The following is a 69,590-nucleotide window of genomic DNA, read 5'->3' on the forward strand; positions in this document are numbered from 1 at the left end:
TTTGTGGAAATAAGTTCTCACACTCTTCCGAAGATTGATTTTCGCTCAGGTGTTTTCTCTATGAACTGTGTCACTGTCATGAGTTCTTTGTCATCGACAGTGTCCAAAATTTTTTGATGGACATGCATCAACGCAAGATGAGTAGGCCTAAGTCTTTTTTGTGTCATTGAGATTTTCAACTACATTTTCAGGCGTCTTAGAGCAGAAAAAGAACGTTTTGATGATGCAGCTGAAACCGAGAGGCAAAGGCAGAGCTTTTTCGCGTTTCTTTGAAAAGATGTTGGGTTTGAGGGTTTAGTTGCGATAGTATCTCAGCAACCTTTTGAACGGAGTTTGCGATTTTTCCACTTACAACATTGCTGAGCAAGGTAAGTTCCGTTTTTTAGGCGATCTTTTCTGATGGCATCGGGTAAGCTGATCTCAGTACGGTATCAGATCTTTCTTCATAAAGTTGTAAACTTTGTACATGTTGCAAAGTTTCCAATAACAATCTACCACCTGTATTGCAAGATCGTTTTATAAAACTTGATAATATCCACTCGCACAACACTCGACAACTAAATAAAATGAAGTATTTCCTTCCACAAATAAACAAATCCGTGGCACACAATATTTTGGCACATCGAGGTACTAAATTGTGGAGTGAATTAGATGAATGTATAAAAAGCAAAAACCTTGCTTTGTTTAAAAATCTTTATAAAATAACCTTGTTAAATTCTGATTAAATATACTTGTACAGTTCAATTATTTTATCTACATGTAACCTTGTATTTGTGTAAATCGTGTTTTTCCCATGTGATTCATTATTCTATGATGTTCTATTATATGCACATGTTTTGCAAGCTGGACTTGATTCAATTTCTTACAAAACCTCGTAGGCTATGATTCATTTCGAAGCTAATGTTCAATATTGCTGTTTATTCATTCTGCTAATGTAAAATTTGAAATTTCTGACGCTGCTATGTATGAAGCCTGATGTCAGGCAGCACCTTGACTGGTTAACCGCAAGGTTTTTCGGTGCTGCCAGACCTTTCTATTGATATATTTTTATTTGTGTGTAGCCTAATTGTGTTTCTTTTTCTCGATTCGTATTAGGAAGGCAAATAAAAAACCTCTCCCTCTCTCTCTCTCTCTCTTCACCGTTTGCACAGCTCAGAAGGGCCTTCTCTCTGTTGGCTGGTGCATGGCCACCTAAAGATACGGCCTGATTTGCCACATTTTGCAAAAATTTCCTGGTTTTTCTAACTTTGGGCGAACGTTTAAATAAATTTTTCTAAAAATTAGATTTTTACGCTTTCTTTATTCTATTCCCCAGATGACACAATAGGTTTTAACATTCTCACATGTTGAAAAACAAAGAAAATTTGATTTCAAAGTTTTTAGTCAGACTGTTAATTTTCAATAACAGTCTGATTTTGCGTTTTTCAACTTACTTTTTTTCATTTGCTACTGCTTCCCCAAGGCAACAAAAAAGTTTTATATCATTAGAAAACCGCAAAAAGTAAAAACAGCTCAAAAAGTGTCAGTCAAGCACTGGCAGTAGCTGTAATCAAAATCTGCAAAATGTGACAAATCAGGCCGCATCTCCAGGTGGCCATGGCTGGTGTAAGCAGATCGAATCGAAGTCGAAACTTCGATCAAGCTCAGCTTGAACCAAATCAAGGGCTTCGATGTAGGCTATTGCTGTTTCCACTCTCCTTCTCCCGCAGACTACAAAGCATCCGATTCCTCTGTGTTTCGAAATCTTGCTGGAGGTTTGCTCACTCGGGGATCCTTTGGCGTCTTTAGGTTATTGGCAGACGCAAAGACGTTCGCTGCTTCCATAAGCTTGGAAACGGATCCATTTTTTCTGAGATTTGTGATCCGTTCACGGAGAATGGTGATTGATTCCAAAGCTGAAAAAGCAGAGATCTTCTTGTTTTGTAGCTGTCTTGCGACGGCTTCGGCAGGCTGAACAACTTCACCGCTGCAGGTAATCGCAAAATAAAGCCGCATCGTGCATGCTTGTTTTACCAAGCCGAATATCTTTGAACGTGCGTCTCCTCTCATTGCACTACCTTCTGTCATGTTGGTCAGACATGACAAAGCAATAAGCTATCATGTGTTGTTGTAGTGTTCAGAAGTACGCGTGAAATGTAAATATTGCAGAATGATGTCAATTAAACGATGCATCGCCGTGTTGGTGTTAGTAGGGAGGGTGGCTATAGCAGGGAGTCGAACCGAACGGTACCCGGACATTTTGCCGAAAGACATTTTGCCGAAACCCATTTTGCCGAAGCCCATTTTGCCGAAACCCATTTTGCCGAATGGACATTTTGCCGAAACTCATTTTGCCGAAAGGACTAATTGCCGAAAGGACTAATTGCCGAAAGGACTAAATGCCGAATGGACAAATTGCCGAAATTATACAAATGCATTATAATGTATTATCATAACCTAATAACACATAAATGTCATTCACAAACAGATTTCACTCACAAATTATGTGCGACAGCGCGTAAGTATCCGACAGAAGTGTTATATAAGCAAACGTCTAATACTGATCTCCAAAACCTGTGGAGACTGCATATATACTTATAGATGGGACTTGGTGTCACTTAAACTAATACTGATTTCAGGGGCGCCGGAACGATTTTTGACTGGGGGAGCAAGATTACAAAAAAAGGGCACTTTTGTTTACTAAAGGGCCAATTTTTTTTCAAGTTATAAGATATAGCGATAATGCTAATCTATCAGCTCACTATGTATTGAGTAGTGATAGCCTACAAGTGTTCGGTATACAAAGAAGGGCATCATGCTATGTTATAATGATGTAACCTACTGTCAAGCCTTAAAGCAGCCTGCGGCCATGGCCGCTAAGTAGTGCTTGAATGACCGCCGGTGCTACTTCCTCAATCAGCCAAGTTTGGCCGCCAGTCTCTTCTAGCCAATTATTTAATTTCGCAATAGAATGATCGTGGATTAACTGTCGAAAATATGTAGTATCAAAGAGTGACGCAAAATTAGGTCAGCGCGTTATAATCGCCACTGTTGCATTGTACGGGTCTACGGGAATATTTGTTATTGATGGAATATATCCATCTGCGATCACCAGCGCTGTAAGTCTTGTTTGTAATTCCCGACGTTTATTTTAACAAAGTCTTATCCGAAGTGCTAATTTACATCGGCTGGCAATATTGTCGTTTTTATGTCGATTAGATGTTGTTGGACATTGAATCGTTGTTAAAAAGGAGAACTAGGTTAGTTGACATCCGAGGGGAAAACATTTTTTGATCATATTTTGCAAAAATCATGCTTCGTTTAGTAATGTACTTCACATCATTGAAATACTTATTTTATTACCTTGCGTCATCGTCAACACATGTCGAACGTTCTTTTTCGTTGCTAAAAAGAATTTTAGGGGAGTGGCGAACTTCTTTAAAATCAGCCACACTGAAGACACTCGTGCGAGTGTCGTTAGATGGTCCCGCAGTACTGGATTACAGTCCCGATAAAGCAGTTATTGCGTAGTGCAACGATTCTACTGTAGGACGTCGCCCAGGCCCAGACTTCAACAACGCTAAGTGATCATTTTAGCATTGTTGCAAGTTTAATTTTATTTACTTGTGATATCGTTATTTTTATTTTGGTCTCCAAGCACGCAGATTTAGCTGCCGAGAAGGAGCTCCCGGTAGGCCACGACGGCTGCAGAAAAAAACGAGTTTTAAGGCGTGTACTGTGTTGCAAAATTTTGTGCCGTAAATATTATTTTGAGGCAAAAATGAAAGATTATAATTAGGCTAAAAGCGAATAGCAGAAATTGTTATATTGCAAAATGCGCAGTAGCTTACATGACTTTAAAAGGGCACTATTGCCCCCCTGCCCCTCCATCTGCAGAAAAATTGAGGGCAGGGGGGCATCCGCCCCACCTGCCCCCCCGCTTCCGGCGCCCCTGACTGATTTCCAAAACTGTGGGGACTGTATATAAAGCAATTTTTAGGCAAACAACAGTAGCAAAGTAATTACTACTTCAAAGCCACTGCTTGCATGGTAACGAGACTTGGTGACACTTCAAAATAATTACCAGTTCAAAGGCACTGCTTGCATAGCAATGAGACTTGCGACTTGGTGTCACTTCAAAATAATTACCAGCTCAAAGGCACTGCTTGCATAGTAACGAGACTTGGTGTTGCTTCAAAGTAATTTTTAAGCAAACAACAGTAGCAAAATAATTCTATTTCAAAAGCACTGCTTGCATAGTAACGAGACTTTGTATCACTTCAAAGTATTTTTTTCCAAATTGTTTCGGCAATTTGTCCATTCGGCAATTAGTCCTTTCGGCAATTAGTCCGTTCGGCAATTAGTCCTTTCGGTAATTTGTCCATTCGGCAAAATGCCTTTCGGCATAATGTCCTTTCGGCAAAATGTCTTTCGGCAAAATGTCTTTCGGCAAAATGTCCGCGCACGGAACCGAACCCGAACCGGATTTTTGTAAATCGGTTTTGGTGCAATTTTGTCTGAACCTTAACCGGAACTGAACCGAAAATTTGAGTTAGCTTAAACCCTAACCGAACCCGAACCGGTTGAAAAAAGCGGTTCACTCCAGCATTACGTCATTGTTCGCATTGTGGTAGGGACGGTACATTACGGGACGCGCAACTCCGTTGTTCCTTCAACATTAGAAGGGTCAATTGCCAATTTGACATTTTTTTTACGCTTTACTGCTGGCTTGCTTTCAACTAAAAACCTTAAATTACTTTAAAACCAACTTCACTCTTCTTATATAACCCATAAAAAGTAAAATATTTTGTAAATTACAAAAAAACGTAACCCTTCTAGTGTTGCGGATAAGCCAAAAGCGGATGAAGTTTCGCATCCCTATGATCTACAATCTCTAGCATTGTGGTAAGTGAAGTTGTACGTAGCATGTTGTTATCTTGGAGGCCACATTGTACGGATGAATTATAGCTTATTCCGTAACACAAGATCCACTATCATCGATGCTTTGGAGAGGAATTTTTTGAGGTAAACAACTTCTGTTCTGTGACATCATAGACAATATAGTTTGATTGTAACTTGTGCAACAAACAACAAAGGCAAGTTAAATGAGCAAAGCAGTGTTGAGATCAGTGTTGCCAACCTTGCGGTTTTCACGCCCAATTGGACTAGTTAGAAGTTGGGCAATAGTAGGCCTAGGCCTAATTTTATCGGACCCAAACCGGAACTTATAAAACCGGTTTTAAGTTTCTTCGAACCTGAACCGGAACTGAACCAAATTTTGAAACAATCTTTGAACCAGAACCGGACCCGAACCGGAAAAATCAAACGGTTCGACTCCCTGGGCTATAGTACCGCTACTGCGAGGTATAGCTCCCTGTGATTGACGACTCTTTATTGCTAATGATGAGCGCGACCACACGTAACAGGAACTCGATTCATCGTAGCAATTATTGTTCGAAAAATTTTCTGAAAATATGTCATGTAGGCCTACCGTACCTTAAATTGTCAGAATTCTCTAGGGGGGGGGGCTGAAGCAATTATTGAAAATTTCAGGAGGGCTAAATTAGCTCTAGGAGCTGCAGCTCCTTGAGCACCCCTACTTCCCGCCCCCCTGTCGCGAGATGACAAGTCATCTTTCAGTATTCCACGTTCTTCGTTGACTTTCACGGAATTGTTGCTGGTTTTTAGCTGTGTCGCACCATTTGCACTTTTGAACGTCTGTAACTTTGCCTTTTTAATCGTATTCCAAATAGAGTCTTGCTTCATTTAAGCGCTTACAGCAATAGAATTCTAGCTTCTGCCCAATTCTATCTTGTTTCAAGATATTATAAAAACAAAAAACAAAAAGCAAACGTTTTCGGCTAGTCATATAGCCCTTTTCAAGCCTATAAGAAAATACATTTTTAAAAGAAATGCTAAAGAATCATATAGTATTTCTTTCGCTTTAGCATTTCTTTTAAAAAATACATTTTTAAAAGAAATGCTAAAGAATCATATAGTATTTCTTTCGCTTTAGCATTTCTTTTAAAAATGTATTTTCTTATAGGCTTGAAAAGGGCTATATGACTAGCCGAAAACGTTCGCTTTTTGTTTTTTGTTTTTATAATGTTAAATATAGTGTTGTTGCTGAGTTATGTCTGTTGATGGTTTAAAAGAGTTACCTCTCTACCCAAATTGTGTTTCAAGATATCCTTGAAAACCTTCTTAGTCATCACTTGTTTGGTTCACAGGTTGTGCAATTAATTCTAAGTCTGCTCTATGAAAGGATTGCCATGCTGGCAGAAGACTAAAGATAGTTAGGAAGAATACTTCATGATTCTGGCAAGTTTCTACCTACCAATTCGTGTTGGTTTTTTCTTTTCGTTGTGTCGCACCGTTCAAGTAGGCTATTTCAAAAAATTTAGCAATATATTTTGACTATTCGGGTTCAGTCAAAAAGTACTTGCTAAATGTCTTTTGATTTTGAGTTATATCCACAACTTCTCCAGTTTTCGCATAGCTTACTTGGGGAGGCTTTTGGCGCATGGCAGGGTACCGATATTGGCAGAGTGAAGTTTCTGATTGTTTTTTCAGGGGAATTTTCCATCCACTAGGTGTCGCTGAATGGAGAGCAGTCCTGAAATGCGTTCTTCAAGCGCACACCCCGGAAAGCCGAACCAGCTTCGCTTGATCTTGAATCGGTCACTTGACCACAGAGCTAACCTTTTTTCGCTATTTTGTATTGTGGAAATGTACAGTGTCGAGAGAGACCTCTTGCATAGTTGAGGTAATCATGAGCAAATGGTTAAGCTCCCGACTCAAGATCAAGTAGTGCAAGTTTGGCTCTTGGGGTGTGCGTTTGAGCAACACATTTCAGGACTGGTCTTTATTCAGCGATACCTAGTGGATGGAAGAACTCCCGGCAACAACAATCAGAAACTTCACTCTGCCAATATTGGTAACCGGCCCTGCGTCAAAAGCATCTACAAGTATGCGAAACTACTGTTGTAGTATTTGCAATAATATGCTGGAAGCACTGCTTGTTGCAATCAGCGCGAGGAATGTCCGATTCTCCCGAAGCTACATTCTTGCGCTGACTGCAACGTGTTTATGTTAAGTTTAATCAGTTCGACTTATGCACTGGTAGAGAGCACACGTGTAGTTCTTTTCCCTCAGTTTTCACGAATAAAAGGTATTAAACATGGCGTTGCGAACAGGATAAAGATCCTTTTAAAAAATAAAGTGAAATGGCTTACACGTTTAAAAAAAGCGACGTCCCTAGGCTAGACCTGGAAGTTGACAGAGGCGCTTCCTTCAACGCTTGGGAGGAAGAATGGAACGCTGATGTAGCAGTGTCTGGGTTAGCCGACAAAGATAATCTTACAGTTTACAATGTACTAAGACTTTCGTTCTCAAGAGAAACCGCCAACGTCGATGGCAACTTGGGGTTGAGAGAAGACGAAGAGAAAAACCCTAGACGTATCATAGAAGCATTGAAAGTCTATGTAAAGGTCTATAAACGAAACTGTGGAGCGCAGAAATTAAAAAAACGCTAGCAGGGACCGCAAGAGTCTTTCGATGACTATTTAGTATCGCTACGTGACTTAATGAAAACCTGTAATTACTGCAATGAAGAATGCGCAAACAAAGCCTTGAGGGATCAAATCGTGGAAGGAACTCACGCTGAAGAGACCGTCAAAGAATTATTGAGAGAGAAGCCTTTAACATTGGACAGATGCGTAGTAATTTGTCGAGCTCGCGAATCTGCCCGTCGGCAAAGAGCAGACCTTACAGTAGATCGAGTAAACCACGCTTCGGCCTACAAGCGGAACAAAAGAAATTTTACTCAGACGGCTAAAAGGACAACGGCGAGTAAACGTCGGCAAAGAGCAGACCTTACAGTAGATCGAGTAAACCACGCTTCGGCCTACAAGCGGAACAAAAGAAATTTTACTCAGACGGCTAAAAGGACAACGGCGAGTAAAGAAAGCTCAACTTGTAGCATGTGTGGCCGCCCGTGGCATAAAACTTTAAAAGACTGTCCAGCTCGCAATAAAACCTGCTTTAAGTGCGGCAAACTTAACCATTTCTCGGCTCAATGTAAGAACCACATGGCAAGATCTGGTAATAAATTGCAGTTACTAAGCACTAATAGTAATAAGGCTGATAAAGCACTAAAATTGATGACGTTTCAAGAAACGACGCGTTCACTACGTGGAATCGGTAGCGCACCACGAGTAAATTTGGAAGTTAGGTCACCTAATGGATCGGCGAAAATCACCGTGCTGCCGGACTCAGGAGCAGATATCTCGGCCGCCGATGAAACGACCTTACGTTTGCTCGGAGAAGACGCACGGAACATGGGCCGTGCCACAGCACCAAGAACTATATACACAGTCGATGGATCACCACTGAAGGAGATTGGACAGCTCAAGGTACAGCTGACGCTGGGTGAGGTAACTACTGAAGACATTTTACACATTTTTCCTTCTATTCCAGGCGGCATGTTAATCTCGTGGAGAACAGCTAAAACTTTACGAATTCTCCCATCGTTTTATCCTAAGCAGATTAATAGTGTATCACGGAAAGCAACGACGAGCACCACACTGGAAGACTTGGTCGAAGAATTTCCAACCGTCTTCGACGGAAAGATCCGGGTAATGAAACGAGAAGAACTTCACATCGACTTAATGGATCAAGCGCAACCATTTTGTGTGAGTACCCCTAGGGTGGTGCCTTATGCTTATAGAGATAAATTAAAAGAAGAGTTAGAGCTTTTGGAATCTCAAGACATTATAAAGACCGTGACAGAACCTACAGAATGGTGTGCACCTATCGTGGTCGCACCAAAAAAGAATTTGGATAATATTAGATTGTGCGTTGATTTCTCCAAGTTAAATAAATTTGTGCGACGTGAACGTTATACATCTTCCTCGCCGGCTGAAGCTGTAGCCGACATTGATGCAGAGCAAGCACGTTTTTTCACAACATTTGATGCTTTAAAGCAGTGGTTCCCAACCTGCGGTTCGCGGACCCGTTGGGGGTCCATGAGAAAGCATTTGGGGGTCCGTGATTACCTCGATGAGTTTTGGAAAAAAATAACTTTGTTCTATATGCACGGATGGAGCACCAGTTATGCTCGGGAACAAATCCGGATTTGCTGCTTTAATAAAAAAAGAAGCTCCTCGCGTGGTTGTTACCCATTGCTTCTTACACAGGTACGAATTAGCAGCAAAAACTTTACCAGCAAGTCTCAAAAAAATTCTGACGAATTGCATGAAAGTCGTTAATTTCATCAAAAGCAGAGCTGTAAACCACTGTACTTTTAAAGCGCTCTGTCAAGAAGTAGGGTCAGATTACGAAGTAGTTTTGTATCATTCTGAGGTACGTTGGTTATCTAGAGAAGTTTTAAAACGACTGCAGCAGCTAAAAAATGAGGTATTCACATCAACTCTTTTGAAAGCAAAAGGAAGTCCCCTCTCAATATTGTTCGAGAGTAAACGTTTTCTATACGGCATGGCCTACTTAGCCGATGTTTTTGGTCATATTAACAATGTTAATCGTGGCATTCAAGGACCAGGTGTGACAATAAATTACAATTTATGCAGCTGAAAATTGTAAAGCGTTTTTAGCCAAGTTGCCGGTTTGGCAACGCAGATTGGAAGCAGGTAATTACGCTATCTTTCCAATGTTAGAAGACCTTATCTTGATGGATGAAACTCAAAGAGAATGTACTCTTTTGATGTCTATGAAAGAAAAATTTTGCGCACACTTGAAACCCTGCAAATCTCATTTCAACGTTATTTTAATTTAGAACACCTGCCGAACGAAGTTGAAACATGGATTCGAAATCCTTTTCTTTTTGACTTGAACAACATCAGCGATGACGAACTCAGTAAAGATGACCTAATTGATTTGAGATCAAAAGAGTTATTACGCATTGAGTTTCATTCAAAAACTGTGGAAGAATTTTGGTGTTCACAACTGCAAACCTACCCATTCTTGGCAAAGCAAGCGATTATTGTTTTGTTATCATTCATAACCATTTACCTTTGCGAGGCAGGATTCTCAGCTCTTGTTACAATAAAAACAACATCGAAATCGCCTGGACACTGGACAGTGAACGTTGAAGAATGAAGATGACATGCGTGTTGCTTTGTCAAAAACTCAACCGCTGTTCAGTCGTTTAGTCGTTCAGGAAAAGCAACAACAACCATCTCATTAAATTTGCTTACGTTGAAAAAGTTTCGGCATGGCACTTTGGGTCACCTTAATATTCAAATACTGCTCACATTTCATGAACAACCATTCATTTTCTTATATGAGCAACTGTTTAACCTGATATTTGCCGCATGAGTCACAGCGGCAATGCAATATGACACCGTACAGTAGCTGAGTAGCATAATTATTACAATAGTCAATAGTAGCCTACTGTTATTGAACTGACTCGTGTGAAAATGTGAAAATAAAGTTCTTTGCAATAATCAATAGTATGTAAATTGAGTTTCAGGCAAAATTTAGGTAGGGGTCCGCAGAATTAATAACTTGTCTAAAGGTGTCCGTGACAACAAAAAGGTTGGGAACCACTGCTTTAAAGGGTTACTACCAGTGTCCTTTAGAAAACAATAGCCAACTGCTAACAAATTTCTACATGCTCCATTTGGTATTTACTCAATCTCTGAACATTACAATCGAAGAATGGATGAAGCTTTCTCTGGATTAGACAACTGTCGAAAGGTAGTAGATGACGTTATTATATTTGACTCTAACGTAACCGATCACATCAATAGAGTAAGAAAATTTCTTCAAAGATGTGCTGAACGAGGGATCTCTCTTCATAAGGAAAAGTTTAAATTTTGTCAACAACGCATTAAGTTTGCTGGATTCGAACTATCCCAGGAAGACTATAAAATTGATAGCTCCTTATGTAACGCACTTAGTGACTTCCCAATACCTGCTAACGTCACTGACTTACGTTCGTTTTTTGGTCTCGCTAACCAGTTGTCTAGCAACAGCAAAACTGTAAGCAAGTACTTATTCCCTATAAGACCCATACTTAGCAGTAAAAACGAATTTATCTGGACTCCGGAATTTACTGAAAGTTTTAAACAAGCGAGAAAAGCGTTGTCTGAAATCCCACTTCTTGCTTTTTACGACGTTAACAAACCAACGCGATTACAGACTGACAGCTCGACCAGTGGTCTAGGCTTTTTACTTCAACAATGCAGTGACAGCACCTGGCGTACGGTTCAAGCCGGATCGCGCTTTCTGACGGATACAGAAACTAGGTATGCCACAGTCGAAAAAGAAATGCTGGGTGTCACCTGGGCGATAAAAAAATGCCACAAATTTCTTGCAGGCCTGCCTCATTTTGACGTCATAACTGATCATAACCCTTTAATTTCGATTTTAAACCACAAGCGTTTAGACGAAATCGAGAATCCACGGTTACAGCGCATGAGGATGAAGGTCATGGAATACAACTTCACTGCTCACTGGCAAAAAGGTGCATCGAATCAAGCCGCTGACGCCCTGTCTCGAAGCCCCGTGTCGGACCCTACACCAGATGATGAAATAGCAGAAAACAGTATCCAATCTATGCACAGGTTTGCAGAACTCAACGCTTGCATAGATTTAAATTTAAGGCTTGTCAATCTCAAGGAAGTCGCATCAAACGACCAATGTTATCGCCAACTAAAGCAGATCATCGTCGATGGATTTCCCAATTATAAATCTCAATTGTCTAATGCGTTAAAACCCTTTTGGAAGATACGACATGAATTATCAGTTGACAATGACTTCATTGTGTATGGTGGTCGATTATTCATTCCGAAAAAACTTAGAAATGAGATACTTGCTAATTTACACGAATCTCACCAAGGCGTTACTCGTACCAGGGAACGGCAGCCGTGGCCGAGTGGTTAGCGCGTTGGGCTCGCAGTCGAGAGCCTGCATGTTCGACTCCAGCCACCCGCACTTGCTGTTGTTTCTCTGGGCAAGAAACTTAACGATAATTGCCTCTACCTAGTGATCGATTTCGAGTAGGCTAATGGGTACAATTGGGTAGTACCAAATTTACGTCATAAGTAGAGTAGACAACCGGAAACAGACATTGCCGTCGGCTGCAGCGTGGGTCAGGTGTATGTCGGAAGGCGTACACCGATGCATGGCGCTCAAGTCCGCTTTCCCGCAATGCAGGATAAAGATAAACAAACAAACAAACGCGCTCGTTTTGCCGTTTATTGGCCCGGCATAGACCATGACATTGAAACCGTAATTTTATCGTGTCAAAATGTCAAGATGACCTCCCCTCTTTGTGCAAAGAGCCAATGGTGTTGAGAAATCAACCCATTCGCCCTTTTCAGGAACTAGCAATTGACTTAGCTGAATTTAATGGACAACACTATCTAATTATGGTAGATTGTTTTACAGATTGGCCGTCAATATACTTCATGAGGCCTAACACTACGTCTATTGTAGTCATCAAAGCTTTACGTGATTATTTTACTCGCACTGCAATACCAGATGTTATTTGGTCTGACAACGGACCCCAATTCAAGTCTGAGAAATTCTCCAAATTTCTTCATGAATGGGGCGTGCGGCATCGTACTTCTACTCCAACCTATCCGCAATCTAATGGGAAAGTTGAAGCAACCGTAAAGAGCACGAAAAAGTTAATTCGTCGTTCATGGACGCATCGCTACCTCGACGAAGATCAACCAGCAAAAGCTTTGATGCAGTATCGAAATACGCCATGCAGGAAGGACGGATTGTCACCTGCTCAGAAACTGTACGGACGACCGACTCAAGATACCCCTCCAGTACATCATCGGGCATTTCTTCATAAATGGAAGAGCGAGATGCAACAAGCTGAAACGCGAAAAGAGATGTCCATTGAAGACACCAAAGCCTACTACGACAATCGTGCTCATCGTCTTCCTGAATTCCCGATCGGAACTCACGTCGCAGTACAAAATTCGAACACCGGACTGTGGGACATTTATGGGAAAATAGTCGCTGTGGACGACTACCGGAAATACACTGTTAAAGCTGCTAGCGGCCGATTGTTAGGCTAATTAGAAACCGCAGATTCATTCGACGGAGGGTATCTGCGTCTATCCCTTGGCCCATCAAGCCGCCGGACAATGTCAGACCTTTCGCTCGTATCAACGTGGACTTGCCTGCTCGACCGCGCAGACAGGTTAAGAGACCGAATCGACTTATTGAAGATCCGAGTTGGCCTTAACCTGCCTGGTGGAATGTATTAATTTTGGTGTTGTATTTTGTAGTGTCACTGAACTTAAGGGGGAGGTGTTGTAGTATTTGCAATAACATGCTAGAAGCACTGCTTGTTGCAATCAGCGCGAGGAATGTCCGATTCTCCCGAAGCTACATTCTTGCGCTGACTGCAACGTGTTTATGTAAAGTTTATGTAATACGTTACGTGTTTATGTAAAGACTGCAACGTGTTTACGTAAAGTTTAATCAGTTCGACTTATGCACTGGTAGAGAGCACACGTGTAGTTCTTTTCCCTCAGTTTTCACGAATAAAAGGTATTAAACAACTACCAGAAATGACATATCGAAGGCTTTTTCAATCTGAGGATAGAGATTCAAAACCAAGCAACCAACAAAAAATATTTCACAAGAGATTCGACTTTTTTTCTGACATCATCATGTCCAACTGTCTTTCACTGATCCTGTGACGTCATGCTTTAAGGAAAGTGTTGAACGTTAAAAAGATTTTGTCGAGACCAACTTCAGAACCCTGCTTCAAAAATATATAGGCCTACTTTCGGAATGTCTTCTGCACGCATTTCTAAAATACAAGCAATTCGGTTTGTGGTTGACCAAAGCCTAGAGTTACCCAACCAGCATGACGTCATCAAAGTTTAAACCTCACCAGCGACACGACTGTATATCTCAAAATTAAGAATTAACTTGCTTTTGAACTCAGTCGATTTCATGAATTCATTTGTAAAGTCATAGGCTACATTAGATTATTCTATAAATGTATAGGCTACCTCGCAGACTAGTTTTGCGAAATAGTGGTTTCCTGCTGATTTCGAAGGAGCTTGTCAACCAAAGTCAAGTTCATAAAAATTTCAAGCCTTTTTGTAACTTTCGAAAAACATAAAATGTTTTTTATAATGGTATTGGTAGTGCAATGGAAATCTTCATTGTGACGTCATCAAAATGCGAGCTTTCGCTATTAGTCCTACCTAAAGCAAACTGACCTTCTGACATTCTAACTTTCTGACACCACCACAACTGACGTCATACAGATATCTAAACACTAAACAGCTCCGTATTGCTCCAGTAAACTCCCTCAAGACTTCGTGAAATACACATTTATTTACAAATATAGATCACACATAGTTCAATTAAAACCAAATTTGCTCGGAAAACTATTATCTTGCAGAATAAACATGATCGCACTTAATCTCACCATCTTAGGCATCGAATCAGATCAAGAGAAAAAGTGAAACAAATATTTACAAAAGAACAAGTCGACATTATCCTGTATGTCGACAACAGGGACAATAGAAAAACGAAGCGAACACACAGCAGGCTATTGAATAGTGTCGCTGGGTAGTGCATTGTGACAACCTCAAAGGCGAAATCATTAATTGGAAACAGTGGGAATTACTGGTTGGTTTATCCACATGATTTAAAGCGATTCTAAATCGCTGAGAGATTAAATCAAAAAGATATAAAAAATATATAAAACATGGTCGAAGCTGCTTCAGGCAGACTTAGCTATTTACATCTGTACAGCACTTGTGAGAAACATCAGTATGGAAGTGCAAAGTATTTACATAAAAAGATGCAGCGACTACAAAGTTACATGTTTGTTTTAGTGTTTCATGATGTTGCGTTAATTGAACGCATTGTCAATTACATGTTCCATGGACAGTTCAAAAACGTGGACGGCATTCTTGAAACAGATTTCCTTCGGAATCTTGGTACACCAGGAATTATCAACGTCATCATATTTGAGATCCAAGTAGTGGAAGAGAACATCATCTCCGAGACTGAAATGTACAAATATAGATCAGTTTTTCGTTCAAAAATAAAACAATCGGAAATTTATGAGGGGCCCATTGAAAAAACGTTTTTAAAGGTTTCCTTGTGGCATATTAAATTTTGGTTTAATCCAGAATGAGAATGTTATATACACATTGGCTGTAGAGTTTAAAAACCACAAGTAGGCTAACACAAGAACAACTTCGGTAATGTCTTCATCTGAGCGTTTGCATTCAACAAGAGACAGAAAAAAAAAAACAATGTCTCAGCTCTCGCTGATGATGACGAAAATTTTTAATCTTTGCAGGGGTGTGCAACGTGCGGCCCGCGGGCCAAATGCGGCCCGCGAAGATGTGCCAATTTTGAATTGTGTGCGGCCCGCGAAACGTGTTTATAATTTAGTTTAGTCTGATAGTCTACGTGCGAACAATTCATTAGAGTGGATTATTGCAGGTTACATTTCGCACCTTCTGTTAACCATTTTAGAAATCTCCCACCAGCCACCGCTAATCCGATTGTATTTAATTATTTGGAACGTCAGTAGATCAGTGGCACAGAATTGCACAGGGAACAGCTCAAACTATAAAACCGTATTCTGATGGTAATTTTGTGAAGCAGTGTCTTATCGATGTCGCAGAAAAAATGTGCCCTAAAATGAAGAGTGAGTTCGAGAAAATAAGTCTGTCACGGTGGACGATAGCGAGGCGTAGGCCTATTGATGATCTTGCTTGTGATATTAGTGACGCTCTCAGGGATAAGGTGAAGAACTTTGTTTCATGGAGTTTTGCGATCGATGAAAGTACGGACCAGAAGGACACAACACAGATGGCCATATATGTAAAAAGGAGTGGACAAAGACTTGAACGAAACGGAAGAGCTTCTGTCACTACAGTCAATGAAGGGCACGACAACTGGTGCTGACATCTTTACTGAAATAATTGATGCTTTTGAGAAGCTAGAACTGGACTTGTCCAGCTTATGCGGAATCGTAACTGATGGTGCTTGATCCATGTCCGGAACTAGCATTGGATTCATAGGTCTCTTGAAGTCTGCCTTCAAGGAGAGAAAAATCGATGATGACATAGCAATTTTTCATTGTATTATTCACCAGCAAAATTTGTGAGCAAAATCCTTGAAGTTCAAACACGTCTTGAGCCCGCGGTTATTAAGGCAGTAATTTCATTCGAGCACGAAAGCTCAACCATCGTCAGTTTCAAAAGTTTCTGGATGGTCTCCATACGACATATAAAGAAGTAGGCTACTGTACTTTTTCGAGTTGCGTTGGTTAAGAAAGGGATGCATGTTGCGACGATTTGACAAACTGTGGAAAGAAGTCGTAAATTTTTTGAAACTTAAAGGGTACCCAATAGCTGAAATGGAAGACAAAAAGTGGATATGCGATCTAGCTTTCTTGGTTGACATAACTACGCAACTGAATGATCTCAATACAAGACTGCAGCGAAAAAATCAGTGTATGTAAATCAAATGTATGGTCACATAAAAGGCTTTATAAACAAATTACGACTTTGGAAAGCCCATATACAGACAGGAAATCTTTTCCACTTTCCAACTTTGAGAGACTATGGAATGCATCCTGAGGAGAAAACTGAACTTGCGGACCAATTTGAAAAATTATTGTATGAATTTTTGGCTCGTTTCAAGGACTTCAAATCTTATTCTCTTCGCCATTCAACACAGACATTGACAAAGCACCAGCTGATATCCAACGAACTGATTGATCTTCAAGAGAAAACGGATTTGAAAGCAAAGTATTTAAAAAATGAATCTTGGCGATTCTTACAGAAAACTTCTCAACCAAGATGACATTCCATATTTGAAAACATTCAAGGCTTCAAAAATGGCTCTTTTTGGCTCAACGTATTTGCGCAAACACTTTTTTTCTAAAACAGAAGAAGTCGTTTGGAAAAGAATCCAGCTGCAAATTTCTTACTGAACTCATTTAAAGTCAGTGTGACAATAAATTTGAATAGCAGTTTTCTTCAAAAATTTATGCGTCTTAACTTATTATTTCTTCAAAGAGATAAGGTCCCCTAATAATGCCATTAGAATAACACGAATAACAAAAAAAAAATTTTTTTTGTGCCTGTAACTACTAGAAATCATATGTTAAATAAACGTGCGGCCCCCGGTTTCACCCAGATATTTATATCTGGCCCTCCTGTAATAAAGGTTGCACACCCCTGCTCTATAGTATATACGCAATATGTGAATTTCCAATCTCACAGGAAAAAAACAATATCATCGTCCATTTCGCTTCAAAGAAGTCTGGTTTTCATCCCGAAACATCAAAACCACACAGGTCAAACCACTTCTCTGCAGCGACTCTTCCATCTCTATTGTTGACATCTTCAATTTTCAGTTTTTGTTGGTCAGGTCATCTTTCACGGTGCCCCCCCATGTTTTTCTTCGATCTTCCTTTTTTCATTTTTCCTTTCACTACCTTATTCCAAACTCGCTTTGTCAAATTGTTTTCATCCATTCGTTCAAGATGTCCAACCCATCTCAGATATAATACCATTAAACGTTACTTGTTCGAGCTGTAGGCCTACCTGGCGTTATGTCATGAAAAGTATCCAATCAGTTTTTCAGTAGGGTAGGCCTACCAGAAACCATGCAGGTTACACAAGAATAACTGCGGTGGTGTCTTTACAGGAGCAATTGCAAATGCATTCAACAGCAAAACGGGAAAGAACCATTAACAATGTCTCAACCCTCGCAATTAAATGATAACGCATTCTCTGTCTCACCTCCAATCGGGGTCCATTTCCGGTCCCACCATGAGCAACGCGTTGAGTTCAAGTTGCAATCGTTGAACGTTCATTGCTTTCAACTCCTCGTTGAGATTCGCAATCAACTCGTCGTCTTCTATTTCTTCAGCTGAATAGGCGGCATGTAAGTGACAAAAATAATATTAATCAATCCAAAAGTTAAAAAAAAATACTAACCTGTGCTAAAGACGTTTTCAAATGGATTTCTACCATTTGCAATCAATCTTCTTGATCTGTGCCAGGACAGTCTTTCGTACAGCGCCAGACAGTGGCGGATTTGTGCAGATTTAGGAATCATTTCAGTTTCTTCAGATGGAAGCAAAAGTTCTCTCTCAGCGTAATCGCAAATAGTTTGGTCCGGGTCGGCACCAAGCTGGAATGCATTGAATGGATAACAGTCTTTTGTGAGATAAATAAGTTGAATGTCTATTGTCTATTGTCCAATTAAGAAAACATTTTTACAAACTTTTCTAACGTAGTATACCAAAAATGTCGGGAAACTGGAGTAAGTTACCCTGAATGGGGAAAATATTGCCACAAGCTTTCTATGTATGTTAGTTGACTACACATCAATTTTATTTGATTTTCTGTCGAAATTTTACTGCAAAGGTCGGTAAAGTATAAAAGCTTTGTCTGAAGTGTTTGAAATAGTTCATGACAAAAATAATTGCCTAAAATGTTTAGTGCACAATTAGCATATTATAAGCAAACATATGTTTTTTGTTTCAAACTTAACATCACTTCAATATTTAGACAATTTACAGTTTAATCAGCCACAACAATTTAGGATGTCTCCTGTTTTTATCTGCAACCAGATAGAAAACTTTGTATCAAAACGACGAAGACTATTAAAAGTTATACGGTAACAAGTTCAGAAACAGCTTCTTCATCGTTTGAACCTTCTTCGCCACTCCAGGGGTCGAGGGGCTTTGCCTTTTACCACCCTTAGGCAGTGGCGGCGACTCGGTCTAGATATTTGGGCAGGTGTCGAGCACTCATTGAATTGATTCGTCAATTCAAGAAACAGCTATGAGTAATGTAAAACGTCAACTTGGTATTAATGAATACACCACGTGCCGACAATTACGTGGAATTCAGTCATGATGTTTCTGGTTTGGTGAAAATTATATACATCACTTAAAACAACTTACAATGACAGCAAATACCAACCTTGGCAAGGAACTGTATGACAAGAGTGAGGGTTCTGACAGCTTCACAGAGGTTTGGTGTCGACGCAACACCAACGAATGCATCGATGTCTTGGCACATCTTCAAGGAGAGAATAATCTGCGAAACATTAAACAAATGTAGATTGCTGTTAACGTTGGCGGCCTATGCAAATGCTTTCTGAGCTTGTTTCTAACCTGGTTGTTTGCAGCGTTGTTCCGCACAGTTTCATAATCATTGGCGAGACCAACGTCCTGAGGATACCGCATCAGTTGAATCGTCTGTTGAATAATATTACATTTGTTAGAGCGACTTAAGCTCTTTAAAACCTTTAAAAATCGAACCAAAAAGTGAATTTACAAAAGGTTTAAATCTACATTTTTATGATGTTATTGTCAAATATGTTGTACAGTACAATTCGAGATAATAATGATTGGTAGCTGAAGTATTTTGCTGTGTAGTAGGCTATTGTATGAAGCAAAAATTGTAAAATTAGCAACAAGATAAGAAATAAAATACGTCTTCGCACCTCTTTCTTTATCTCGGCTTTACGCAAAATGAATTTTTCCATCACCTGTTGATCATAAAATAAATCAGTTAATTGCCCTGGTAGTTTCCTCGCAATGAAAGTATTACGACCATCGTCGTCATAAACCCCACGGGGTGCTTCTAAGAGTACACTTCTGTTTGTACACGAGGGTTCTTAACATTCCGTCATATCAAATGCATCAGTGACTTCACAAATAAACATTGCAAGATCTGATCATACCACTTCAATATGCTATCGCACATTATCGAATTGATTACACGAAGATTACTACTTTACAGCTACTTGAAAGAAAACATTTTTAGTTTACTTTTTTCTCCAACAAGCCAAGGTTGTAGGTGATGCTGTGTTTGTATCCAGATTCTTCGGCTGTTGTTTCGTATTGAGAGTTTTGCAGCACGAGTGGCATCAAATCCTTGTTCTCGTTTATGCAGATAATGTTTTTCTTGGTGCACTTTGCCGCGTCAATTGTGACAAAACTAAAGATGTAAACAAAAATAGAGGTATATATCTCCGTGACCATACCCAGTGTACCTACTGCACTGAGGAGGACCGGAAGGCCGAAACGGTGTGCACTGTCTGCAGTTACAACAAATTTTATATTTTTATATCTTTATATTAATGACGTTTGCAAAAATTTCTAACCTATCGCTCAATGAACCAATAACTTAGACAAAAACGCTGTGATGGCTGTCTGAAGAATATTGCACTAATTCAAAAAACAGAAATATTTTTTTCTGGTAGCATTTCCTAATACAAGTGATGAAACAACTACCTTCCTGCTACCCAAGGTTTCGAAGTTAACATAAGTTTAAACTACTGAATCCAATTCAACAGTTCAACAAGACTCGAAGCTAATATACAATATGTTTAGTCATTAAATACAAAACCTCAACCCATTCTACTTTCGAGAGTTTAAGTATCAAGCTTCAAAATTTGCTGCGTACCTGGGTCGAGGCTTGGTAAGTTCTCGACACCGATGAAGTAGGTTGTTTTGCTTGTCAATTAAATACTCGGCCAAAACAAGAGCACAGCATCCTCGTCCTTTTTTACTGGGAAGGCACATTGATACGGGACTTTCTAGATTCATGTTCTCTTTGAAGAAAACACGCGGCGTGTTGTAACGGTCACAATTCGTGAGAAGGTCACGCACCTGAAAGAGAACATTTTATGAATTTGTGCAATGATAAAAACCAACCTTTCATTTCTTAAAGTTGAATATTACAAAATCTTTTCAATCAAATGGAGACTTAGCCTAATGGAGTATTAGATCCTTATCTACCGTACTTCAAAGTTAAAATTTTGTCTTCAGGTAGGATTTCAATGATAATTAATAAATATATCAGTTGTATCTTTATCTAATCAAGGAAGACCAGTAGAAACATTCATTCATGCGAAGGGTTAGATCTCTTACAAAGCACAGAACTGCGACAGTTGACTGAAAATCGCTAATTATAGAGACTTTTTATTGACGCTATTTTGCACCCAGCTGGTGTGAAACAAATTATTATTATTTGACCTACTTTGTTCCAAATTCTGATGTACAACTTAATCTCATCCTCAAAGAAGTAGTTATCTTCTTCCAGAAAATCTTGAAAAGAAGTTTTATCTGCGTCCGACATGTCAAGCTTTTGACGATATCTGAAAACAAAAAAGTCACAACACATATTCTATAAGGGTTCACCTCAATCACTTTTGAAGACTTTGTGTCGTGTTCACGAATTTGTAAATTAAGCTTGTCGCTCACGCAAGAAACAATAACAAGTTTATACAGAGCGTATGACAAGATTTTTTTATTGTCTCAACTAATCATCATCCGTTTGTCCCTTCTTCAGTAGATGAGACCTGGTGTTCTGTGCTGTTTCAACTAAGATAAACAAGATGAAAGCAAGGTGTTTGGAACATAAAGTTGGTAAGTATTTCACTTCAAGATCATAAGATCAACATCACGATTTATTTAAAATCGAACAAAAGTTTTATTATACAGATCATCAACTTTCGAAAACCATCACAGACAAGTTATGGTTGGTTCTCACCTGGCGATCAAGGTCGCCTGTAAGTTGAGGACGGCTGGAATATGTTGAATAAGTTCCAGGTTTTCAACGCTCAAGATCGTCTTCAACACAGTTCCTTCACCTGTAAAGTAAACTCTCTCATCAACACAAACACGAGATGTACTGACAGACGATTGATAACATTCTTCAGAAAAGATACCCATCATGTCATCACATTATGCGTTGGTCTACCAATTTTTGAAGGGTGAAGAAAAACTGCAGAAAATTTTCATGTCAAAAAACTAAAATACACTAAAATAAAAAGCACTGCTTGAAGAAAATGTTGTACCTGATACAGCGGCATCAACAGCTTCCAATTTTTGCCGCAAGTGTTGCATGTCGACGTGAATGCGATATCTCCACAAGTTCGGACGATCCCATTTCACCAAATGGTCTGGCACATTTTTGTCCAAAACCAATTCGTGAACAAGTCTGCAGCAAGAAAAGGATGTAAAAATTTCAGTTTAAAATATACTGTTAAAACCAGTACGCTACACTTTACACTGCATCATCAAACGAAAAAATTCAGTTCATTCGCAATGTTGCACATCAACGGAGTAATAGGATTGGCACAGTTATCGAATCTCAACACCTTCAACAAGAGAACCACTTGTCTCACCGCTCAAGGGGCTTTTCTGCCAGCTTTCCTGTTTCAATGAGGAGAGCTTGTGCTCTATTAATGAGAGCATCTGTGTCTTTGAACACCAGAGATAGGTAACTGCGTTGAAACTCTTCTTCCCAGACTTCTCTGGCAGCCATTGTTGTCAAGTTGAAGTTTTGCTGCTGGCCTACAACCTTAAGAAGCGTTTAAACAATTCAATATGTGATGTGGTGTTGATGAAAAATATTTTCATTTAAAACAAAATCAAAAACATTTCAGAACTGAAATGTTTTTTTTTATATTTTTAAGCACGCACAAAAAAAACCTACGAATCAGCAGTGCAACAAGATTTCAAATCTGAAAAAGCCAATTGCCACCAAAGATATAGAATCGACACCGGTAGCTTTGCATGCACAACCAACAAAAAAAGAGGTGAACAGTATTTTGATGCAGCCACTTTGAAGAGCTCACTTTGTAGGATAAATTTTAGTGCTAAGCCATAACTATACTTAAACAGTATCTTAATTAACTGTAGTCATAAGTAGACCTAACAATACCGCAAGAATACAAAAATACTACGTAACACCGCAAAAACATGAAGATTAATCGCATTAGCGATTGTTAGTCATGGCGTTTGAACATTAGAACCGGCTATGCCAGATCGCAAACACATGTTTTGTTGAATTACATTAGATTTGCCTAAACCGTAAGTCCAATACGAGTTGTTTGAGATAATGACAACAACAATTATATCATTCAGTGGGCTCATCATTCAAACAACTACACAACAACAAATAAATGCCGAACACGCCCATTAAAAAAAATATATATATTTTTCCGTTCAATATTACATTTTGTGTGAAAAGCATTGCCCTACCTGCCAAGCTGATACAATCTGCAGACTTTATTAGGAATAGCACCTGAATGAGCCACACCTAGCGCCACAGTGCTCCGCACCTAAATATCCTGACGCCACAGTGTCCGCGCCTATTTGACCGACGCCTAACTGTCTGCCCCGATCTTTACTTGGTTAATAATAAAAAAACATGCTGCCGAAAGTCCGAAACTATTGACTAAATAAAACCACCCTATTTCAAATAGTGACGATGACCTAACGCCAAGATTGCGCAATACAAGAGATAACTGGTAAAATGTTGTTCTCTGAAAAAAATGTTGCCAAGCAACAATAAGAACCAATAAAGAGTAAATTTTAATCCATAAAAAATAAGACTGACTGCATTACATAATGAGACATACGTTTGTAGATCTCATTCTATGAAGAATTTGATGCATGACGATAAAAGTATCATCAATGCTTCGTCCGAGACATTCGGAAAGCTCATCTAGATCTTTCATCAAGTGTTGCAGGAGAAATGTGAAGACTTCGTTTTGCTCTTCATCAGCTTTGATCATTCTGAAGCAGAAAGAAATTTTTGTTTGCAGTTTTCAAGAAATATTCTTCGCTTTTCTAGGTATATAAATCAATGTAAACCTTGAAAACCTTAACTAGACAGTGACACGTTTAAACATGCAATTTAAGTTTTTGCAGCAAGTTAAAATTGTCACAAATAAGTAAAGGTAAAATAAGTCATGAACATTGAATTTTCAGGCAATGTATCTTTTCTCATTTTCTTTTTCTGTTTGAATTAACACTCTAAAACAGCGGTTCTCAACCTGTGGTCCGCGAGCAAAGTCTGAAATCGTTGTTTTTTAACCCTTTGCATAAAAGTTGTTAATTTTATCAAGGATCATCCACTAAATTGTCGTCTCTTTGCTTCATTATGTTTGAATAAGGATCTTGATCACAAACAGCTACTGATGCATACTCAAATTTGCTGGTTATCAAGGAGACTCTGCTGCCAGAGAGTTTCTTAGAGAAAAAAATCCAAGCTTGTTGCTCATTTCAACGAAAGCTTTTGGGTTGCTGTTCTGGCTTATTTGGCTGACATTTTTGGACAACTGAATAAACTTAATTCATCGCTGCAAGGAAAGCAGACAACTTTAATTACCCTCAGTGATAAAGTGTCTGATTTTACAAAAAAACTTGATCTTTGTAAGACAAGATTATTACAGGGTAAATTTTACATGTTCGTGAATAGTGGAGTAGTGGTCCGTGAATGAGACACATTTTTTTTGAAGTGGTCCTTGAATCTCAAAAGGTAGAGAACCTCTGCTCTAAAAGGTCGTCGTTAATATTATAGTATTTACATTTTTCTCAAATTTGTTGATGCTTTTGTATCTGTTTTACGTGGATCCCCGATTAACTATACGTTGATACGGGTTTAAAGTAATCGCCCCTTTTTTTAATAAAATGAGTAAACCTGAAATATGTTTTATAGATGAAATAGTAGATTTTATTATATGAAATATAAATAAATAGAAATTAAGTGTAAATTTGATTCATTAAAATTTTCAATTGACAGATAGTGTATAAGCATTGCCACAATCTAAACTTACTTCTTGATGTCATTTCCATGTCGTGCACCAAGCAGCATAGCAGCGTGAAGACAGGCCCTGGTGGCACACACCGATAGTTTGGTTAATTTTCGTTCAGCCGTCACTGGCGTTCGTTTATCTGGAGTGCCTAGTTTATATCCGGCTTGTGATTCTTCTGTTATTTCACCAGCTGTATTTCCAGCATGCAAAAGCCCGTACTTTTGGCCTCCAATACGTTGGTGGCATTCAGGACATACCCCAGCTTGTACAGGATTTGTGCATTCTCCAATAAAGTAGACGTGGCCGTTTGGACAAAGGTATGACTTTGGCGAAGTGTTGTGACTGATCTCTTTTTGCAACACTTCCTTGACCATAAAAAAGTTTGATGCTGGCATTGTTGGCAGAAAAGCACGCAACATCTGACTTGGATTGGTGATGATTCGGGCAAGTTCAGCTAACAAGTTCTCTCCACTACAAAGCAGAGTTACTCCAAAGTTTTCTAACAGTTCAATGATTTTGTATTTCATCTGTGAAGTCATGTCACCAAATGGAATATTATGTAAATCTCCTTTTGCAACATCATTGAAGAACTGCTGATTAATACGGCCAGACAAGTGCATCTGTAACCGTCCGACAACAAAGTCGTAAGCATTTTTCCGAAGTTCTGTTTCAACATCACCATGAGCCGCCCACACGGACAGTGCAAGAAGTATTTGTATAATACTGTCTGCAGATTGTTGCAATTCATGAACGATTTTGGTGAAAACCGGCTGGAAATCTTCCTCACGTGCGATATTCAAAAGCAAAGTCTTTGTCCTCACATAACCTTCTCCACAAAGCACCAACAAGTCAGATTGCAAGTAATGATTTTCTTTCTCAGCATCTTTTGCAGGAACCAAGTTCACTGGAATGAGTGGTCGGTAGGTGCTGTTCATAAGCAGAGTCTGGAATGCATTCATTCCATGACGACGACACAGGTTCTTGATGATGTATTGTTGCATGACAAGGTACTTAGGATCCGTGCACAGCTTTCCAACATCATTCATGAACCAAAGCATGTGCTGATAGTCTTTGAAGTGAACTGCTCCCTGGTTTTCCAACGAAACTATGCAAGACACAGCAACTCTTGCAATGTATTGAAGTTTGGCACTGAGATCCAAATGCTGTATTTGAGTTAAGTTCATGGTTGGTTTTGTTGTACAATCGAAGAGAAGCCTCTGAGCATAGTCAACACTTACAGTACCATCATCATCGTCGTCATGTGATCTATACGACTGATTTTCAAACAGATCTTGCATGCATCGAATGCAGATGTCCATCAAAACTCCTTTGTCACTCAAAACGGTTTCCATAGTCCTAAAGTGCTCGTTAAGTTGATTTTCCACACGTGCTGCATCACAGCGAAGCAAGAGTTGAAGAATGTACGATCGTGCAGTTGGATTTGTATCATAATTGCTCAAAAGAGGTGACATGTTTTTGGTGCTATTGTCACAAATTACAAGTTTTTCCAGAGCAAGAGTGATACTTTGATCAGGTGGTGGTACTTGTCTCTCTGCTGCGGAATGTGGAGAAGGAAAGCAAAATGTAGACAAATATTCCAAGAAAAAACTGGTGCAGGCCGACCTAAATGCTTCCAATTCTTTTCTTTGCTCTATCGACAGTCGTATTGGTTGCAAATCTTCAGGCTTTTCAATCTTTGTCCTGCAGATAGGGCAACTTGTATCAGTAGCCTGAAAGGGAACACACTTTTGGCAAACATAATGTTTGCAAGGAAGAAGCACGGGCACAGATATTTTGTCTGATTTGCATGACTTGCATTTGATGTCGTTCCAAGAACATAACAAGCGCAGCTCGATGTCTTTAGTGCAACCTTGCAGAGTCTTGGTAATGATGTTTAAAAATTTGAGATTGGACAAGTCTTTGAGTTTACTCGCACCCATCCAAAGGCGTCTCGCCAGTGGTGCAAGGGTAGTAAGATAATTTTGAGTAGTTTCCTTTGCAGCAGAGGTTGGAATCAGTTGATCGAGAAATATCTCAACAAACGCGATTTGCTTCCACGATTGCTTCGTACTGTCGTGTGAAACGGGTATGAGAGCATCAGCGACCTGCTTCACTTTATTGACCAATGATTTCCACAGTTTGCATGTCTCCAACTTGGCAATGTCTTTCGGTGCTTCGGTTTGTAACTTTTGAAGAAGAGTTTTAAATGCTAGCTTGTGCATTATCACTTCTGAAGTTTTCGATTGCTCTTCAACCCAGTCATGCCTATTCGTGAGAATGTCGGAATGAACGGCTACAACGTCTGCAAACTGTTGCAGCTGCAATTGAATTTCCATGAAAATGATGAATACTTCAACGAGAGCATTGCATTGTGTGTCTCTAGCCTGTTTTTGTCGTGCAGTGAACAATCCAAGAATGCAGTCTTGAACTGTTTCATACTCCATTTCAAAATTTGTGTCTTGTGTGTTTGACTTGTACAAGAAGTGAACAAGATCGTGAACAAATCGCTTCATTAGTGGCATCGTACTTTTCTCACATGCCAGAACCAAGAACCCTTGTATAAAAGAATCACTGACTTTTGTGACAAACCGTTCCCGCACGTTAGCCAACTTTCTTTCTTGAATGATCTTCCATTGTTTGTCTAAACTTTCAAAAACAATCCGGAAAAATGGGAAGAAGCAATTGAAATGAAATTGCCTTTTAACAACAAAATCAGTGTTACTCGCAACATAAGACCAATGCAAGTCACACAATTCACTTGATGCAAACATTTGCAGCCAAAGGTCGATCAAACTGTTGTCGGTAGCTTCATCAGCGATTATGTCAAGGTTATTGTCCACATCTGCACTGCTGATAATTTTAGCTACTGCCACTGCAAAAATCTTTCGCAAATAAAGCCAAAGAGCATTTCTGAATGAGCCACCTTCTTGAAGAGACTGTGCAGAACATGCTACTTGAACTATCCAAAAATCTTGGTTTTGTCGGCGATTTTCTCTATCTTTCAAAAGAACAAGAATTTGATTGAGAAGAATTTGACTGAAGTGTTGTGACACCGGACTTTTGAAACACAACTTGTTCATGATCCTGATGCGGTTTCTTCCTTGTGGGCCATCTTGATTTTGGAGCTTGGCCATCGCATCACGAATGCATTCATTGAGCAAGCGGAGTAAATTCAACTTTTGATTTTCTTCTTCTTTGCTTTGTAATGCTTCTTCCAAAATTTCAGGAATGCTCTTTCCCCACAGTGAACTGACCGGAGCAATGTGATCTCGCATAGGTCTCAACTCGTCAATATACACAGAGGAGCACGATGGGCTGTGGAAACTTGTGAATGATGCCTTGTGCTCAGATGACACATTGTGTCTTTCCATAGTAAATAGAAACGCGACAACAATAGTTGAAGAGAGATGAGGATTTTTCTGCTTAAATTCTTTGACTTTGTTCATGACTGAATACTTTGCGCAAGCAATAAGACTGCTGTGCAAATGAGCTTGCGGACACTGAATAAGCAAAATGAACGAAGATGAAGAAAGGTCTTCCACTTCATCATTGTTACAATGAGAAAGAGAAAATTCAAAAAATTCGTCAACTCTTCCTGAATATTCCTGTTCTGTCTGAAACTGTTGCAGTGTCAAGAGCATCACACGATTTTCTTCAAGTTTCAGAATTCGCTGAAGTTCTTGACGATCCTTCTCATTCAGCACCTGAGCAAATGATGTTATTTCAAAAATGCTAACTTGATTTCGGTGTTTCAGATCTTCTCTCAATTTCTTCCATAAAGTGTCATGGTGCTGATTAGTCATATAAACACTTTGGAATGTGTCTGCTTTGCGAAATAGTTCAGACTTTGACAACCGACAAACACCATCCAAAGACGCAGTTTGTAAGAGAGTTTTTTGAGCAAGTTCGTACTTGTCACCTCCAATATCATCCACTGACAACAAAGCTGATGCTGGAGTATCATCTTTGTAACCAGCAAATGTGTCTTCCACTGTGAAATCAGATTGTTGAACACCATCTACATTTCTTAACTTTGAAAACTTCATCAACCACTCCTTCAGACGATCAACAAGAGTTTTGGCATCTCGCTCTAAAACGCTGTTCATCTCAAACACGTACTTCTCCAACCTGTTGATGAGTGGGATCGGAAACTCGTCATAAACAATTTCCTTTTCTTCGATCACAATTAATCGAAATCCAGTGGCAACTCTGCATTTCACTCGATGTCCACCCAGGCCAAGATCAATGTATCTTTGATCAGCAAAAGTGACGTAATGCTGGTTCAAAGCGTCATACAGAGATTCATAAAGATCCCTGAGATTGAGAAGCACAACTGCTCGTCCTGTTTCCATGCAAACCTTAATCTTGTTAATGTTCCTACAGACTTCAGTGTAGTCGTGATCGTGTGGAAAGCTAGAGCCAAATACGACTTGATAGTCTTCTATTCTTCCCATGACTTTGGGCAAAAGACTCACAGCAGAATACTGCTTTGTCAAAAGCAACAGAAATCGACTTTCATATTCTGAGTTCAAATTTTCATGAATCAGATCAGTCACCGATGCACGTGCACGATACACGTATGGAAATACATTCGAAAAATGCTTAGTGAACGTTTTTGACACATCCCGGGAAAATCCACTGAAGTTTCGCAACACCGATCGTGATATATCAGCAAATTCAAGCTGATCTTTTTTAGATAAAATTGAAAAGATCATTTTCAACAAACCATAGTAATCACGAAGGCCAAAGAATTCCCTCTCTTGTGCTTCATAAATCTCCAAATAAGCATCAGTAACTGCCTTTATAACTGCGTCAACTTCCTGAATTTTGACCTTATCAGCTTCAAAGATAGCTTCAGCGGTCTTTTGCAGATCTGATTTGGATGGTTGTCCGCGAGTCACAAAAATTCCTCTGTTCATTTTGGCTGGGTCCAATGCCCAGTTTGATATTCCAACAAATCCAACTTTCCAATGAGGATCTGTATCCAACCGGCTGTTGGTTGAGGCTGTTTCAAGTAAGGGGTGAAGAACTTTCAATGGCATCTTGGGAGAATCTTCCGCCAATCCAATTTCATCCAAAACAACTAAAGCTACATACTCCTTCAAGTCTCGTTTTTTCTGCAATTGAGCACATTGGTTGAAGACTGCCTCAATCCCTACAGCATCAGACACGGCACTGCACTGAAAAGATATGACATGAACCTCTTTCAATTCCCGAAACAAGTCATTTCTGGAGTTGCGACCTTGCATTGCGTCTGTGACAATGGTTTTAGCCAGAGATTTTGAACTTCCCGGTTTACCAACCAGAAACAAGGGGATTCGCATTTCAGCACAGACAACAATCATGAAAACATTTTCCCTCAGAGCTTCATTTTTTGCAATGTCCTTTTCAAGTTTAATTGCATTGATAAACACATTTTGACAAGCAATAATTTCATCTAAAATATCCTTTTCAGATATTTGAACCTTGCCTACTTTGATGATCTCTTGCGACATCATCTCGCGATACTCCACCCTTTCATTCAAAGTGGCATGATAACACATCCCCAGCGAATGTATAAGTGCTTGGAAAGGGCGGGTAATGTTTCGTTTGGAATCTTTCATTAGCATCTTTTCTTGAGCAATCATTGGATTAAGTTTTTGGAGTTGTTTGTAAAACCACATAAAACTCTGAATTGTGCGTTCTACGTCTCGCAGGCTCACAAAGCTGCATACATCACGCTTTTGTCTCATGTAAACTTGAGAAGCAGTGAGAGTAGCTGACAGGACATCAATCATTTCCTTCGGCAAGTTTAGCAAATTTACATCATTTGCGATATCTTGGTGCAGTTTTATGATCATCTGTTTGATGTAAATTGCTTCTGTATCATCATTCAGCTGCCCGAAATCCCAAACCAAAGGTTGCATGCTGGGTGGAAGCGGAATTACACGATACACCAACTGTCTCATTGGAATTCCAGCAAACTTGTCAGTGACGTTTTCAGCTTTGACATGAAAGCCCAACCCAGACTGCTCCATTGATGCAATGACTTCTTCAGTGTGTTTTCGGTAAGGATTGCAAGCAGCAATAATCTTCAAACCTGTGTCAAGAAATCTTTTTCCATGCACAGTTCCATCACACACGATTTCCTTGATGGCATAGATGGCCTCTGTTGTGTTGGCTTCATCCAGAAACAAGGTAGTTTCCAAACTTCCCTTTGTCTTGTTTTCTTTTGCAAGATCAACTGCTTCCAAGACTTTATCTTGAATGACTGACACAGTGATCCCACCATGTACTTTCACCACAACCATGTTTTTGAGGTTTTTGTTGTTTCCTCGCTTCAATTTGCTCATGAATTCCACCATCCTTGTTTTGCCACATCCTGTTTCTCCCATCACGACAACAGGAATCCCACATCTAAATCTCATGTGAATAGCGAGCATTTTCAAGACATTGTCTGTTGTCAGTTCGTAAGTCGGGTCTGGATCAAACACAGTGTTCACTCCAAAGACTCTACAAAGACAAGTGAGCTTCTCGTTCCTGTTTAAAAGATCGAAATCGTGATGTAATAAAACGCCCTGCATTTCTAAGCCTCGAACCAATGACAATGCCATTATGCGATTTTCAACAACTTCATTGGTTTTGGGATGACAAAGATCTCCTTGAGCGCTGACGTTGAAGTGGACGAAGGACATCGACACGCGATCATCATTGAAAAATAAGTAAGGATGAAAACCATTCTCCCATCGACGACGCAACTGATGAAGCTCAAATAAGTCTTGCTCCTGATCTTCACCGGTGTCCATTGCTCTTACTTCTTCATCATCTTCATTTAGTGATGGAGTGGCAAAGTCCTGCGACATTCTTATCATGAAGCGAACAACGAATTGCTTGAAGCCAGCTAATCCAGATTCCGCTCCAGCGATTGTGAGATCACAATAAATTGAATTCTCGCAATCGCGAAGTTGAACGTTTAGAAACTTTGCAAAGTGGCTCAATTCTGACCACGATGGTTCGCGAATGCTGCAATATTTCAGTAATGTTTGCAAGCATTCAAGTTGATCGTTGACAATTTTTTTTGGATTGTATGTAAATTTATCAAGATTTTCTTTTTTCATGTACTTTGCTAAGTACTGGAACGGCCGCTGATACATTGCATTTCTGAACAAGACTTTATCCATCAAAACTTGATTCAATGGTGATGGTTGATTTGGATTTTCTTGGAAGTGTGTTTTCACATCACCAGGGGACAAACAGGTGACAGTTGGTAGAAGATCAAGCAGGTTAGTGAAGGATGGAATTCCCTGTGAAAAGTACAAGCTTACAATCGATTCAGTACGAGATTACAAACTGATCAAAAATTAAACAGCTTATAATTGAGTATACAAATATGATAAAACTATTCAGTACACTACGAAGTCTATATGCTCAGGGTGATACGTGAGAGTGTTTTGTCAATTGAGATAAGCTACATAACACCACTTGCAGTTGCACACCATACATCTCTGGTCACGATTCAGGATGGTCATTAGTCACGTTTGACAGACAGAGTTTAAAAGCTACCATGCGTTTTTATCAGACCGACTATGAAAGGTTACATCAAATGGTAGAACATCAACACATGAATAAAAATATTTTGAAATTTTCTTTGCAGAAAGATTGTTTTTTAACAGCAGTCTTAAAAAATTGTAACTTTGGCGCTTGAATAGCATAAAAGTAGTTCGTATTGACAGCCTACCAGTAGAGCACTTTACATACTCAAGGTGAGCTAACGTCTAGACATAAACAGAAAGAAATGAGATATTTTCACGTTCAGCAGCAAAAAAGAGATTTAATTCTTTATAATGTCACGATGATGCAGAAGCTGAGAATTATTGCATATGAATACCGTGACTGATGGAACAGTGTACTCCAATGCATAAAAGTGTTCAGGTCGTCGCCTCCAAACAGTACCATGATTATTTTTGATTAATCCCAGTATGATGAGATCAAACAAAAATTTGTAAACGCCTTTGTGGACCTGAATAAAAAGGTTAAAGATTTAAATGCAAATGATAGCTAGTTGTTGGCAATGGAATAGACAACTTCCTGTACTAATACACAGATGATGAAGCGACAGAACAAAAAGGATTAATAAGATTATTTACCAATATCAATTCAAAGTTACACCAAAAACGTTTGGATTTGTTTTGCTTCAGTCATGTAGAAGTTTGAATAATGTTATTCAACCTAATTAATTTCTTGCATATCAACTTCTTTTTCAATCATCTTCAAGTTAAATTTTAAAAAATGATCTCTATTCTTTTGTAAAATAACTGACAACTACCGATGGTGTGATGTCAATGTGGATGAAATGAGGATCTTTGTTAGCCACTTCATGTTCAGCACTGAGCAACAACGATTTAACAATGTCATTGATGTCCACATCTTTTTCCAATAGTCGAATGGTGGAAGATTTCCAATAAACAGTTCCTTGAAACATCGCTTCCAAGTTTTCACAGCATCGTGAAATAAATAGAGATTTTCCTAATAAAAAATACGGTTACCTTTAACAAAGCATGGTCAACAACAAAATAAACCAAAAGCTATCAATTTTCTTTGAGACTAAAAGCCGATATTGTTACCCATTCCAGCTCTTTCTGATCGCACAAGTCTGACACAGCTCTGGTCACGATCAACTTTAGCCGCAGTGTTATCTTTCAAATTGTTCACACAGAGATGTTGTTTCAGGTATTTTGCCAATGATTCTTCACTTGATGAAAAGCTCCCATCAACCTGATGCTGAAAGGCAAATACAAGTAACGAAAGCTTTTCCAAAAAAAAAAAAAGAAATTAAAATATTGAAAACCAATGGGAACATGCTTTCCAACGACGGTAACATACATCCTCAATGTCAGAAATGAAGGAAGTTAATTTTTTTTAAATTTTATATTTTAAATAGGCACTTAGTGAATATGATCCTCGGAATAGAATATTACCTGTAAATTCAACTTCATACGAAGACAAAATGTCAATCAAGCATTTATAACTTGTTATTAATCGTGAAAGCACTTTTCATTATAAATGATCAACAAACTGCAACAAAACAAATCTTTGAACTAAAAGCTTGTCTTTGATCAACTTTGTACGAAATGTAGAAAACTTATTCATGAAGCGCCAATATACTTGCCTCGTCAAAAATAGAAGTGATGTAATGTTGGGATGAACTGGTCAAAATAACCAATTGATAGTTGCCATTTTTATCAGGCATTTGAACGAGTTGTTGAAACTTTTCTTCTGTTGCTTTGGCAACATTGAAAGGCATCTCATCAGCACAAGCAACACAATAAATCCTTTTACCTAAATTCAAACAAATTTGAAAACATCTTACACCTCCAACTCAAAGAAATGTTGTAAACTTGACTTAAACAAACGAAAAAAGCACAACTGAAGATAATATTTTATGTTGCTAAAATTGGTTAAATCACTGAATACATATCACAATAACTGGGAGACTTCAAACTTTGTCAGCAACAAGCTAATATCGTTTTCTGCAAGATTTATTAAAAAACTCATTTTTGGCCCAAGTTAACTTGGGCAGCTGTCCCAATTAATAACAAACCTTCATCTACTGGACTCCCAATCGCTCGTCTTAGCAACAACTCCACTTCTTCTGAGCTTGTTGATTGACTGCAGACTAGCACTTCGGTTGCCGATGGTAACGGCTGATCAGGTGATTCCATGTAGATGGACAGAATGGTTTGCCACATATCAACCAGTGGACAAATGATTAGGTTCGGTTTTCCAGTTGCAAAAGTTTCGGGATAAGACCGATTTGGCAGGCTTGTCTTATCACCAGTCATTCCGATCATTGCCAAGAACTGACCAAGATGTTCCAGACTGACGCAGTCATCCAGTGATGTCACCTGTAAATGGTTGCATTGCACCGATTTGGCTTTAAATCTTTATCCTCGGACTAACAAAGCCTTGATGGGTTATTCCTGGTAGTTTCGCATCCTTGTAGAGGCTCTTGACGCAGGGCCGGGTACCGAGATTAACAGAGTGAACCTTTCCGATTGTTGAAATGTTGTTACCGAGAAATTATTTCATCTACTAGGTGCCGCTGAATGAAGAACAGTTCTGAAATGCGTTGCTCAAGCGCACACCCCGAGAGCCGAACCAGCGCCGCGTGATTTTAAGTTGGGCGCGCAACCACTGAGCTAACGGGGCAGAGTCAGATATCAGAGTCAATTAGTCTACCATCTTTTGTGTCACTAAAAATTGCAAAAATCTATAGCCTACAGGGTTAGGTTCATACTTAACCAAAGCTTTTGTTATTTTTGATTTTGTTATTCCAAGTGAAACAACTTTCATCTAAGTGAAGCGAAAAAGGCTTATTTTTTGTACCATCTTTCGTTAATACTGGCAATTGACGCATGTGATCCTAAGTGAAAGGAAAGCAAGAAAAGTTACAAAAAGACTCACAGCAGTTCCATTGAAGTATCGTTCACAAACTGTTTTGACTGTGATCCCAATACTTTCATCATCACTTTCTTCCAGGTCTTGCTGGATGCGCCTGATCACTTCTTCCAGAGTGAGATTCATGCGTTCGTTAATCACGTTTTGAATCACGTTTATGTTTGCTCCATTTGCTTCAAATCCTGTAATAAAAAGATTTTAATCAAATATCATAAATTCTATTCTTTGAAGCTGAAGATGCTATTACTATAGCGAAGTCGATTCTTAAATAAATTACACTAAGAGGTTAGATTGTTGTGCACATGCCAGCATTTGATGAATGCAAAATAGCAGTACCATCATAAACTTCAAGAAATGTTATGTTAATATTTAAAAAAAGAAACAGTGAGAAAATCATTAGTCGGTCACTAAAACGTCAAATCAAAAGGAAATCTGTATCACACTTACTGGCTTCTTCATCAAATGTTTTGCGTAAAGCTTCAACTTTCTCTTCTTCAAACTCATTCTCTAGACCCCACAAATAGCAGTCATCAACATCCAAAGATCTCACAGATTGTACAGCGGCTTTGGCGACATTTTCTGACAATTCAAGCTGTACAAGCTTTCTCACAGTTTTCTTTTTCTTTTGAATTATGGACACACTTCCCTCATCAGCTGAATGAAAAATTCAGGAAGCAAATAAAAAATCAAACACATTTTTCAAAAACAATATTAAAGTTAGCAGTAAAATTTTCCAAAAATAGTTGAAGGAAACGTCAATACCATGGACCATGCTGATTTCTTCTTGTTCGTTGTCATCGTCTATCTTTGTCGCTTCATCCAGACAATCCACAATGTAATCAAAGGTAACTTTCTCATTCACGCTGGCAAGTAACGTGTATACTTGATCGGGGAAGTCATTTTCGTCATTGTTGGCCAACTTTTGACAAAGATATATCAGTTGGTGAATGTTGAAGTGGTTGAGATGATAATACTCATTTCGCTTGTCAGTCAGATACGCCATCCATCTGTTAAAACAAGAAACTCAATTGATAATTTGTCCTGCAACCACCAGGCACAGTAGCGTACTGAAGTATGGTCATGCAAGCTATCGAAATATTGAAAAAAAAAACTGCACTTAAAAATTTGAGTTTAGTAAAATATCAAATTTAAGATCGAGTAACAGTTTCAATAGCTTTATATCAGTTGAGTTAAAAAGTTGGATAAAAAGGCAAGTATAAAAGTGTAGGGATAGATATAAGACAATCACCTGTCCGTTGGTTGAGTGCAAAACGTGATTAAAACCTTTTGGTTTACAAGTTGTAGAACAAATTTAAATGCAATATTACTCACTGCTTGTGTGAGTCGCTTAAGACCTTGGTAAGCTGCTTGATTTCTTGAATAACATCCTCACTGCTTGAAATAGCAGGACATGTCTCATCAAAATAAACTTCCACTGTGACGTGCTGACTTTCATTATCATTAGTGCATCTGAAATAGTTGCCTGTTATGAACCAATTTGCAGAGGTGGACATTTGTTACTTTAAAAGTAGCGCACCATCGCGACCGCTACAATGCCAAAAAATCGGCGCTACTTTTGTCTTAAACTGACGCAGGAAAGAAATGTAGAAGTCAAAATGACCTTCACTGTTTTCAATGACCTTGAAAACAAATTATATCACCTTTCAGCAGGCCTTAAAACTCGTGTTTTTTTCGGCAGCCATCGTGGCCTACCGAGAGCTCCTTCTCGGCGGCCAAATCTGCGTGCTTGGAGGCCAAAATACAATAACGATAGCACAAGTAAATAGCATTAAACTTGCAACAATGTTAAAATAATCACTTAGCGTTGTTGAAGTCTGGGCGAAGTCCTGCAATAGAATCGTTGTACCACGCATTAATGGTTTATCGGGATTGTAATCCGGTATTGCGGGACCATCTAACGATCCTAAATTGTTTTAACTGCTCGCAGCTCAGTAAATTGTTTCAACTGCATACCGCCCTTCATAAAACCTGACCATTTATTCCGTTATGATGTCACCATTGAGGATGTGAAGTCACTAACCCACAGCGTTCTCAACTATCAAGACACGTGTTTTACCCACGGATGTCAACTAACCTAGTTCTTCTTTTTAACAACGATTCAATGTCCGACAACATTGAATTGATATAAAAACGACAATATTGCCAGCCGATGTAAATTAGCACTTCGGATTAACACTTTGTTAAAATAAACATCGGAAATTGCAAACAAGACTTACAGTGCTGGTGATCGCAGCTGGATATATTCAATACAACAGTAGCGACTATGATGCGCTGACCTAATTCTGCGTCACTCTTTGATACTACATATTTTCGACATTTAATCCACGATCATTCTATTGCGAAATTAAATAATTGGCCAGAAGAAACCGGCGGCCAAACTTGGCCGACGGAGGAGGTAGCGCAGGCGGTCATTCAAGCACTACTTAGCTGCCATGGCCGCGATAGCCGCCGGCTGCTTTAAGGCTTGTTTCAGTACCACATTCGTTTGCATTGTCATTTTAACGTCGTTATTGAAAGCAAATTCTACATGTTTCCATCGAAAATCTCTAAAACGATTCACTTTTTCCACTTTAAATTGGAACGTGGTGTGAGTACAACTGAAGCAAATATAGCGCCTCTCTGTTACCGTTACATCAGGAAAAAAGAAGCCTCGCAATTGCAGCAGCCACTCTAACAAAAAAGTAGCAGCGCTATCTCTACCAAAACAGTAGCAGAGCTGCAAAAGTAGCGCACTACTGCCCATATCTGCCAATTTGCACCCTTCCTATTGTACAAAAGTAATAAAGCCGAAAATTCAAGTAGTTCTAGGGGGGGGGGCTTAATCTTTTTTTTTTCAAATGTAACTTTAGCCCTGGTTTTTGAATACAACAGGACATTCTAAGACTTATGGGAAAGAAAATTGAAGGTTCCGTTCAAAAAAACAACCTACCCTGAAAATTACTTTCGTCTTTTATTTACCAATATTGTATGGACGTCACTTTTTGTTTATGTCATTTAAAGTTCAAATATTATTTTCTACTGTACCAAAACACATTAAATATATTGCAAGACTGGAGTAAACATTTTTCTGGTTTTGGTTTCATCGTAAAAGAGGGGAAAGTGGTCATTTTAATTTAATCATGCGCAAAAGCGTAACATCAATGCAAACAGCTTGTTGTAGTTGAGCCGCCATAACCTGACCAAAACCTATCTTTAAAAAATACTTTTCAAAAACTAAAGTCGCTTTTAGCTTTTTTTGTTAAATAACTGAATTAACTGATATAACGGCTTTGGCTTCTGTCTGCAAAAACTTACTTTGCATTTTTGATTCAAGCCCTCATTCTGAGATTTTACGATCAATCCCTCTCCATCTACTTGTCTATTTTATCTGCTGGTTTCGGTTTAACCACCTAGATTGACTTGCCTTTGGTATGCTTTTGCTGCAACAATCAATTGAAAACTTCAAGCTGACAACTGCTGCTCAAGGTGCTTTTCAACAACAAGTTGTTGTAATGGATGTTTGTCGACGAAAGGTGACTGTTGGGAAATCTCAATCAAAAGGACTCTAGATAATGCGCTGATCCTGTGAAGTGAAATTTCAGAAGGTTTTTCCTTAAATTCTCTTACAATGCACGGCACTGCACTCTAGGCAAGAAAAGAAAACATTATATCAATAAATGAACTGTTATTTCTTGAAACCTACGGTGTTTTCCGATTGTTTTTTGACCCACAAGCCAAATATGGCTTTGGAAACACGGTTTTTGGTTAACCTGTACCACCGGTGGAAGCCCAGCCAGCTTGACCATGTCCCTATATCTATAAATGCACATTTGACATGTTTCATACTAGTGACAAGTAAGCGATTGCCATCATTATCTGTTCTGTTCTGTATCTGTTCTAGCAATAGTAGCAATCATCACTAACTTACATACCGTACTGTACATTAAGCTTACTGTTGGACATGACCTAGGCTACAACGGATCTTGTCACTAAACTTTTCATAGTGTCTAAAAATTAATTTTATGATACAACATATAACATGGTTAAACAGCTGTAGTTTTTAAAAAAATGTCCACGTAAATATTTTTATGGAAAACCCGACGTTGTACGGAAAATTATTTACAGCCCCAAAGGAGGCTATTCCTATCGTGGGAGAAAAGTTTGGATAGGCTAGACTTATTATAAACATGTTACTGTCAGGGACTTTTATCTGGAGTAGACTTATATATGTAGCGTTTCGCACAAAAATAATATAAGTCTACAAAAACATTCATGCATTATAGGAAAAAGATAAAAAAAGCCTGTAAAAGTTTTAAAATGGATTTTATGTGGATATGGTTATTTTATTTGGTAATTTAGCCAACTCAATACAAAATGTGAAACCAAAACTTCGTAAATCAACTTTTCAATCTTTTGTATTTACCAATGATCCAAACGGATGCGTAGTGCGATCAATACTAATCAAAAAAGTGGAGAGTAGGCTACCGCATTAAATTGATCTATCGGATTAAAGAAGGTTTAAAGTTTTACTTTTGAAAGAATGATACGTGTAAGGTACGCTACTTAAGAATGCATACTTGTATGGCAAAAGCTGTACAATACCCTTGGATCAATTTAATGTGGTAGCCTATTCTTTATTTCTTCAATGCAGTCAATACTTCAATATCTGTATTTTCGGTACTCTTTTGCGCATGCGCGTAGTCATCCGCACAAATCGAAATGATGATTTTTCCGTGTTTTAAGATGAACCAAGACTAGAAAAACTGTTTGCGGCTGTCTCGCAATATTATTAACGTGTTTTAGTACAGTAGCAAATAGTATTTGAACTTTAAATCCCATAAACACAAAGTGAGGTCAATGCATTATACAAGGAAATTTTTACACGAAAAAGTTATTATCAGGGTAGGGAAGTTTTTGGACGGAGATTTCAAAAAAACTTTCTATAGGTCTTAGAATGTACTGTTGTATCCTTAAATTGAGTCTAAAGTTGAAATTAAAATTAAGCCCCCCTCCTCATTAATGAAACAGGTAAAACATGCATAGGAGTAACCTGATCGTCGCTTTCCAGTTGGTGAACAGCAAACATCCAGACAACTTCAGTTTGACGTAAGTTTTAGTCAAGGTTTCAACATTGGAAAGAACATCAATGAATCTGTTGACATCTTGTTTACCTTTGTCGGCTTCTCCAGCAATCAACATCAATCGCGATTGCAAATCTCGCAGCTCGCTCAACGTCATAACAACCTCCTCTGTGGAGATAAAAATGTGCTAATGGAAAAAAACGTATTTTTTTCGTAATATTCAGGCTTGTGTCTGATAATAAAGATTTTGAACAAATGAATAAGGCAAGAAAGCCCGTTTTAATATCCACCTTTAATCATTTCATTCAGTGTCACGACAAGGTACAGCCGCTTGCTCTCAATAAATGTTTAATCATTACTTAAACGAGAACCCCAGTATTACATTTTAAATGTATTTTTACACCGATTTCGAATCCCTTGATGGGTCGCGTAACAAACTTCAGGGGTCACAGAGTGTATACCAATTTTACACAAAGCATTGCATATTAACACTTTTGTGCAAATGCTTTGTGTAAAATTGGTATATAAGTTATATGAAAATAAATAAGTTAATGATTAAGAGTCGTGTATTTTTGCTGCTCGTATTTTTGCAAATTCATGTGGTAAAATGGAAGGGAATTTAAAGCGCTTTTACTGTATTGTGACGTGTCAGACGTGAGGTGGCTTTCAAAAGCCAAAGCTTTAAAAGGCTACTAATGTTAAAAAATGAAATCGTGATTTTTCTAACGAAACAAAATTCAGACTTGGTCCATCATTTTCTTAATGACAATTGGATTTTAAAATTACGCTATTTTCTAGATTTGCTTGAAAAACTGAACAAATTAATTTGTCCCTCCAAGGAGATAAAACCAATGTTTTTACACTAAAATTGAAGCGTTCATCAAAAAATTAAAGATCTGGAAAAAAAGGATGAAAATAATTCATTTAAAATGTTTTCATTTACTGAAAGGTTTTGCATAAGAATGATGTGGAATCAAACGTTATTAAACCTCTGGTTGTCGACCATTTTATCAAATCTGTTGAAACACTGTCAAAAGTATTTTCTTCTAAAATTGGACAATAGGCCTACCGCCTTACAAGATTAGATTGCATCCAAAAAAAAAACATTTGCAATGTAAAACAAAGTGGCCCACCGAGCACCTCTTTCTTAGATCTCAGGAAGAACTTGCTGATCTATCTTCTGATGCGGTTTAAATTTTCTGGAAGAAAGCTGCACACTTTTTGACTTAATGTTAGAGCGGAATATCCATTCTTATCTCATTCAGCAGTAACTGCAGTTCTGCCGTTTGTATCTGTGCGGGTCGAGTCAGCGTTTTTAAAGTTGAAGGCAATGAAAACAAAATACTCCTCCGGCCTTACCAACTGTGAAACCGTCTTGAAACTACCATCAACAAACATTGAGCCACGGCTGCACTTGTTTTGTAGCAGACAGTAGTCGCATCCATCACACGGAATAAACGTGTTTGCTTTTTTATTTTGTTTTCAGTAAGCTACGTGTAAAGTACTGGTAGCTTGTTTTTAATTTTCGTTCGAATTAAGCCTTTCTATAAATATCAAAAATGTACATTCCGCACTGTTTATCATTTTAACCGTGATGAGTGGCGGAAAATTTTAGGAGACTAAAAGGGGTCGTGAGCAAAAATGTTTGGGAAGCTCTAGACTTTAGCATAATGACTTTCTTTTAAAACACATGACAAATTGTGATGACTAAAACATAAACATCGAGCAGTAGACCCCAGCATTTCCTCATTTCAAAAACCTTGGTAACGAACTTCATAAGCTTGAATGTTCTGGTAAATCGTTCATCTTTATATCACTAATTCCACAAAGGTTTTGTGTAAAGAATTTCTGGAGGGAGAGTAGAAAACGCATTTTGAGAGACATGCAGCAATCATTATCTCTGTAAGCCTCAAACGGATCTTTTCCGCCATACATCTACTTAAATTCTATCAAACACATAATTCTAACTATGACAATTTGGTTTTGTGAGCCACGAAGATTCCTTCTTGTAGTTATGCTTGGCATATGCTGGGGAAGATTTTGAAGAGAAATGCAAATCCATCAAAATTGCATTTCTCATTTCTAAAACAAAATTCTTTGTCAAATCCAGCTTGATATAAAAAAAAACAATTTTTTTTTTAAGGATCACTGGCGAAACGTTTTTGGTGTTTGCCACTCCAGTTAAGTAGGATTATTTACAGGCCAGTCTTTTCTGGTATAAATAATGCTCTTTGGTCGCATCACTATTCCACAAAGGATATGGCAGTGTTTTGTCAACAGTTTCGTAAAATGAAGATATGCATTCCCATAAAGATACCAACAAGTTTGAGGTCTCCATTAATGTTCCATTCGTAAGCATTGTACTAAATAGCTTCCAGAATCCAGATGAACAGAATATAAAGAAATAAGAGGGTTACATACTTTGATTGTGCAACAATACAGCTTTCAAACTTCTCTGAGAATAGATGATAAAAGCCGCCACTCATCAACAATTCATGCTTCACCCAATTTTAGAAACAATTCATTCATGTTGTGGCAGTAGCAAAGAAGTTCTACTACTGTAAATTCTACGGCCAGATCTACGTTTCGCTTTCTTTAAAGGGAAAGATGGTCCCATACTTGATTTCAAGTTTCCGGGATAAGATAATGTTCTAATTGTTCTCAGCGCTTTCTGTAACGACTTATATATCTTTCTCAAGCAAGTTTTATTTCTTTTAACTCTGATAAAGTAATTCTGACTTTGCTTTGGAAACAGCAAATCTATTATAAGGTTATTTAAACGTTTCTGGAAAAACAAAATTGGTTTCGAACTTTCTTTTGGTTTGTATTCGGACTCGGCAGAATTATTCAGACCTTCACGGGCCAACTTTATCAAGAACAGATCCAAGACCTTCGTAAGAAAACGGACCAAGCATGGAAGCACAATCTAGTGCAGGTCTCGCTAAATTAACTGCTCAATATACCACTTATTTTGCAAAAACGTAGGTAAAAGATCCTTCCTGTACTGTCCTTACCAACGATATCATTTAGGCATATATGAAATGCTTTATGAATTACGACAAAATTGGATAATCATATTGCGCAATTTTACAGAACAAATACAGCACTTTTGCAAAGTCAGAATTTACCAAAGACCATCGAGAGGCGAGAGCGCCTGCACAACACTCAGAAAGATGTTGATTTGACACTTATCAAGGTTCCCACACATTCTTTATAAACAAATTTCCTACTTTTTCAATACCAAATTTTAAAATTTTCCTACCTAGTTTCGATCTCAATTGCGCATTAACAGTGCTAATGCAATGAAAATTTCTGTGCTGTATTATTTCTAAACAAGATCATGCACAGTTGCACACTGCACAGGTTTAAAATTGTATATCCATCTATGACATTGGAAACAGTATGAAAAAAATACTAATGTGGAAGATTCCTATTAGAACAAAAAACTTGTTTTAAAAACCCAAACTGACACCGGTTTAATCCGGTTCGTATCGCATGATTTTTTTTTGTCAATAGTCTTCAAGGTTTTCTATACTTTTTCAATACCACGAGGGAGGTTTCACGAAATTCCCGACCTTTTCCCGGTCTGAAAAACGGGTTTTCAAATTCCCTACTTTCACGAATGCGTGGGAACCCTGACACTTATGGACTGTGTCTCAGCAAAGCTCTAGTGATATGCTTCAAGGTGGACATGAAGACTTTGTGTTCACTACCGGGCATAAGACTGCATACAACCCCATTTCTACCGCACAATTGTAATTTCAAAAGGAAATTAACGTTATTTTACATTCATCAAATGCATCACTAAGTTTAAAATACGCTAGCGTAAGAACTGTCTTGGATGTGGCTCTGGTGATTAATTAAATAATGTTGTTCAAATGGTTGGTCATATCATGCTTGTCGCATCGCAATGAAAAATAGCAACGCACAGCACTTACCTGCATCTTCCTCTTGTTTGACCAAGAATAATTTCAAGCAATCATCAACAATTGGCATCTTCATCTTCTCCCCTCCAATCTGGTACACACCTCGTGTGTTGATTTGCTGCGCTCGAGTCAAAGACGATTTTTCAACAGAACCGTGGAAGTCCTTCACAGCACTGAGCCATTCCAATTGCTTGCTTGTGTCAGCCTGGACAGCAAATGCACTAATAGTAACTCTTTTGGCATTATGATTGGCAAAAAGAATGGGTAATAACGTAGATAGCAAGTTGGAGTGTCTGCATAACAATCACATTGAACTATACTGTATTACGATATTATTCAGAAAAAGGATTTTAATACAATTAGTCGATTTGTCACATAATGTCACAACACAAATGAATAAGCGCTTATGGTAAACGGAGTTTCGCTGTAACTTGGTTGCTCCGATTCACAAGCAGTGACCAAAATGACGTCATGGCAATTCATCAGAAAACATGCAATCGATGTGGGTTGAAACAATGTGTTATTCACTAATATGTTTGAACAAAATAATGTTGATATTATATCTTTTACATACGGTACAGTATAACCCAAGGTGTCTTCCGTATTTTGGACAATTATAGTATTATTTATTACACGTTTTACCCATTTCACTGTTAAAGTAGGATCTCGTGCAACACTCTTCCAGACTTCTGTGCATGCTTGAAGTAGTTCTTTTAAGCCAGATTTAGATGGTAAGTCAAATATGAGTGGAGAAAACCCCATCACAGCACTTAAAAAACATGAAACCCTATCAACATCCATAGGAGTCTCTCCAGCTGAGATCATCGCAAGATCACTCATCACTTTTACTTCTCCGATGTCTGCAACACACATTGTACTAATTGACAGAAGATACACTTTTAACTGTTTTTTTTTACGCTGGCTTAAAACACAAAAGTATGTAAGTGTTTGTTAGGTAAGAGAAAAAGTTAAGTGTATATTACATTTATCCGAATTGCTACTGTCATTTAAACACTCTTTTTAGAATTTCAGTATGAAACTATTCATTTTAAATTTATCTAAATAAACGGCTGACCAAATTTAAGTAGGTTTTTTTGATATTGCCTGTCTCAAATTAATGCGAGGTATTAACCATCTAAAACAGTGGTTCCCAACCTTTTTTGGTGTCGGGGCCAAATTTCAAACTTCAGACTACGTATGGAGCCGCATGAAAACACTCAAGTAATTATAACGAAAATTTTAAAGCATTAAAGCATGTACCAACGAATAGCAACACCAACAAGAAAAATAACACAAATCAATTTAATGTCCAACTTGGCATTGGCTTTGAGCTTTAACAAGTTTGTCAAAGCGAGGCGCAATTGCAGAGGATGCAGTAGCTGCTTGAGGTGGTCATCGGTCAACCGATTGCGATATTTATTTTTGATTGTGATCATTTTGCTGAAAAGTGCTTCACATAGGCTACGTAAGTTGATCCAAATACAGAGGCGTTTTTCTGGGCATTGGTTTTCAAGTTGGGATACTTTCCCTCTGGAACTCAACTCCAAAATTCAAGTAGGTCTTTATTTTGAAATAATTGTTTGAGCTCGATATTTGTCTAGCAACTCCAATTGAAAATTATCAGGAGCAGTGGCCACATTAGGCCTAACTGCAATAGGATTTGCAAACATGTACATCATTGGAAAATATTAACGGAATGAATTTATTTTGATGAGTTCAACCGCCGCATTAACATTAACGATAACGGGAAATGTGTTGTAATACCACCTGCAAGCTGCGTTTTCCAAAGACAAAGCTTGTTAACAAAAGCAATTGCTGTGCTGTACAAATTGTGACAAAACTTGCTATTGCCTTGTGGAGTTCGATTTAGAGTAAAAAGGTGTGCAGTGAAGCTAGTGATATCAACAAAAAACGCCAAATCAGCAATCCAAACTTCATCGCCAAGCTGAAAACTGTTAAACCGCGTGCTTTATGCTAATTGGTATTGGTTGCAAATTATTGGGCTTGTTTTTGTGTTGATTTGCCTGTTTTGGGCTTGTTTGTTAGATTCACTTGCTTGTTTTCAAAAAACAACCTGGCATCACTGTGTAAAATGAAAAGTTCACTGACAGTGCAACCTCTACGACACAACGACAATGCAGTTTGTAAACATTTTTGACTTCGTAAACAATTTTGACAAGTCAAAAAATAGCCCTAATTATTATAAATACATTTTTTGTGGGATTTTCAGGGGTCAATGAGAGCCGCAAGAAGGCTAGCTTGGAGCCGCATGCGGCTCTAAGAGCCGCGGTTGGGAATCACTGATCTAAAAGTAGGAACGTTTTAGTGTAAATTCAGTTTATTTATAACTATTTTACTGTTAACATGACACGGCAAAAGACTTGACGCATTTTTATGTACATGTGGTTTTTCATGCAAAATACCATATTAACGATTGATTGATGCTGAACCCGTAAGTGCCCAGTCTAGGTTTATGTTCCTTTGGATAAAACCGCTAAATTTCTGGAAGGCTTTACTGAAAGTCTTAAAAAAAAATTTAAGACCCTGTACTTCACATATAGAACAAACCAGCTTTTCACGCGGAGAAATTTTTTAATTGTATCTTAAGAATAAATGGAAGATGCAAACCAAAAGCCCATGGCATTCCTGTCTTTGATTTATTTACAATTCGTAACACTAAAATAAAACACATGTTCATAACATGTTTGTGTCACAATCAAGGTGCAAATGCCTCGCGATGGCTTGCTTTGTATCTTCAACGAATGTGCTATTTTCATTATGGAATTCTGGTGCGGTATGTTATTATCGGTCAATGACCAGTAGTAACCTCTAATTGTGAAGTCGTTGTTCTGCAACGTAATTCTAGATTATTCTGTATCTGGAACGTTCTGTTGTTTTCACAATTGCCAATATCGTTTGTCATGATGTCACAGGGTTGTTTACGAATGGACCTCTGATTACGAAATCGTTATTATGTAAGAATCTTCTTGCGAACGTGACCTTCTAGAGCAGGGGTTCTTAACCTTTTTTCTTTCATTACCCACTTCCGCTACTTAATAAACCTATATTCCCCACATACTTTTAAAACTGACTGAAAAATCAAAATGAATCCTAGTAACCTGTGTGACATATCTGTCATAGCACAATGGTATTTAACAAAAAGAACAATTTCAATGAGAAGAATAACATTAAAGATTGTCCATTAATGTCAATGCGATTTTTGTTTTTGCTTTTCAGTGACGATCGAGTCAATGTCAGGCTCTATTTTTGAGATTGCACAACGCAAATCTGATTCCAGATGAATTGTAAAACAATGCACTAGGACTCGGTGTTTGTTAAAAAATATTACTTTTGTGACTAACTAATCAGATTTACATCCTTGGATATTCGAGTAAAACTTAAAACAATTTCCCACTTCCAGACCAGAAAGAATTTCCCACTGCATGGATATTCAGTAATTTCCCACTGGTGGGAAATTTCCCACCGTTTAAGAACCACTGCACTGGAGTACACATAGAACAACAAACCCAACTTCAAATTACCCACTTGAAATCCTCAAATTCCCCACTAGTGGGTAATTACCCACAGGTTAAGAACCCCTGTTCTAGAGACTTCTGTTGTTTACCTTTTAAATGCTACGTGACCGAACGATGGTTCTTTATGATGTAACCCTCTCGAAGTTACTGGACTGAACAGCCAACTATAAATAGTGGTGTAGTTTGTATTCTGAGATTATTATTATGGGAGTTGTATTATGATGAGTTGGTGATGAGAGTTCATTATTGTAGTAGTAGCAGTTGTTAATAGACGCAAAGATTATTGTTGATCGAGAGTGGAAGTATTGAATACGAGTACTGTAAAGCAAAGTTGATGCTAATATAATTTCTGATTGAAATTAGAATCGTATGAGAAGCTGTGAGTGGATCACGTTAAACTCGATCAATAGTCGCAAGCATTGGAATCTATTGCTGTTTACTATTACTTTGATTAATTGTTGGAAGTGGTGAACCATTCGTTGGAGTCCTTCAAGCGTTTTTATATATCATTTCACCAGTAGAACTATCCGTGAATTTAATTGACTGCTTTTCGGTTTGACCCATTAAACTACGTCATTGAACCTTTCCAAGTCTTTTTCCTGGTAAGAGATAGAAAGAAATCGTGACAGTTTGTCAAATTCCAGGACGATAATATAAAATCATCAATCCATGCGTATCCACCAACACATCAATAAAAAAATAAAGCAAATTATTTCGATATCTTATTTCCATTTAGTTTTTGTATATAATATTATATATATTTTTGACTGAAATCTGTTACTTGGCTTCTTCGTTGCAATACTGTTTATCTATTTATTTGTGAATATGATACGAAGTTATCTGGTGGACAACTAGACATGGCATGCCACTCCACTAGACACCTCGTGGCAAGAGAGAAACAACATCTTAATTTGGTCCTTAATAAACTCCGTTTAATTTACTACGATTTCTTGTTCATTTGAAATAATCGCAAATTTTGGCTTGACCAGGGCGGCGTGAGTGTTTACTAAATAAGTTTTTAATGGGCGCCGTCAACAATGAAAGTTCTCAGTCTCAACAAGCAGTTTTACGCTGTCGGAACATATTTTCTGTTCAGCATACAGTTGAGCGTTTCTTGCATTGTAACATATTATGGTTTCCACATACCTTGCCATTGTTATCGGTCGTTTTACTTTCCTATTATTATCCTCGTCAGCTTTTATGCAATTTCTACGGGTTTACTCAAATTGTTCGGGTTTGAAATAAACGCAATATATCTCAGAATCTTTTTTTAATAATATTTACTGTAAATAATTTTTTGTTCACATGTAGTTGATTATTATTTTCTATGTAGCTAACCCTTTAGGGTCTAGTGATGCTGAAAATGTTTGAATTTGCTCTGTCAACGTTTGAACAATGTTTATCAATCTTATTTCTTAGTTGTTATTCATCTGTTAATAACATGGCAAAATCTACTATAGTATAATTTACTTTTCATGTGCTGTTTCAACCACTTTATCAGGTCGCCATTTGCAAATTTCACGAGAATGTTTAGCTGCTCTTCGGATATGCCGTGCAGATAAGTAGCAACTTCAATCGTTTCTTCTGTGATACTGTTCAGATCTTTCTCATCTGTTTGTTCACCCATTTCCTGACAATACAAAGCATTAGGTTTTCCAGAATGAGACGCTCTAATAAACAAACCAACGTTTGACACTTGGCATTTATACAGTTATTATAAAAACTTAATTTATTCAGCAGTCCTCAGCAGCTCTAAACGTTAAGCACTTTCATAAAGCCAAAAAACATTACTTGGAGATTGGAAAATTGGAAACTGGGGAAAGAACAAATTAAAATTGTTGAAAACTTCGTCCTAGTATTGATAAAAAAAAAATGTTTATAAAGGTAACATTATTTCTTTTTTTGCTTTAACATAAATTTACTCATAATTACTCAGCACCTACAATAATATTGCATTCTCGAAACTCAGCCACATGCAGATTTTTCAGATATTACACAAATATATACATACTTTATATGAGCTGCTTTAACGCGAGCAATCAGCAAGTATCGCTTATTTTGGTACAAAATCTATTATTGTTATTCATCGAGTTGCTATTGTTAGGCCCATACATTACAAAAAAACATTAACTTAATGTTGAACTTTCACAGCAAAATGAAAAATGGTAATTTATAATCAACCAAACTGCAGTTCGCAAGATTTGCGTGTACTTTCACTCAACTCAAAATAGATTTTTTTATTATTTAAAATTGTTCACAGTTACCACACTTACCAAAGCCACTGCGAGGGCGTCAAAATTTCCTTCAAGCTCCAGCTTTTGCCGTATATTGTCCAGCACTTTAGCAGTTTTAAGCTTTCGTTTCAATGCAAAGTAGTTAGCTATTTGTTCCTTGCGTTTTTCGAAATGTATCATGGGGAGCGGATTGGCCACTTTTTGTTGCATTTCATAAAGCAAACGCAACTCTGCAATAGCTTCATCAACACGTCCGTTTTTCATGGATTTCTCAAACATTTCTTTTACAGATTTGAGCTGAATAGAACCTAAGCAGAAAATACAAAAAATTGTCAACGTTGTAATGTAACAACAACGAATTTTTTTGTGCTAAAGAATTTTTGACGGTTTTTAAGCTGCTGAGCACAGCCTGAAAATGACATCCTTTTCTTAACACTAGCTCTAGTTTTTGAGATATCCATGCTTTTATATTTTTGACCAGTTGTACGTTAGTTGCTCTGAAGATGAGCGTTGTTATTGTGTCCAAAACGTGAATAAAAGCAATTCATGTGTTTCTGCTATGCTTTCTGCTTTTGCTTGCTTTTCATCGGATGAGCATCACAACCATTAATAAAAAAGTAAATAATTCTGATCATCATCCAAAATATTCAGTAATTAATAAAAAAAAATTGTTGAGTTCACCATATGTAAACATAAAGATCAATAAATTCTTCGGCTGCGGAATTGAAAAAAATGCACTAATCGTGCTTGACGAGATACTCCAATGTGTCTACACTTTGATGGTTGCTTTGCTTTACTTGTGTTCATTCAATTCAATGCTATTGTTCATGTTCATTCAATACAATACTTTTCTTGTCGGAATGGAATAGTGATGAAGTTAAAAAACAGAGGACGGGAAAAAACTAACAAAAGGAAAAAGTGGCAAAATCACAAAAATTGAAGAAGTGCAATCGTGCATACGATGTAAATTTAGAGGATACGGAAATGAAAGTAATCTCATCCATTTGCCGACAAGGGCCTGGACCTCACCCCGATTTATCATGGTTCCATTTCATTCAGTTATATGAATCTTCAATACACAAACGTCGCTTGATCATATCATCTTTCACGTTTTTTTACTTGTCTCGCTTCTTGCTTTTTCGAGCACTACTTTTTTTGTAATTTTCTTACAACGCACTCCTCATCTATTTGTTCGAAATGTTTGGAATGATTGAGAATCGGTCATGCATAGTGTGGCTCACTGCGAGGAAGCCGCCTACTTGTACCTGAGTTTGATGGTGGAAACGCCAGGCAAAATTAGTGGTAGAAGTGTGTTCAAAAGTAGTTCAAAAATAACAGGTCGATTGAAGAAGTAATACTTGAGTAATCTTATTAGCAACTTCTACAAAAGAAGTTGCAGAAATTATCTTTAATTGAAAACAGCATTGCCTTGGAATCGAAACTTATCAGAAGGAAAAACAGAATTGCTTCCTTAATTTTTCTAACAAGGCCTCGTTATGCAAGGGCTTTTACTGAAAATAGATGTAACGTAATACAGAATCCAAAAGTGGCTCACATACATAGGCAGTTCGTAAACAAATTTAAAATGTGTATTGCTACATAGTGCTAATGAATATGCACTGAAGTGGAGTGAAAAAAAACTTTCCTTCGTATTAAAAACCAAATTTCTTAAGTGGCGTTTGGTCAAGAAACAACTTTCAAGGTGGTTTTGGCCACCTACCGCTAGTACCCGTGGCTGTCTCGAACACTAGTGTGACACCCAAAATCCAAAGACGTTCCGTAACTTGAGAACTGGTTATGTTAGAAAGCTAGTTTTAGGCTTAAAATACTCGGAAGATCCATGATAATATTTGATATAATTCAATATTTACTCTGAATTGCACCACATCAATCACAAATCACATGTTAACTGAAATATCAACTAAAATTCAAAGAAAAAGGCCGTTTATAATAAAGTGATAGGCATGTCTTCAAGGATGAACGAACAGAGCGTGTTGCTATTTGAATCCCATTCAGATTTCTATTTATGGTCTGCCCAATAAGCCGCAGAGATGTTTTGTTTGTCAGCTTTATCAAAAAGAAATTGAGCGGCTGGCACGGATGGGACTATTAATTTCAGTCGAGTCCCCGTTTGAAGAGGAGACCTTGGAGTGCAAAAATAGTTTGGCATCCAACGCTCGTCAACGTAGAGACAGAGTGAGTTCTTCGCGATGAAGCTCAGCGAATTGCATGCCAACAAGATAGGCTTACTTAATCCATGTCCACTTGAAAAAATGAATAAAACGTTTTGCTTGACTACTAAAGCGCTCAGACCTACTCATGACTGGGAGAAAAGTATGCAGCCATTGAGGGATTCCACGAGCGTGGTGAAGCGAACATCACCAATGAATGTTTCGTTGCCACAAGACTTGATAAAGCAGTTTGCAAGTGAGATTGCTACAGCTAAATTTGAGCAGCATTTTCTATTTCGACCATCTAATGTCTGGAAAAGTACTCTTTTGATGATCCTTCTGCAAGTTTATAAAAGATGCATGCTTTGTGCAGTCTATGACAGATATTGAGTTTGCTACTTCGCAATTGTTTGTATATCTAGATATCTACACATGGTTTGCTTTAAAACTGAAAAGCTAAAAAATAGGAATGGGTGGAACACATGCTTTTCAAATTTACGTATGATCAAAAAAAACTGTAAAAACCGATGTTTTTTGTATCTGTATGATCATTGCTGTAAGTAGGGTTTGTGCTTTGATTTTATTAGTTTTTGTATAGCGAAATCTCTTGCTTTCTGCTTATAAATAATAAATAATTATAATGTTTAATGTTTTGTCAACCTTTACAAGAAACATAACTTAGCTTTCTGGGAGAACGATTGTCGTCTTTCACGATATCGTATCCAAAATGATTAAATACTGTATAACAAAGAATATCCTTGAAAAGGCAGAAACAGTATGAACAAGATTGCAGCAAAAAGGACGCTAATTTCAAAATTTGCGTATTTTTAGCGCTTGTTTTGATACAAAAATGAAAAACGTCTCAAACACCATAGCCAAATTAGAAAAAGAAAACAATGTTATTTCGGGATAAGCGACCTCAAAATACCCCAAAACCATATGCTAGTACTTCCAAATTTCTATGCAACGTTTTTTTGAGTAGTAATCACTTTCATAACATACATTGTATATTGCAACAGAAACCTTCAGACAAAAATCTATTCATACCAAACATTTACACAAAAAGTACGAAACATTTTAAAATGTAAAAATATCTTTGTTAAAATGAATAATAAACTGTTACAGTATGAATAATTATCTATCATAATTAAATATTGTACACAATCCAGCACAAATTCATGTTAATTTTAATTTATAAAAACATACAATGTATATGCAGACAATTCAATTTATACTAAGTGCAATATAATTTATGCTAACATAACACCAACACAAGCAAAACATACTGCAACATCCACTGACCCTGATCAAGGTTTTGGACAATGTTGATAACTTGGTTTGCAGCAGGGATCCAGACTTCTTCAAGAACATAAGAAATCTTCATTTTTTTCTGACCACTTTTGCGGGCAGCTTCTTTTATTTGTTCTTTAACCACACTGCTCGATAACGCCTAAGTGATAACAAACTGCTGTGAAACAACGTTACTTCGCAGGAGTAAGCGAAATTTTGAAATGCAGTTATTGCTTCTTGATATTTAATTAACAATTTTATCGACAAATTATATCTACACAAGTAACCCTATATAAAAAAAAATAATTATTTCACATCACAGAGAATTCAAAACAACCTTGATCCGCTCAAGCTCCAAAATAGTTCCTGTCTCTTTCACCGAAAGTGGGAAAAAGGTTACGTGGTGTAAGGTGGCGAAATCGAACAGTCGCCCAGGCAAAACAGGTCGGCACTGGACCAGGTGCCGTAATGCAAGCCCAGATACATTCACGTCCAATCTTCTCTTCAACTCAGAGTCATCCACAGCGATGTCATCTTAACAATGCAGATAAATTGAGAGTCCCAAAAAGTAAGCAAGAAATTTTTGACAACTCTTTTTTTTGAACATTACAGTTATGCCATTTACTTTATCAGTAGCATGAAAAAAGGCCCTTAATGATTTCCAAAAGCACCTACAGTAGGTGCAAAGTTTTACAAACGACAAGTGGTGTCCGTTGTAGTGAAAGATTTTCAAGAATGTAAACTGTGAGATTGTGAGAAGGTAAGTTAAATTCTCATCTGCAACCATTTTCAAGTTTTTAATGAATGAAAATCAGCAGTGGCTCTTCGTAGTCATGTTATAAGCACCTTTAACAAACACTTTCTCAATAGATATATTGGCTTTCGTTAGTTCAAAATAGTTTAGTTACAAAATATTTCAAACCTGATTTCAAAGATGCAAGAAAACTGACAAAAGCTTGAACAGATGTTTTGGTGTTAAAAAACGCATTTAATTCTCCAATGCGAAATGTGAGCAAATTGGCCAAAGATTGACTAGTGAATGCAATATCGACATCGGCTCCCTCCTTATTCTAAATAATGTTGGAAGTAGTCAATTTACAGTTTGCATGCTATGGATACTGGGTAGTTGTCATAGTATAATATGCATTAATGTGGTTACAACTAACGCAGCCAGCAACCTACTGTAGTGACAACAATCTTCAAGGAATGTATGCAAAATAATACTTTCTGTTAAAACTGTCACTGGATGTTACAAGTGATAACACTGACTAACACAATTTTTGGTGCAACAAAGATGGGTTTTGGGGGTTTTCAAGGGTGGGGATTCCGAAAATGAAACCAGTTTTTCCGTATCAAATCTGTTTGAAGAAAACACATTTGATACGGAAAAACGGACCTCATTTTCAAACTTAGCGATCCAAATTTATCTTAAAAACAATCATTTTGTTCATGCACCAGAAAGTTGGTTTCAAATTGTTAACCTGTGTAATCTGCTTTATTGCGGCGTTTTATTATCCAAACGATTCTGACTCCTTTGACAGGCTGCCGTATATCGGATAATCATTGGCATGTTATAAAGTCTAGCTAGTGCTAAACAGATACACAGCAAACATAAGTTTCTTTTTCTTTTGCTAAGCCTGAGTAATCATTATCTCATCAAAACTCTATTCGTGCCTAATTAATCGATTAAAAGGTCAGAATAAACACAAATTATCATTTGCACAGCATTTTCTCATAAGCTTTGCATATGGTACTGTTTATATATAAAAAAACACATCATGATTTGAACATAAAAACGCTCTTACATCCACTTTATTATGACTACCCTTAACAATAAATTATTATAAGCCATTATGCATGCTTACCATAAGTAGTTCAATGGCATCGTAAGATTCCACAAACGAATTCTGGACAGCGCTCATCAGCTTCAAACGATGCACCGAAATGTCTCCGGTCTTGAGAGCAATTGCAAGGCTTTGTATGGAGCTTAAAATTCCATCAATAACATCAGATTGCTCGTCTCTTAGCATATTGGTCACATCCGGGTTGCCTTAATCGCATGACAAGTACAAGTGAATAATTGTTTACCAAGACAAGTGGCAAAACGAAAGGACAAATGAAACAATCTGACATGATTTGATGCAGATTTCTGTTAGCTGAAATCTTAAATGCTTTTCTGTACTTATGCGTACTGGAGCTTTGCGGTACATTTTTTTACCATAGTATGTTCGCAAAAATTCATTGACTTCAATTTAGCAAAAAGATTATTTAACCAGCATGTATATAATTTATTAGGTTACAACTTAAGATGAAAATGTGCGATTTATAGTTGTTATGAAATCAACCAATTCAGCCAAATCAGCCTATTCGATTCAACAATTTTTGTACAAACTTAGAGGAAAAAAGTCCAGACACGCACTTAATATTCGTAAAAACTTGGGTGCAGGAATCCATTTCGACAAAAAATTCAAAAACGTATCATCTTGATTGGACTGTTTAGGTTTTGAAGACACAACACTCATCCACTGCTTATTGAATATTTTCATAGCAATTTTCAATAACTTTGGCTTCCAAAATCCAGTTTTTTCGGAAACTTTGGTTTTAAAACTCTCCATTAAACTCTTTTCACCCTGTAATATCGGATAAGTTATTACATTGTTCATAGCATTTGATAAAAGTTTCAAGTCCATTTTCTCGGAGCAATTACAATCAAATAGTTGGGAAAAGAAATTGTATACCAGAGTGTAATTTAATAGTTTTTTTTTTAATTTGATAATGCTTTGCCACTTAGTATCACTTTCGATGAAATTAAAGTAAGCTACCGCAAATATCAGAAAATTGGAAGAAACCTACGTTTACCAAAGAAATACAGTACACATTCTTTTTATTCTTGACAAAGCACAATTTCTGATACAAAAGTGCAAACAATAACACTACCGCATATTTCAGCGGTTTTCAGCTGGGGTCTCATGGACTCCCAAGGGGTCCGCGAAGCATTTTCAGAGGGTCCGTGAAAGTTTTCAAATTTGCAACACGATTGATAAACTACATTTAAATATTAGTTGTGCTTTATTTGAGTATTACAATTATTCTCAAACTGTGCATTGCGACGCCCTGATGCGTCATTTGAAATTTCAAAAGATGTCGCCAGGGGTGTAGCCAGCACAAAGTTTCGGGAGAGGAGCAAATAAGCATTGCTTGCATTTTCCTGAAAAAAAAAAATTGAAAAAAAAAACCTTAAAATAGTTGCGTATTCTGAGGGCACTTCGGTCTAAAGTAATAACAAAACTTTGTCAAATGATGCTGTAATAGTGTGCAGTTTCCACTCAAAATATTTCGGGGGGTGGGGCAATTGACCCCCTTTGCCAAGTAATCTAAGGCTAAGTACTGCATGTACAACTTAATTCTTTTGAGACAACAGATTGTTAAACAATGCTTAATTTAGAAATGCAAACGTTAGTCAGAAGTCTAGTAGCACTCACAATTTTGTAATGACTATGACTAGGCTACAACGAAATATTGATTAGTTCAGTTAAAAGAAAAGATTTGTTTCCGTTAGAAGATGAGATACACTAAAATTTGAAGATAATTTTTCTTAGGGGTTCGCGACAGCTTCGAGGGCACAAAAGGGGTCCGCCAAGACAAAAAGTTAGAAAACCACTGGTTCATTTGCTTTGAGTGTGCATTTTTTATCCGACATTGTAAAAGAGTACAATAGAAACAAAAACTATGCGAACCATGCAGTTAAAAAGTTATATACAATTACAATAGACAGAATACGAGCCGACACAAATATAGTTCTACTACTCAAATAAGATATCACAAAATTTTCTATGTTCATTTATTTAAAAAATGAGATGTTACTGCCTTGATACTGTTGATTAAATAGTGACCTGCCAGTTACCACACTTAACTTTCAACCATGCTTAATTGCTTATGTTATATATGTGTTTACCAGTAAATCTTTTTCCACAGCTTGTGTTACAGCATCAGTAAAGCATTCCAATACCAAATCATTCGGTTTCATGTGGTCTAATTTTTCGGAGTAAAACTCTAACAAGTTTGAGCTTTTTTTGAATTTCTGGTACATGTAACAAGAAAGTAGTAATACTAAGTAAACCACATATCAAAAGTGAGAGCAATAAATTAAAGTACAGACATAAGTTTTGCCAAGTCGTTTTTGGTATTTTAAACGTTACATTAATAACTAGAAATTCATTTCTTGCGTTCTTTAGGCGACTGTAGACAAGATCATCACAAGATCTTAAAATGATAGCTAGCTTTTATTTCCCACAATTCGTCAGTAAGCACGACTAATAACTGATATCTTTTGCATGTAAATTTAATTTATAACATATTTCGAGAAACCGGAAACTTCGAAAAACGTAAAAACAAAAAATTAATACAATGACATTCAAATCACCTCTGAAATCGAAGCAAAGATCGCATCTTTGCATGTTCGAACCCATTTCTTACAAAAGTCTTCATCACTCCATTGAAATCCCATAACACTATTCCAAAGCTAAAAACAATTGTTACTAAAGACAGGTCAAAAAGTCAACAAAAAGCTGTAGAGTGATTCCGACTGGATTTTATATCCAAAATGCCTCAAATAGCCAAACACTATTGATGAGTGATGAAAAAATTTTGAAACTTGCGTATTCATCTGGTAAGGAGTTGCCATGAAAGTCCGTAAACGTACATTTTCGGAAAAATTGTGTCGTATATTGAGTAACTATATAAAACGGCTTATCATCAACAAACAGATATTGCAAAGTCTTGATAGTGAGAAATTCTTTAGAAACTGTTAGATTTGATTGTCACAGTTAAAACTCAACCACTTTTGACAACAAAGTGAAAACAGAACATGGAATAAACAGGTGGAGGTTGAGGCTGACAAGGTCGGACTGAAAAAAGGCCCAATGAACAATGAGACAGAGAAAAGGGGTGACGACAATCGCTGCAAAAATAATTAGCCTGCTCTGTAAGTGGAACAAAACCGAATTGGAATAATGATAACGAAACTCACTGTAATCTCGTCATTTGACAGCTCTGCCCAGGAATTTGCATCAAACATTGAAAATGGAGCAACCAGAAGTTTACTTTGAATAGCATTGGTGTCGCGTGATAACTTATCATGATACTTAATCTGAAAAACAAGGACTCGAGGTTATAACAACAAGTTCGCAAAAAGTTATAACAACTTTTAAGGTAGCAAGTTTTCTTTAAACGACACAGCTGGTCAAACCGAGAAGCTACAAAAAGCTTAATGGCTCACCACGTCAAGGCATCTACGAAAACAGTAACAGCAAATGCATCAAATCGTCTAACTAAAACAACACATAACTTCTAAACTCTTAAGCGTTCAGGCTGTAAAAATGTCTTATTCAATCACATAACATCTTGACATACTTTATGGAATCCTTAGACTACATTTTCGACGTCGTTCTCAGTTTATTTTTGACCAAGCTCTAGCTGTAATTTACTATATCGAACCAGTTGCATCAGCAGAATATTAACACACGGTCTAACGCGCTTTTTCAAACACGTTTCTCACCCCATTTATGAGTTCCACAAGTCGCAAAATTTCATCAATGAGAAAAAAAGAATAAATGGCACAAGGGACATTTCTTTCAGCATTTTGGTCAACATGCTTTGCAACATAATATAAAAGTTTTGATGAATTGTCGAGAAGCATAGAGAGCACGTTCATGTCTTCAGGAGTAATTTCCCTAAAAAATCCAAATTGCTGTTAAAAAGTAAATCATAAAAAACTACAATTCAACATTATTGTACAAAGGTTTAGCTTTACCTTGAATCCTTCATGGCTTCTGATTTTCGCTGTATGTCTTTCACGAGAAAAGTGAAAAACGACATCGCGACGCCTTCGTTAAAGATCTATAGTTAAAAAATATATTCTAAGGATTTCTACAGCAAGCGCTTCCAAAAAAATTAAACCTCGATAGTAAAATAATTTAAAATTAGTTTTAGTTTCGCAATAGTTACGAAAAAATTCTCTGCATTTTCATTATTGATCGCAATCAAAAAGTATATTTTGAGCTCATCATCATCTATTTGGAAAATTATATCAAGCAAAAATCACCAAAAATAATGTGATGGTAAGGTTTTTTACCGCGAAAGGTATCCCTGCAATGCTTGCATGTGCGCAAGAGTTCGAAAACAACAAAGCTAATATGAACTTTACCAGAATGTCAACCATCAAGCTTTAAAACATTTCTGAAAACTACACAATCTAGTCTTAGCAAAGACTACGATGAAAACTATAGCTTACCGTGCGCTCACGACTGTTTGTAATCTTTGACCAATAAAGAAGTAGATTTTCAAACACAGTCTTCATGTCAAATAATGCGTGGAGGTGGGGTGTAGAGGCCTGCAGCAGTTCCGAAACTGTACCCACTTGTGTGATTTTAGTGTAGAAGGTACGTATCCATGGAAATCTTTCCATCATAAGTGAAATACTTTCTGCCATCTTTTTAACAGCTCTGTCACAGCGTAATGGATAAAATTAAAAACCACAAACCTTAAACTTTACATATTCGAAGCAATGACGACAAAGCAATTTTTTTCTCCTTTTCTGTGATCGCAACAACTAACTACAATAGTTAGAACCAAACGTGACTTTTGAAAACAGAAAAAAAACATGATTGTAAATAAAATTGCGTATAAATACTTTTTAGAAACTGACACTTAAACGATATGGAAAATGAGCTACACTTGGTCGACGGTTCACTTTACAAGGTTAATAGAAAAACTATTTCTAACTATTATCGTACCGATATTCGTTCAATAGGTTAGTGCTTACCAAAAGACACATTATCATTGAAATAACGTCATTAGAGATAGAGACGCGTCAGAAAAGCGATAAACACAAAAAATTGAAAGACAAAATACCCTTGATGTTCGTTTCTCTTCAGTGAAATCGAAAGGTTTTCCCATCGATATGGCGTTGGCATTTTAGGCCGTTGAGAGTGGCAAATCTTGTCGTCAAACAATCCCTGTATTAACTTCAGCAAGGGAAGCAACAAAATACATTGTGGAACATCGACAAGCCGTTTAAAAATATTTTCAAAGGAGACAGAAAGGGAAGTTTGTCGTGTGGCCCTGAATAACATGACTTCTGTAAATTCATCATAAGTAGGTAACAACGCGTATGCGACTATACAAATCATGACAAGATAAATAAAAGTAAAAAAGTGTATTGAATAAAATCCCAAGGCATTACATACTCATTGGTGCTTGATTATTATCCACTTGATTTTTTTTCGTTTATTACTTTAAATTAATAATCCAAGAGTTTTCTATCTCATTACTTTAGCTAATAAAATCTTACATTTTGGACAAACTAAAGTGATGAGCAAAATGAGTCAAATGAATCAACAAAAGGCTTTGATTTTCTTCGTCAATATCATGCAAGCTGAGACCATTGCATATCTTGACTTTCATGTCAGCATTATCAAACAACATCTTTCTTCTATCCATGGCAGTGACAAAGGCTAACAGGTAGACAATTCTCTTGACATGAGATTTTATATCTGGTTCGTTGCATAGAACGAGCAGGTGCTGCATGTACTTTCGAACAATCTGGTCCTGTCAAAGGAATTAGCAATAGCATTTTTTGAAGAAAAAAGAAGTGAAAAATAAATTTTCGAAAACGCACAGTTGCACAAAAATAATATACTGACACAAAACGTTCTTTCAATAAACGGAGTAACTGTGCCTTCAGCCAATGGAAGTGGATTCGATACCTTGTCAGGTAAGTCAACAAAATAACACAAAAAAACAATAACACTGCGTTCTTGCTTAAGAACGCAGTGTTATTGTTTTTTTGTGTTAAGTTTTTTTGTGTAAGTTAATTGTTTTTTTGTGTAAGAACTTGCTTGCACACTCGGTAAGTAACAAGGATGGATTGGTTGGTTGTTTGCTAACTTGGTTACTCATGTTAAGACAATACTTCGGAAGAACTGAATGATAGTCTGGGGTAAAATACAATGAAAACCGTGCGCGGACATTTTGCCGAATGGACTAATTGCCGAAACAATTTGGAAAAAAATTACTTTGAAGTGACACGAAGTCTCGCTACTATGCAAGCAATGCCTTTCGACCAACGAGTTTCCATCACACACCCCACGATAGCCTACGTCAACTGACAGTAAAGTTGATAAAGGATCGCACAACGAACTAATCCTGGAGCAGTTATCAGCTGCTGGCGTTCAATTGGCGTCACCAAATTAAAAATGTAAGGTTGTGAACGATAGACTAAAACACATTGTGGAGAATATCGATAGCCGCCTACATAGTACATATAATACTTCAGTCAGATACTTACGCGCTGTCGCACACAATTTGTGAGTGAAATCTGTATGTGAATGATATTTATGTGTTATTAGGTTATGATAATACATATAATACATTTGTATAATTTCGGCAATTTGTCCAATCCGCATTTAGTTCTTTCAGCAAAATGTCCATTCGGCAAAATGTCTATCGGCAAAATGAGTTTCGGCAAAATGTCCGAGTACCATTAAAACAATCGTTAAATGGAAAATACAACGACTTATTATTAAACTGACATGCCTGCAAAGTTGTTTTCAAACCTTTTTTTGATGAAAATGTACATAAGTAAGAGGATGGTGATACCCTTCTTGACGTATTTGAACCCCATTTTCAGCTGATATAAACCAGTCTAAAAAGGTTTTGTGCAACGTCGTGATATTGGACCCAGACGCTGGATTTTCATCAAATTCTCCTTGCAAGCTTGGAAGATGCGACTCCAGGCTTGAACGGTACATAGTCGCGTACGTATCTTTGTCGCAACCCCTCATTGATATCACATCGAATGTGATCACATGCCCCCTGCTTTTTTGTTCTGAAAAAAAAAAAAAATCTTCCTAATGTCAAAAATCAGTTTCATTTTGCTTGTCAGCAAAATCAAGTAAACGTACTACAAGATATCTTGGCTTAGGCGTTTTCATTTTGTAGTTTTAATTTTTTATTCATAAAATAGACAAAATGAGAATGCTTGTAAGCAGTGAGACCGTTTGATAGAAATAAGGCCGGTTTCACAGCCACTGAAAGTTGATACATCTTTTCAACAATGCAAAACATATAATTACTGTGGAGAAAACTCAGGATTTAAATACGCTGAATGTTTAACTGTAGATGTAGATACGTAGCGGACTACATGCAATTGAAACGGTCAATTAGCGTTAGTAAAATGCTTGACTACCTTTAAACAATCTCAAAAATTTAATACATGAAACCAGAAAATTGAAACAGTCATTATATTCTAAGAACTTCAGTTCCGGGTTCCAAAGCTTTAGTTCTATCACCATACAAAGCATTCACCGTGTTCTAACTTTAACAAGCGATTCCGGAAAGCGTGGTAATCGTAATCGACAGGTAAAGACTCCCATATCCTTGCATCACCGTGTGCGATGCAGTACTTGTATACTTCTTGATAAGAACTTGTCAAAACGATCATGAAACGAAATGCATTCATCCTGCAAGGATTTTATACATTTATTATATTTCAACCGTTTTCAAGACAAATCTGGAACTATTCGGTTAGTCTGTTGGAATACAGTTATGCAGATTAAACGACACTTCTTACAGAGAAATTAATATTTATGCAATAAAAAGTACTTTCTAACTAAAGCATACTTTGTTTATTATAAGCGGTATGCGTAATCGGCAAAAATAAGCTATATTTAAAAAACATATTTTTGTTGTAAATATGAATCATATGCTCCTAGCTGGGTCTCAATTTTCACACATATAACTTTGCAATGCGTCGTTTTTCAACTGCAGTTACAAAGTCTCAAAACTTTTTCAAAATCAACTAAAGTTCTACAATTCAATAACATATTACGTCTGAATAGTCGTTGGCTTTTTAAGCCTTACATGTGGCGAGCATGGACAATGTCTATTGAGCAAACTAACAGGGACTTTTGTGAATATGAATAATTACTAATTTTTAACAAGTAAAAGTGGATGCCGAAATGCAAACACAACATCATACAATCTTGCGATACAACGGGATTCTTTCAATACACGTGCATGGCTTCCAACCAATTTTAAACCACCATCATTCGCGAGCTTATGAATATCAAACGCATCATAAACATTTTGTGCACTTACTCAAGGTCGTTGTACATGGGATATAGCAGCCCCTGATTTACCAAAAGCACACACAAAGTCCCTCCTTCTGGTAGCTGAAAATTAGGGTCAGCAAAGCAGGCGCGAAACTCCAGTAAGTAGTTACCTTGCAGAACAAAGAATAAAATCATGAGATTATACTACACCCTGTTACAGACGGATGTAAGCAATTGCTAAGATTCCATAGTCATTAGTCATAGCGCAGTCAAGCTGCCTTCGTTCTGTTCACTTAGGAACGTGTCATTTAGTTATGTAACGTGGCAATCAATCATATGCGCTATATCAAACAAAACAATATTCAATTTAAAGTTTACTTTCTACGGATAGTTTGTGAAAGTACTCCAGAGAATAATCATCCACATTAGCGTGTTCTTTGCAAATTTTCCATTCCTTTTCTGCCTTTGTCTTATGCTTCGAAGCATTTTTTCCTGAAACAATATCAAGTAAAAACAAGCATCATATGCCATACAACTAAACCAAACTGATAACATTTGACTGCTTATTCAATGCAATTTTTGTTTAATACAGTACTTTCGGCCAGACTTGAATTTCTAAGTTTCGAAATTAAGTTAAAATCAATCAATAAGTCTTCGTAAAAAGAACTTTGGTTGCACTAAAGATTTGTTTCTCTTGAAATAGAGCAAATTGCAAAGTAGTGCAACTTCTTGCAAAAAAAAGTAATATCTACTGCTTGGCACTTGTATGCATTCAGTTTCCTAGTCTGCCATGCAATCAGAAACAAGTAATACATTCCAATTTTACCTTTAACTGTGTCTGCATAAGAACTAGTGGAAATAAGATTTGGCTGTGATGACGCAGCAGCAGATTTGGTTACCTGGGTAACAAAATTAAGTTTGAGGTTACAAACTTTAAAATTGGCAGTTGCTTAATCAATTGTTATTGCAAAAATGCAAATGTTGGGGAAAAGTTTGTGTTTCAGATAAAGGTTAAGCATCGTGTCACAGTGTCACACACTATAGATTAGGGTGTTTCATTTTTTCACCATTTTTGAAATTCAAAATGCCTGGGGTCCCATCTGGTGGTATTTGGGGAAAAAAATTTACACCCCAATTTTTTTTCAATTATGACGTCATATTGAGGTGGTCCATGAGGTTTGAAATTTTTGGGCCTCAAAATCTCGAAATTTGGCCCTATCTCCGGAACCACTCAACATAAATCGACAAAATTAGTATCAAAATGCGCAGAAGGGTCGGTTTCCTATACCTGATGTAGAGAATATTAAGGTCTATCTGCTTCAAAGAAAAAGTTATTTAAAAAAATCGGATTTTCGGTCTATTTTCTCCTGATGAACAGATTTCAGGTGATCAAGATAATCAGTTTTTCTGTATTTTTCCACTCTTAGAACCTGCTATTGCGTAATAACAGTCCTTGTTCGTTTTGCAAGAGACGAAAGGGTAATAATTGAAGATATTACTATTATAATGATGATGGCTATCCTTCGTCGAGGATATTATAATGTGACCGTTGAGGAAGAGGTATGCTGCTCACCTGCTTTAGATTTTGATTAAGTGTCATTATGGCATTAAGGTCAAGTATCAGTAAGTCGATGTAAAACTTCAAGGAATCGGAGAAAAATGTGCTTCCCCTTGATTCAGATATAGCCTAGTCATCACTATTTTTACTTGAAGAAGAAAGTACGGTAGCCGAAACTAATCCCAAGTTTTTGAAGAAAATACCCCATTTCAAAGATTTGAGAGATGAACTGCTGAAAGATGTAGTTGGCATATGGAAAAAAGCTGGTCTTCCAGTGCTTAGCAAACAGAGAATTGAAGCCAAGTTAAAAGACGTGATAGAGAAGTATCCTACAATGCAGCAAGAAAGAAATGAAACGCAGAGGTAATGAGGTTAATCAAGAATGATTGCAGAACTTGTTCGATATATGTGCAATTGTGCATGTAAGTGAAGTGTTCGATCACCGAAAATCCGGTTGTTTTTCAAAAGAAACTCTCTTGCAGCTGTGAACTCGAAAACCGAGTCCAGGAGAAAGAAATCGCTTTCTTGAAAGATCAGTGAAAAGATCGAAAAATGTTTATCGGTGGCATAGATGTCAACCATGTAGAAAAGGCTTTGGAATGGGAATCATAAAATCATAAAAGGGAATCATAAAAGGAGGTGGGAAACGAGCAGTGAAGTTGAACAACCCAGCACTTCTGGCATACAATCTGCCAAACCATCGGCACTACTATGTTCGAAACAGAGAAAAAGAAGTGAAGCAGTTAGATGTCTACACAGTAGCGAAAGTGACTCTGATGGGGATATAAATTGGAAAGATGATAGGGAATATGAGCCTCTGAAACCAGCTGTTGGGAGAAAATTGTACAAGAAAGTAGCTTACATTCTTTTTCATTAAATGATAGAAGTTGTTTACTTGCTGATCGTAGGATGACTTCGGTACGCCAACAATCAGATCTTATAAGGTCGGTTCTTGGAAAAGATCAAATAGCTGCATCACCTTCGACAGTATACCGCCAACGACAAAAAACAAAAGAAAAATCTCTCATGGAAAGTGAGTACCTTCTCAACTCAGCTTCTACCATACAGTTATGTTATGATGGGCGCGTTGTCGATAAAATAGATCGATACGTTTTCTTGGGTCAACTTGTTGATAATAATGGCATGAAGCACGAAAGTGTGCTTGCTGTTAAATATTTTCCCAAAAGTGTGTCAGTCACTGCAGCACTGATTTTTGACACCATCATCCAGGAGGCTTGCAAAGTTCACCTATCCCAAGTATATTCACTAGGGTGTTTCATTTTTTCACCATTTTTGAAATTCAAAATGCCTGGGGTCCCATCTGGTGGTATTTGGGGTAAAAAGTTTACATCCCAATTTTTTTTCAATTATGACGTCATATTGAGGTGGTCCACGAGGTTTGAAATTTTTAGGCCTCAAAATCTCGAAATTTGGCCGTATCTCCGGAACCGCTCATCATAGATCGACAAAATTAGTATCAAAATGCGCAGAAGGGTCGGTTTCCTATACCTGATGTAGAGAATATTAAGGTCTATCTGCTTCAGAAAAAAAGTTCTTTAAAAAATCTGATTTTTGGTCTATTTTCTCCTGATGAACAGAGATCAGGTGATCAAGATAAGAATTTTTTCTGTATTTTTCCATCTTAGAAGCTGCTATTGCGTAATAATAGTCCTTGTTCGTTTTGCAAGAGATGAAAATTAATGATAATTTGAAGGTATTACTATTTTTACTTAATGTAACCGTTGAGGAAGAGGTATGCTGCTCAGTGCTCACCTGCTTTAGATTAAGTGTCATTATGGCATTAAGGTCAAGTATTAGTAAGTCGATGCAAAACTTCAAGGAATTGGAGAGAAATGTGCTTCCCCTTAATTCAGATATAGTCAGTCACTATTTTTACTTGAGGAAGAAAGTAGCCGAAGCTAATCCTAAGTTTTTGAAGAAAATACCCCATTTAAAAGATGAACTGCTGAATGATGTAGTTGGCATATGGAACAAAGCTGGTCTTCCAGTGCTTAGCAAACAGAGAAACCTAGCACTTCTGGCATACAATCTGCCAAAGCATCGGCACTACTATGTATGAAACAGAGAAAAATAAATGAAGTAGTTAGATGTCTACACAGTAGCGAAAGCGACTCTGATGGTGATATGAATTGGGAAGATGATAAAGAATACAAGCCTCTGAAACCAGCTGTTGGGGAAAAGTGTACAAGAAAGTACATTCTTTTTCAGTAAATGATAGAAGTTGTGTACTTGCTGATCGTAGGATGACTTCGGTACGCCGGCAGTCAGATCTTATGAGGTCGGTTCTTGGAAAAGATCAAGTGGCTGCAATGCTGCATCACCTTCGACAGTATATCGCCAACGACAAAAAACGAGAGAAAAATCTCTGATGGAAAGTGAGAACCTTCTCAACTCAGCTTCTGCCATGCAGTCTGTTATGTTATGACGGGCGCGTTGTCGATAAAATAGATCGATACGTTTTCTTGGGCCAACTGGTTGATGATAATGGCATGAAGCACGAAAGTGTGCTTGCTGTTAAATCTTTTCCCAAAAGTGTGTCGGTCACTGCAGAACTGATTTTTGGCACCATGATCCAGGAGGCTTGCAGAGTTCACCTATCCCAAGTATATTCAGTCATGGCTGATAAGACTGCTCTCAACGCAGGAAAAAAAGTCCGGAGTCAATACTCGACTGGTCAATTATTTTAATGATGAAGTTGGTCATGATATTCATACCCTTTAATGCATGTTCCACATAAACGAAATATATCTTTCCCATGTCATTTCTTTTGTGGACGGCGCCAAGAAGAGTCCCGGAGCAATGCATGACGGGGCTTTGCTTAACCAGATAGCAAGACTAGACAAGCCCAGTACTGAAACCTTAACACCACCTATTATTACGCAATAACAGCTTCCAAAAGTAGAAAAAAACAAAAAAACTTTCATCTTGATCACCTGATCTCTGTTCATCAGGAGAAAATAGACCGAAAATCAGGTTTTTTGGAATAACTTTTTTTCTGAAGCACATAGACCTTAATATTCTCCACATCAGGTATAGGAAACCGACCCTTCTGCGCATTTTGATACTAATTTTGTCGATCTATGATGAGCGGTTCCGGAGATACGGCCAAATTTCGAGATTTTGAGGCCCAAAAATTTCAAACCTTGTGGACCACCTCAATATGACGTCATAATTGAAAAAAATTTGGAGTGTAAACTTTTTTCCTCAAATACCACCAGATGGGACCCCAGGCATTTTGAATTTCAAAAATGGTGAAAAAATGAAACACCCTACTATAGATACATTGGAAAAAATACTGTTGAATAGTACAAGTAGTAACAAAACACTGCAGCAAAGTCATACCAACGCTTCGTTCGCAACGGCCTTTCCTTTGTCCTCTTTGCTATTTCCAGGGTTCTGCTTTTTTACTTTTTTCTCCTTGAAAAAAAATTAAAGATGTACAAAAATTAAATACCAAACTCTATACCCGAGGCAGGTAAAAATATACTCGACAAAACACACTTTACCTGTTTGTGTTCTTCGGTAATTTGCCTTTTCCGCGTTTCGTTGTCGACATTCTTCTGAAACAAACAGATAAAATTTTTTGCCAGATATGAAAATTAAGTGCAAACACGAAGCATCCCATGACAATAACTGGACGCAAAGAGTCGCTTACAAATTAAATTATTTGTTCAGTTGTTTCTAATCACTGAAAATCATTAACTTTAAAAAGAATTTCGCAAAAATAAACAAAGAATACAGTTTTATTTACATGGTAAGGTACAGAATAAAGCAAGTTTAAGATAAATTACTTTCAAAATCTCTAATATATTGAAGATAAACACAAAACCAACATTACCACAGACGTAGGCTGTTTCTGATTATCATCCTGTGCTAGTTTTTCCAACTCTTTTGTGCTTGGTGGGGTCGCTTGATTAGTTTCTTCCATCTACACAAGCAGCCAACAATAAATTACAAAGCATACAAACTCGTATACTGTATCACAAGCTTACCAGAAATTTACGTTCTTAATATCAATTGCTTTTATAAAATTCTTTTCTGAAAGACACTATGGCAACCGCAGCTTCCCAGTTGTTGCTGCAAGCTGCTGGAACTGTTTATCTATTTCAATAAATGAAGCTTAGAATACAAAAACAAAACTCGCTTGAAAACACTCTATTTTACTGAACATTATGACTCAATGATTATTTTATCACTATCGTCGCGTACAGCATCCTGGAGCAGAGTTTGAATTGTTGCGTACGCCACGGTCGCGAATGTACAGTACATGTCACTATAATTACTAATACTTATAAGTTGACCGCAAGGAGTGTAGAAAAAATACAATTTTTTTCCTTCATTGACTTGTTATTAACGTCTATTTGCTTAATAGTGTGTTTTGTACAAAAACAAGTAAGTAGCAAGGTTTGTTACACGATTGCAACATACGGTAAGCCAATATTTTCATCAACATTCAACAAGAATTGTTTTCTGCCAACCTTACTAAGAGGCTGTGATCGAAGCGGTTAAGCATTCTGAAACTTTAATATGGTTGAGAGAAAACGAGCTACGACCGACCTTTTTCTCTCTCAATAAAATTAATTGAACAACTCTTTTTCGTGATCACGTAAATGACAATAATGTTGAGCAAACAGATCTCCTGCTC

At 37.5% G+C, this 69,590-nt stretch overlaps 1 protein-coding gene across 1 annotated transcript; it reads right to left on the reverse strand.

The window, feature by feature from the left end:
* Nucleotides 1-14,293: 14,293 nt before the first annotated feature.
* LOC145764813 (E3 ubiquitin-protein ligase rnf213-alpha-like) lies at nucleotides 14,294-57,740 on the reverse strand. Its single transcript, XM_082576494.1, has 35 exons — nucleotides 57,678-57,740; nucleotides 57,210-57,335; nucleotides 55,674-55,884; nucleotides 55,120-55,304; nucleotides 54,177-54,324; nucleotides 53,592-53,788; nucleotides 53,267-53,414; nucleotides 49,833-50,101; nucleotides 49,030-49,189; nucleotides 44,666-44,883; nucleotides 44,058-44,228; nucleotides 40,067-40,284; nucleotides 36,349-36,486; nucleotides 35,771-36,023; nucleotides 35,464-35,662; nucleotides 35,023-35,198; nucleotides 34,160-34,463; nucleotides 33,728-33,897; nucleotides 33,183-33,339; nucleotides 32,885-33,084; nucleotides 32,447-32,578; nucleotides 24,601-31,862; nucleotides 23,401-23,557; nucleotides 22,162-22,337; nucleotides 21,832-21,974; nucleotides 21,525-21,624; nucleotides 21,012-21,129; nucleotides 20,436-20,641; nucleotides 19,799-19,967; nucleotides 19,471-19,515; nucleotides 19,139-19,222; nucleotides 18,945-19,061; nucleotides 17,952-18,147; nucleotides 17,754-17,883; nucleotides 14,294-14,993 (listed from the first exon to the last, which is right to left on the reverse strand). The coding sequence occupies exons 2-35, from the start codon at nucleotides 57,279-57,281 to the stop codon at nucleotides 14,837-14,839; spliced, it is 12,786 nt and encodes a 4,261-aa protein (XP_082432620.1). The 5' UTR covers nucleotides 57,282-57,335; nucleotides 57,678-57,740; the 3' UTR covers nucleotides 14,294-14,836.
* Between the last annotated feature and the right edge of the window lie 11,850 nt (nucleotides 57,741-69,590).

Source organism: Aplidium turbinatum, chromosome 1 (genome assembly GCF_918807975.1).
Source record: "Aplidium turbinatum chromosome 1, kaAplTurb1.1, whole genome shotgun sequence".
NCBI lineage: Eukaryota > Metazoa > Chordata > Ascidiacea > Aplousobranchia > Polyclinidae > Aplidium > Aplidium turbinatum.

Coding starts and splice junctions, on each gene's coding strand:
- LOC145764813 (XM_082576494.1), bottom strand. CDS start 57,281: ATGAAACCGAATGATTTGGTATTGGAATGCTTTACTGATGCTGTAACA. Junction 54,325..55,119: donor ATGCCATTGAACTACTTATG/GTAAGCATGCAT, acceptor AACATTATTTAG/AATAAGGAGGGAGCCGATGT. Junction 49,190..49,832: donor ACGCCCTCGCAGTGGCTTTG/GTAAGTGTGGTA, acceptor TTGTATTGTCAG/GAAATGGGTGAACAAACAGA.